We start from the raw sequence: 72089 nt of genomic DNA, 5'->3' as shown, positions 1-72089 counted from the left end.
GTCAAAGCAGGCCTAATGACTTTAACACCACGTATAATAAGGATGGAAGCAGGCCTCTATAAACCTTTAACAGTATACACAACTGTGGCTTTTGGCCTGTTAAATTAAAACACATGGCAGCACACAAACAAACCCAGTTCTTCATCATTGTTTTCATTGATGTCAAAACAGTTTTCATCCCGCATCCAGAGTGAGTCGTGTTTGTCAGTCAACAATATTATGTAAGAGTGTAAGACAGCAAGCAATCACCAGATGCGCTGCCATCATGTTCTTTTCTTGTATCTCTCCTGGCTTGTCAGTTTAAAAGCAATAACTACAATCACCACTGTCACCACTTTTTTTTTTTTTTTTCACTCCCACGCACTCTCTGATAATGCTGGACCAGACTTTAATCCTGCTCTTGCACAGCTGAAGCATCATAGATTTTAACAAAATCACTCATTTGTTAAGACAGAGCCAAGAATGAATTGGATGATCCCGTGCGAATCCAGTTGTGTCTAGAATTCAAGCCCTTCAGTGGGGAAAAAGCTTGAATATTAAAGAGCATTCACTTGGGTGTTCCTTTCTCTGAATTAACCGCTGTGTGATGACAAAATTCGAAAGTGTTGAGATAAAAATTACTTAGTAAAATCAACACATGCTGACACTCAGCCAGTCCTTGCTAAGATTACTGTTAAAAATATTACAATTCCTCACTGCTGGCTAAAGTTACTGCTAGTTTTGAATTCCACAAGTCTACAGTTCATTTTGCAGATGCTCTTGTCCATGCCATTGCTGACATGACAGTTGAGTAACATTTCATTAGTCATGCAATGCACAATTAGTTCTAAATGTGTAACAAGACTTCATGAGTTCTTCAAACAGTATAGGCTTGTTAAAAATTGCTAAAAAAAATAAATTAATTTAAAAAATAAAACATATATATATATATATATATAGTGCTTAACAAATTTATTAGACCACCTGTCATATTTGTCCATCCAGCATCATGAAGTGCTTTAATGTGGACTCTTTCATTTTCAGTGAGCGCTCGCATATTACCATATTGAACAAGAATGAAGAATTTCAAACTGAATTCACCTTTTTATATCCAAATTTGAGCCGGCTCACTGGGCTTCTCTGAGAGGTCAGAAATGAATCAAGCATAACATTCAACCACTAAAACTAATTTTTCTGTTCAGGAATGCAAGTCAATAACTATAATTTGACATATTAATCAAGAAATAATAATGTGCTTTACTATTTTTTCAGTTTTTTGTTAATCAGTAAATTTGAAAATTCATGGATAAAAATAATGTCTTCCACCATATTTGCACCTGCCTCTTTTCGCTGTTTGCATACATCACAACTCTGCCACACCCAAAAGTACTGCCCCTCCATGCTGATTGGTCCTGTCACTTTCTAACTGGGCCCAAACGGTTCAGACAGGAGCTTTGCAAGATGGATTCGACAGTGAGAAACACAGAAATGGGCAAATCCATCTGCTTTGCAAGGTTACTGCTGTAGATTATAAGTCTGAGACTTTATGTTTTTTTTTTTTTTATAGAAGAACTGAACCTGTACCAAACTGTGACCATGAACCATGACCAAAACTAAACTTTACACAGAGGTGTAACTTCTCCAGCTATGACTTTGGCTTTAATAGCATAGACAGTCGAACTATGGCTTGCAGCTGCAGTAAGTCTCAAAGGACATAGTACTCAAAAGGCAACAGTTTTCCTTGCTAGCACCTGTCATTTTGATTTTACCAGAATGGAGAAGACTAGCCTGTTTATAATGTAAGTGGTGACTGGAGATATGATACCATTACATTTTGTGGCAGAAGGCTTCTTGACATTGATGGGGTTAGTGGAGCTGGAGTACGAGCCTATCACAGCTAACAATAGCTATCAGACTGGAAGAGATGTATGAGGAAAGAGTAGAAGAATTGCATGATTGGGACAATTCATAACCTTCATTTGCATTGCCATCTCTCATTTCTTCATTCCGGTAAAGGTAATAAAGTTGCCCTACTGATGAGCAGCACACTACAGGAAACATGGTGGTTCACCGGCAGTTCGCAGCACACCTGGACTTGCCTCAAGGCACACCAGAGCACCTGGCACACCATTTGAGAACCATTGCCCAGTGTCATTAAGCTGTTTGTTGGCACTTAGTGGATTGTGTCTTCCTTTCTAGATCATTGCATGTGTTGTTGGCTTACTTGTTATAAGATGTACATGGCTTGAAAAGCATCTACTAAATAAAACTGTAGAGCTGAAGAATTCCAAGTCATGGTTAATTTAAGCTAGCTAACAGTAAAAATAGACAACTATGATTTGCTACTTTAAGCTACAAATTTTTGCTAATCTTAGCTGGTGTGACTCAGCTGTTAGCAAATGAGCACAACATTTCAGCCTGATATCCTCTCCAGTTTCACTGTTTAGTTTTTTTTTCTCCAGATCAATCAAGAAGCTTAGAAATGAAAAATAATTTGTCAAATGTCCTACTATCCTACTCATACTTGTGTATATTATAAAATTGGCAGTAAAACATCACACCTGCCTATACTTATCCGTTATTTCTTTTTGCCAGACTTGAACAGACATGAGGTCATGTCCTGTCCGACTGTTGACCAGGTGTCTCTGTGCTTCTCTTTTCTGCAGCACTGCCTCTCTGCTCACTCAGGCGAGCACCATTAGAAAGACATCACATTTATACGGCATTTGTATTCTTCTCTGCACCGGTGAGCTCGATGCCAGAACCCACACAACCATTTTCTCTCTCTCTCTCTGCTCTCTCTCATACAAACACTCAGACAAACAGAGCTCCGAAGCAGTACTTATCTCGCTCACATTTTAATTAAGCCACCACACTGAAGAATAATGCTGCACTGTAGTTTCCAACTCCCCTAGCTGTAATTCTCATGGATGAGAATGCAGCTTTACCAACAACAGCCATGCAGTCACTTACTCATACCTGTTTTTTAAAATGTGTTAAATAACCTATTCAGCAAAATAAATTGAAAAAAGACACAACACACACCTTTTGTGGCTCTTGAGGAATTCAAAGCAGTTTTTTCCAGGCATGGTTTTCTCTGGAGCGGAGCCGGAGCAGTGTGGAGTTGTAACCTGCATGAAGGTGTAGTGCTTGTCTTCTCTAGGTCTCTAGGTCTCGCTGCCTGTGTGTTTGTTAGGGTCACCATGTAATCTATACAGTAACCTGATCACACACACTTTGCCAGTGTCATTAAATTTACAAACCTGGCCCGAGGAGGGGAAAATATGGACTCGCGGCACTCCTCTCAAGAAGGGTGAAATGCACCAAAATGATAACATGAAAATTAATGTTGGAGGTGATATTTTTAAGTTCTGTTTCTCTAACTCAGTTTGGCTTGTGTCATGTTGTTAATCCCATCCATTTATTTTTAAACAACAGGAAAGGAATATATTCTGAGTCATTCACCCTTTAAGCCTTAGGCAGTTTTACAATTAGGCAAGCAGTTTCCTGGGCCCTCATGCTCCAGGCCTCCAGATGTAGTCACTATACTGTATGTGCAAAATGAGGTATGAATGTAAAATTACTTTCAGTGATTAAGACTAGAGATGTTCCAATACTATTTTGCCTTCCTGATACCAATTCTGATATCAGAGCATTAGGTATTAGCTGATACTGAGTAAGGACCCCATTCCAGTGTAAACTTGTGTGCGTTGGAAAGCTGGCACGTGATTTTAGGCCTCATATGAACTGAGAGCATGACTCAACAAATAGAATAATGTACAGCCCCTTTGCAACACTTGAAGGTTGTTTTTCTTGCTAATTTTTGTGAGTTTCACTGATAAATGTTAAAATAAAAAATAAGGCAGAAGGCCACATCACAGGCTCTCAGTCTTCTGTTGTCTTTGTTAACATTATTGAGGCTCTCTCCATAATGATCTGTGTGTTTAAGCATGCACAGTTTGATACAGCAGGATGTGACGATGGAACAGCCTGGCGTTGGTTCACAGCTCCTCACATAGCCCATAGGCTTGAGCACGCCTTAAACCACTAGGACATCAGTGCCTCAGAGTCAGCTGTTTTTGTCGCTGCGCTTCAAGCAGTTGATAATCCTTCAACTTTTGGGACAGCGCTGCACTCATCAGTGTGCCTTCTTCTTCAGTTGCCAATCAAAAGCAAGAAGGGGCTGGACTTCTGACGATTGTGGAAGAGAGTCTCATCTTACTGTCTTTTTTCCAGGGTAAAGTATTTCAGTTTGCAGCTGCTGCCTGTGTCAGGAGAGGATTCCTTTACATTGCCTTCATATTTTCTGTGTGATATTTCATTGAACTACAGAAATATAAAGCACACAGCTATTTAAAACAATGTTACAGATTCTGCTGAGGAAAGTGGGATTCAATTTTTTTTGTAAAAAATCAATTATTATAAGATTTTAAGCCCTTCCAGAGCTAAAATAAGCATGCTATGGATACAGACCCTTATGGCTCAAAGTTATGTAACTTTTAATAACCTGTGTCACTTTATACCATATACAACAACACCATTCTGGAAAGGTTATGAAAAAACTGAATCAGATTGGTGCAAAACCATGTGTACTTGCCACTACCACTGCCCACATTTTCAGGAGTGTCGGACGTATTTTCAATACTGGTAATGGAATCTGAACAGAGCTAATGAAGATGTGAATTTTGAACATAAATAAGGGACTTAGAGTGAATACAATGGCATCAAAACTGATTGTGATGGGGCACAGGTGGCATAGTAGTTCCCAGGTTCGAATCTGGCCTGAGGCCCTTTCCCGCATGTCTCGCCCCCGCTCTCATCCCTGTTTCCGACTCTATCCACTGTACTCATTTACCAAATAAAGGCACAAAAATGCCCCAAATAAATCTTAAAAAAAAACAAAAACACACAAAAAAAAAACTGGTTGTAATTATCCAAAAAGGCCCCTGAGGAGGAACTCTGTGAAATTGTCCCTCTCCCACCTGATCGGAGGAGCTGTGACTCAAGATCATAAATGTTAATATTTAATAATAATATTTAAAACCAAAATGATGACTGATGACCTCCAAGCAGACGCCAGCATCGAACAAAGCAAAAGCGAGCTGACTGAAGAAGGAAGAAAATAACAACACAGCCATGCCAGCAACACTAGTAAAGCATAAAGTCAGGTGGACGTCAGAAATGTAGGAGAAACTCCTCGATTTATGACAACAAATCAAGTGTTTAACAACATACGAACTGACGAGGGAGAGAGCTTGACTGACATTGCAACTGAAGCTAACCGCTAACCACAGTAGCCTCTTCACTCCTTTCGAACTCGTGAGATTTGCTTTTCTTTCAACACCACACACCATACAAACAAAAGGTTAAAATCAGTGATTATTTGTCGCAATGTGTGGGTCTCTCACATGGAAAAAAACATGTCATTTATGGATCTGCTTCTTCCCCACAGCCATCAAGAACACCTTCCTACCACTGCACACAGTATGGATGTTGATGGTCCCAGTTTCCATTCAATTATTAAATAGTTTTTATGAAAGAAAGTTGTTTAACTAATCTCTGAGGAAACAAGCACATCTTTTACTTCTAGAGGACCCTACCAGAGAAAGAAAACCTAAAGAGGGGTAAACAGTGAATTAATGCTGTAAGATGCTCTACTTCTCCTCAAGGGAACATCACAGTAGCACCAAACAGACTTCTCCTGATCCTGCTATCAGATATTGAGTCAACCTGATCAAGATGCAACTGTCTGTTAACTGAAACAACATCGCCAGAACACTTTTTGAAAGGGACGGTCCTTACAGAGCTGTAGCTATACAGCAGGCTGAAGTGTTTAACTTTTGTCAGAAGGACAGAAATTGCATCAATAGTGATATACTGTACTTTTTAGTTTTGTAAGTTAAACCTGTCTTAAAGACATGTTAAAATATGTTAATATTGTGAGATTGAGTTATGATGCTTCTCTAAGAGCTGCTAAGACAGCCCTGTTGGGTGTTTGGGTATTTGAATTTTAGATTTGGGTTTGTCCTGCAGTTCTCTGGATTTGTTTATATTTTGCTCTCTTGCTATGATTGCTTTTAGCTAAATGGAGAATATACTTGTCTTTGCCTGGGGCCTCCAAATGAGTAAAACCAGCCCTGCCTTTACCTCTTGAAAGCTTTGCACAGACACATCCATCCTTGTTAATCATTATAAACATTCCATAGTGTAATTGACTGCCTGATAAGTTGATTGTGTTAAAATGTGCATGATACAGGTAGAGTTACCGAGCCTTGGCAATCTGCTCTGTGTCACTAAAGAGAACACGCTTTGTGCTACGCCGTCTCCCTCCCTCTCCTCATGCAGCATCACGCCAGAATGCTGCACAAGTCTCTTAAGCCACCCAGGCTTTTTTTCCTGATCAGTGACCACTGCTATCTGCCAAACTAAAAATACTCTTAAAGGAACAGTGCCCACAAGACATTACTCTTATCGCCGCTTCCCCATTCTTATCTTGATTCTCCCACCAGCCCATCCCTCTGCTGCCGTGTCAGGGGAGAGTTGTGAGGATAACACAGTTCACGCCCTCGTATCCTACGAATCAGCGAGCAGGAAATCTGTGTTGGCCAGAGTCAAAAAACCCACAGGAGAGCAGGATGGGAGGGTGGTCGAATTAAAAACAGTAATTATATTAATGATTGATCTTATCTCACTACTGAATTAAGCATAGTGTATTAATAAAAACATGAGAATATGCAAGAACAGAAAAGGAAGGTGAAGCTGCTTTCAAGCTTACATAATCCTTTATTAAATTTGGCAAAAGCCTTTAGCTGGAAGTCCCCACTGTCATGGTGTGTCTTTAATCAGACACATCTCATACTCATAGCCATTAGCTGTCTGAATTATTTTAAGGCAAAGTAAAGTGCAAACATCTGCATTGTGCTCTTCCTTTTTATGGCCGAGGAAGAGGCCAGATACAATCCTAACCATGTGGCCCATGATCACAGGAACAGAGGAAAATGTATTCAAAGAGCCAGCTATAATGGGTGAGGCTATGCAGTCTCTGCAGGAATTAAGCTGTTTGGTGCGCGGTGTTGTTTGATGTTTGGCAGGGAGAGACATCCGAATATTTGCAGAGGTGCTGTGATAAGGTCTAGACAGCCGGCTGTATAATTGAAGAGGTGTAAAAGAAGATGAGGTTTAAGACTACATGCGGACTCCTGCCTCACCAGTGTACAGTGTCAGAGGCAAAGTTTGATCAGATACAGGCTGATACTTTGCACATGGTGCATGTTTTTCTTTTCAGAATGGATGCAGAAGCATTGCAAGGAAAGGTTTAAAGAAGAGCAATCCTGATGATTTTTTACATTTTTTCATAATGTACTTAGCTCTACTAATGCAGATATGAGTGCATAACAGTCTGACTCGACCAAACCTTTAAACAGGTTTTTAATAAGAGAGTTAAAACAAAGACGCTTACATGATATTGAAAGCTGCACAGTGGGAAACATGATTATGAATACCTGGACAAGTGCACTTGTTAATGCTCATTTTCTTGCCCATCATACTCTTTGACTCCCTCTTAGTATTCCTCTCTCACCACTTGAAAGCTTTGAGTAAAAAAGAGCAGATGACCTTGCATGAGAATGTGAGAGTGTGTCCCAATCATTTCTAAGAAGGAGCCCACGGAGGATAAGAGGCATCACTTTCTGGTGTGCTTTTCATCAGTAGTTGTGCAGTATACTCTTATATCACCTTCACTGGCACCTGCTCGCCATGAGACCGCGCTACAGCAGAGAAACCATACCTCCTGCTGTGTGTGTACACATGTGCATGTGTGCGTTTCTGTGTGTGATTGAGTATGCACACTGTGCTCAACCTGCCCAGGGAGAGGATCCATTCTCTCATCAAATATTCACCAGGCTCCCAGCTGCCTGCTGCTATAATGCACACACATATCGCTGTGTTATGGGTGCCTGATGTATTCAGTGGAGAAAAAAGTGACCCATAAAATGTTCTAGCAGTTCATTTTAAGGATCATTTTTCAAGTTTACACGGCTCGGCTTCAAGTGTAACCGCCATACTCCTATACCTGGATACAGCAAACCATCCACTTTAGTGGCTGGCTGCTGTGCTAAATTGTGAAAACAGCAGTACCCTGGTTTGTGCTTTATGAGTTCAGTGTAACCCTCAGAATTTAGTATGAAATCCCACTCTGATGGTATGTTTGCCTGTCAGAATAGCAAAAACTTGTTCTACACCAGGGGTGTCCAAACTATGGCCTGGGGTCCAAATGCGACGCCCGATCCAATTTCAATATGCCCACATAGAAATAAGTGAAATATGGCCCATATTAAAACAGAAAACTTGTGCTAGACTTTATTGTACTTTGTAGTTTCAGCAGAAGGCGATACCTTGCCAATTCTGTAAACAAACATTTTGACTGGAAGAATTAACCTGTTTTTTGGAGACTAAACTGAGACAAAACTGTAAATGATAAACACTGGAAACCAAAACAGATGGATTACAGCAGCAAATGGCAGTAACAATGGTGTTCAAGGGGTGGAGCCAGGGCCCCTGACATCTGTTGGCCTCCCCAAAACCCTTAGAATGATTTGCTATTTACCCTTAACTTGCCATTTAAGTATACTCAATCAATAATACAATACAATTCAGTTTTCATGTGCTATCTAATGCCATGATCCCCTTCAATTAGTTGCATCTATTCATGCTGTGACTTTTTTAAAAAAAAGACACCTTTATGTGATTTGAAATAAGTGATGAACCGACCATCTGGAATTTTGGGTAAGTGCCAGAAGGGCCGCCCACCTGTGGACTGTTTGGGACATTTAGAACAACTTCACTGATAAAAAGATATGAAAGTTATGTAAAAAGTCTAATAAAGCTGATTTTTTTCACATTTCAATTTATATATATATATATATATATATATATATATATTTTTTTTTTTTTTTTTTTTTTTTTCAGGAGACAAAATGGACATTAGATATTCACTCCTAAAATGGATATTAAGAAATTAAAGACATCAGTAGTTTGACCTTATTTTGAAATAAAATCATTAAAATTGAAAAACATGGTTATTATCTTTTTTAATGGTTGAAAACAGATGAGCAAAAGTTGAAAAAAGAGGTTTAACTTTCCTTTTCAAAAATTAAAACAACTAGAGGACATGAGCCAGAAAAAGGCTGGTTCTTTTCATATCAAGCATTAGGTTCAGGCAGGCCATGGAGCCAAGCACTGCCATATAATTGAGATCAGCTGATCTCACACAAGCCCTTATCAGCTGACATCCAGCGGTTTCACTCTAAGCTATTGGCTTATTGGACTCAGGGTCTACAGATGGAAATGAGCTAGCAAGCTAAATCTGAAAAAAAGAATATTTTCCCTTTTTGAGACTAATGTAATTTTGACACAAGTAAACTTAAACTAAACAAATCTGAACTGCAACATTTTAACTTCTCTAGTGTGGCTACACTTTGCTGCTACCTCTGCAAGCTGCATTTTGCAGCCCTCCTCCACCCCAGCTCCTCCTTTATGCTGTATCTGACTTCATCAGTTTGGGTTTGCTCAGGGTTTGTTGCTTCTTTTCTCCCTGTCACAGGCTTTTCTTATTGCCACAGGAAAAGCAGGAATGTGGGTTGTTCCTGCTGGATGATTTCCACATAGGCTTGTAGAGGGCCAGGGGATCCTAGAGCAGCCACAGCGCCAAATTTAGATAACAGCAATAAGTGAAAATGAATGCCTGCTAGTAAAGGCAAATATTTATATCTGAACACCGTGTGTTCTCAACAGAGAGGTCCATATTAAAATGGTCATTAACAGGGCAGGAGGGCCAAATGAATTGCTGTGTGACTTTTTACTGTAGTTTCTATTCAGTACAGGGCAAAGATGCTTTAACTGTAAATTGAACTATTGACATTGTGTGGCTACTTATTCTTGCAATATCAATATTTTGACAAAAACATCTTTCTGTTTTGAAAATGAATCAAGTTAAACATTTGATCGATTTTCCTCTGTATGAAAGATGTTAAAACTATAAATCTATGTAGTTATGTGTTTGTTTTGAAAATAGGACTGAGTTGCAAAGCCAGGGCCTGTCTGCTTAAACTGATATTACTCAAATGCAAACCTATGAAGCATTAAAGTTCAGAACTGGAAAAACAAAGAAAAACATAGCCTTCTTTAGAGGCTGATCCACGGTTTATAATTCACCCTATAAACTTCAAAAATATGGTCACTGAACCGCTAAAGTCTGTTTATTTTCAGTGTCAAAAAATGCAATAAGCAGAAAAGAAACAGCATACAGTATCCAGCACCTTTGTAATAGTAAAATTCTACCGGAGGAATTCATTTCATAGCTGACTTGTTTCATGTTATCGTGAAATACTAGCAGCTCAGACTCCTGCTGCAAATCCAGCTGTTCTGCATGAGGGAGAGTCAGAGAAATTCCTCTCAAACAAACAAGAGTTACCATTTGTAATGATGGTGGAGGGACATTTGTAAAATCAGACAGTGACTTTACTCATTTGTGTGAGGAGAAACTGCAGGTTAATCAGTGATGTTTTGCATTTGAGACAAATCTTACATAATCTCTTGTAAGACGCTGTGAGGAATCTCACACCAGAAGCGACCGATCTTCTTAATACTTTTAATGACATCACTCATATAAATCCCTCTATATTTGGAGATATAAAAACTGAGTTTTGCAGTTTCAAGCACACAGCTTTTAAAAAGTGTCCCTTGTTGCAGTTTTGTGTCAGAGAGATGAGTCAGCATTCGATAAAAATGTTGTCTCATTTGTTGTTTACCTCATATTTCATCTCCCCGGCACAGCAGAGCAGTTCTTTATTTTTCTCTGTCATCAAATATATTTTATTTCCTGAAAAACCAAGCTATTTGCCCTTTGCAGGAAAGAGCTTGGGGATTATATTGGAGAGAAAAGGATGAATTAGTTTTTGTTGCTCACAAAAAGATTTCATTCAATCCAAACTCTGATTTGGGATTTGGATTATCGCAGTTTGTTTGTTCCTATTTTGAAGACTGGAAGGCAGATGCATTGATAAACAAATGCTGACAACAGTCTTTCCCCTTTCTCAGAGATTTCTCTTTTAAAGGAAACATAAAATATTGATATTCCGAATGCAATGTTCAGATAACATGTGAGCATATGCACAGAAAGACAAAGAGAGTTTTTATCAGATTGATTAGATGACTAGAAAAGCCCGGTTAGAGGATCAGGCAAACACATTAGTTGCAAATCAAATACCAGACTTTCAATACTCAATACAAACAGCCATTAAAACCTTCTGGGATCTCTGGTAATATATATTGGGGAATTCCTGCAATATTACATTATGTAGCTGCAAGCATTCATATTTCATATCCCAGTGATTATAATCGAGCTGTTGTAAGTGAAATCACAGTAGCTCATTAGATATGATGCTATCCTTCCTGATTTCCTGCTCTTCCTGTTGTGCCCAGCATGTGGAGTCAATATGGTGTGTTGCTTGACTGCACGTGTTCACGGCGCTGTTTGTTGTTCAACAGCCTCGGCCAGCTGTTGGGGCCACCGCCAGGGTGCAGGGGTCAGAGTGATGTAACCATGAAGATGCAGGGATAAAGAGGAGGATTAGAGGAGGGATCAACCCCCACAGGGACACTAACGTAGTGATTACACCCAGATTAATGACACAGCACTCACTGCGTCACACACAGTTTCATGGAATAGGCGAGGGAACACTGCAGAGTCAGGCCTGCCTACAGATTTCACTAGACCTCTGACAAACCCAGAGAATGGACCATTCTTAATGACAGTGTCAATGCATGCGTGTTGGATCAGTAGTATTGGTGATGGCTGACATTACTTCACTTTGGAGCTCATTTTAGAGTGTCAAACTATGATTGGGTTCTGATGCTGGAATAATTTATCTCTGTCACTTTTTAACCACATTGTCTGCCCATTTTTCCAATATTTATCACTTTTCTTCAGTTTTGCTCATTTTTTGTCTCTTTTTACTCATCCTTGCACTTTACACCGATTTTTGTCCTATTTTTACCTCATTTCATCATTTTGTTCTGCTTTTTTGCCACTCAGCCATTTTTATGCTACTTTTGAAGTAGCAAAAAAGCAGCAGTTTGCCACTGTTGCCCCATTACTACTACTACTAAAGAGCCCGTTCACCCCCCCTTTTACCAATTTTAACTGTATGTCACTGTTTGCTATGCCTGTTTTCTCCACTTTTAACCCATTTTTGGCACTTTCTGCCCATTTTTTGCCTGTTGTCCTGTTCTTGCCACTTGAAAAAACACTTTTTTGCTGCTTTTTAATCCCATATAACTACCTTTTCCCCCCTTTTCTACCACTCTTACGTACATAATGCCACTTTCCACCTATTGTTGCTTCTGTTGACCCATTGCCACTATTAACTCCTTTTTAGCACTTTTTACACCCTTCTTTTTTTTCCCCAGTTTTAACCACATTTCACTGTTGGATATGCCTGTCTTTTCCACATTTGACCCATTTTTGATACTTTCTGCCTTGTTTTTGTCTTTGTTATCTATTTTTTGCCACTTGAAACACATCTGTGCCACTTGTAACCCATTTTTGCTACTTTATAATCCTTTTTCACCACCTTGGCACTTAAAAAAAAAAATTTCCATACCTCTTCTGCTTGTTTTTCAACTTTTAATCCATTTTCAACTTTCCACCGTGCCTTTATTGACCCATCATTGGTACTATTAACCTGTTTTCTCCACTTTTAATCAATTTTTGGCACGTTATACCTATTTTTTACCACTGTTATCCAATTTTTGCCAGTCGAATTTAGTTTTCCTAGATTTAAAATCCCATTTCACCAACTTTTCCTCCCATTTCTGCCACTTAAAACCAATTTTTGCTGATTTTTAATTTCATTTTGCCAGCAGTCCCCCCTTTATGCCGCTTTTAATCAGTTTTGCATCTCTCTCTCATCTCTCCTTCTCCACCTGTTTTTGCCACTTTAAACCCATTTTGATGCTTTTTAATCCCATTAACCCTTCTTTTCCCCTATTTCTGCCACTTTAAAGCCATTTATGCCACTTTCAACCTATTGTTACATCTGCTGCCCAAGTATTGCCACTATTAACCTCTATTCAACACTTTTTATGCCCATTTTTAACCACATTTTTTCCACTGTAATCCAATTTTTTCTAATCGAACCAATTTTAACCCATTTTTTTCTACTTTTTAAATCAGTTCTCCACCTTTTCAATACGCTTTTGACAGTTTAACCCATTTTAACTATGTTTTCTGAGATAAGGGCTTTAGATTTTTTAGAATACTACTGTATATACTATGGCACAAATGAATTAAAGATAGTTGTTGCTTCTATGAGAGTGGTTATTATTCAAGTAAAAATAAAATATGGTTATCATAGCTTAACTTTGCAATTGACTATGATTTTGCTGACCTCCATGGGCTCCAACTCCCCCCTTATGGGCAGCATTGCGAGGAGTCAAAAGTATGCAGACATGCACCCAAAGAATGAAGAGCAGGTGAATATATATGCAGAAATGTTGCTGGAAGTGCATCCCAAAATAAAAACACCTGACAGAGACTATTTTTTTTTTCATTCTTTTTAACACATGTCTTATTTATACCTGTCTGACATGTTTGCTTTAACTTTGTTTTAGGGCAGCTGTGTTTCTCCCTTGCATCAGATACCTGTCCTACTTCTTTTGGCAGGCTCAGACTTCAGGTTTCCAAATAAGACAGCAACATAATTCAAAGACATCTTCATCCCAGGAGATGCAAAGCCCAAAGGTGAGAAGAGCAGAGCCCCACATCACACATTTCCCTGAGTAGAAGTTCCTCTGTTCTTTATTTCTCCTCACGGCTTCCTTCTCACTGCTCCCCTCTTTTCACACAGCCTCTCTCATTGGCTAACTCTCTCTCCTCGGCTTTCCCTTGGCTATCAGTAGCAGGATAAAGCCTAGATGATCTACGCCTCCTATTTTCCCCACTCTCTCAGCCATTCTGTCTAAGCCTGTTGTGCGTTGTGAGGTATAAGAGCATCAAACTCCCAGAAGGCATACAGTGATACATACATGAAGCAGCAAATCATGTTTATGAGCTTTATGAGTTTTCTGCATCCTCATAAAGCATATGTAGGACAAATTAATGGATTATTCATGGATTTAGGGTTTATGAATACAAACAGATGAACAAAGAGGCATCTGCATAAAAATCACATTTTGCAGGGGTCATTCCAACTTCTCTTTGTGCTGGTTATTAACTGCTACAGGAAAAACCCCGCACCATGGTGACAGCTGTTATAGTGAGATAACACACACTACATGTTGACACATCGCTTCTGTGTATAGAGGCTTGATATCTGTGTTATTTTAGAATCCCTTTATTTATTTTGCATATTTTGCTTATCTCTGTCTCTCTGTATAAAGTCATTGTGTTTGTTTGGACAAATATACACCTTGCTGTGAAGATGGAGTCTTTTTTGTCTTCAGCTGATATGCCAGGCGAGTTACTGCCTGCACTACCACTGATAGTCCTTTCCCCTTTTTGTTTATCAGATCACTTTTGGATGTAGAGGGAAGGGACCTGTGTTTGATGTTTAACCTTCACTTGTCGCCTTTGCAGTATGTGCAGAAAACATCAGCAGATAAAAATAAAGGCTTGCTCTGTGTGGACAAACAGGAAAATGCTAGAAAATGTTTAAACAGATGTCAAATATTAGAGCAAGTCCAACAAGGTGGCTATTAATAAATGGCGCTGTGAGAACAGCTGGTACATTATTCATCAAAAGTGGTGCAGCTTTTCAGAGACGGTTTGGGATTTACATCGTTGTTTGTTAACTTTTAGCAGCAATTAGGAGGTAGGACTTACTTACACTTCCAGTGCTAACCCTGCGAAGCCAATGGACTGTCCAGATTTCCTGTCTGTCATTACCAGAATCTGTCTTGCAAAGCTCCGGGCTGATACGCTCATTCCTGTTCAGAGGATGACCAGACCAATGAGCATCATCTCAGGAGAACAAGCAGTAGCTACGGGTGTGGTTTAGTTTTACTGCAAGCTATTTAGCCTGTGGTTCCAAGCATTTTTTTCTTGTTGCCCCCCCTTACTCAAATCAGATGAGCCCCTCCCAGGACCAAAAATGGAACACACTGCTGTCAAAAATAAGCATCAACTTTACTTGTTTATCTAATTATAACATCCTTAAATAGGAAGAGCCTCCCTGTAATATTCGATGCCCCCTCTAGTGATGCCTGGCCCAAACACTGGGAACCAATCCTGTAAACCAGTGCTGTCCACAGTGTGGGCCAGGGCCCACTGGTGGGCCCCAGCAGTACTGCACGTGGGCTGCTATATAACTAAAACTACAAAGGAAAAAAAAAGGTGTTTTCCAAATAAATCACTTTTTAAATTATCATTAAATTCTTTCAAGTCCCAGAAGTAACAAATCACAGCCAAAAGTTTGAACTCTTTTTCAGCCTTTGTTTTGTCTGATGTATGGCACCGGTGTCATGGTTTAACTGGTATTGGATTAGCCCTGACATGTTCTCAAAAATTCTGTCACTCACTTCACAATTGTAATATACTATTGATGCCTTCAGTGACAGTAATGCTGTTGTGAAAGAGTTTGTGGGCCATGAAGAAGACACATTTTCTAAGTAATGTTTATTTCTCTGAAAACCAAGCATTTGCATTTAATTCTGTGTTTATGAAACAAAAATATGAAGAAAAATACTTTATGTCTCATGTTAAGGTTGTATTAGGGTTTTGGCGGGCCCCAGAGGATGTTCAAGTGTTAAAATGGGCCACAGCATTCAAAAGTTTTAGCGGTAGTTTTACCTGGATGCAGACAAGATTTCTTCATTAGAAGAAAATCAAAGAACCTTTGAAGGAAAATCTGATCTTGCTCTCTCCTGACTGGCTTTAGCAGGAGTTCTATTAACCACAGCCTCCACTGACAGTGAACAATGATAATGACCTCCTATTAAAATCACATTATGTTACTTGTTCCCCAGGGCCTGTAATGTCACCACTCATCAAATTGTTCTTTTTTTTTAAGCCTTTGGACTTCTCAGACACCATGTGTGGTCTGTTGCCGATGATAGATGTGAAATGTATCCCATGCAATGGGATGGCAGGTTAGGCCAGCTGACTATAACCAGGAAATAAGTAAAATATTTTAGAGACTTTCTTCTCTCAGCTCTTAGAGGCAGTGGTACCTCAGCACCCCTGGTTAATAAACTGGTACTGGTCTGTAGTAAGGATAGGATGTACTGGTCTGTAGTAAGGATCTCTTTGAGTAAAGAGAATCTTGATCTAGAAAATAGTCAAATGTAAATGAATTTGAGTTTGTGTAGCTTTGCAAAGTGTGCATCAGTTTGAAATGATGCCACACACATTGATGCAGCGGTGGCAATTTAGGGTTCAGTGTCCTGCCCAAGGGCACTTTGATATGTTGCTGCTGTAGCTGGGGGTCAAAACCCTGACCTTTTGGTTGAGACAGAACTGACTCTCTCTCTCTCTCTCTCTCTCTCTCTCTGCCTCATCAGGTGAATATCATCATGTCTTCTTAATCGGTTTTAATTTGTATTTTACAGGCTATTTTATATGAGGTGATCATAAAATTAGAGTATGCTGCAGGGGAGGACTTTAGAAGTGTTTGAAGCTTGTTCTACCTATTATCAAAGGAAAAACAGGGAAAGATAGAGATCTATTCGTTCATATCTCCCAAGCTTTCACCCTTTAAATGAAGGCATTCTTCATGACAAAACTGAACACAAAAACATGTTATCGGTCTTACATGTACTAACATGTGGAATACAAGCAGCTGCAAAGACTCATTCACTGCTTGTTCATTTTCCGCCGCCTCACAACCCCTCCTTCCCTCTCTGACATTTTCTCTTGTAATAAAGCGTTCTGGTGCATTGGCTTCTGATAGAAGCAGCTCTGCTGGGGACAACAAAGATGGCATGGAAAAGAGAGGAAGAGATTGGCCATTAGAGAAGAAAAGGATAAGTGCTGCTGCTGTCATCTTCACACACAGACCGAATTAAGCAGTGGTCTGTTTATTAGAGTGGCCTTTAACCTTTTGCTCCCTTTGTGGATCAATGAATGGATTTACAGCATTTCATTTCACTAAATAAGGTCTCTTGAAGCTGGAAGTGTATAATTCTGTAGAGAAAAAAAAAAGAGCAAGAGAAAGCTCCAGATTTAGGCTATTTTTGCATCAGGTCCCCGAACTGATTAGCCGGCATCTGCCTGAGAGGTCAGACTCTCCATCCAGCAAAATGCCAGTTCCAGTCCCAGAAGAAAAGACAGCCCCTTTTAAGCCTAACTAAGAGGACCAGCCTCTTATAAAAGAGTGTGATATATGAGTAGCTACAGGGACCAGTGGCTTGAGGGACTCAGGGGCCAGAGTAACAGTGTTAAAAGTTGACAGAGAGAGACGGGAGAGCTTTGATGAGGAGAGGAGCTGAACTGGTTCAGAGCCTGTTGCTATGGTAGCCATGTGGAATAAATCAGCAGCATGAATTCCTTTCTAGAGTGCCTTCAGCACCCCACCGACTCAGGTAAACCTAGACAGAATTTGAATGAGTGTGGAGTCCCAGTGGGCAGCCCACTGTGGGAAAAATCATAACCAGCCCTTTAATGCTTGAATTAGATTTTGTATTTGACTTGCATATGGTGCTTTCAGCTGCACCAGAGCATAAACAACTCTAATATTATGTTTATTTGTCAGGTGAGATAAACTAACAGTACTGTGGAAGAGGAAATATTATGTATCCAGGTTTATTTCTGCTGTAATGTAAGTGAAAACTAACTCTACCTCTTTTATTCTGCTTCATTGGCGAGGTCTACCTCATTGTGTGTGGTTCTGTGTGCCCATGGACTGTGTGTTGTTATTGATTGCTAAACCACAGAGGTGACACCAGCGAAAGATGGCCCATCTTTTTAATGGCTGTTATTTATAAAGGGTATAGCAGACACAACACTCTCGGTCTTAGCTTAGGTGAAGGATGCTCAAGGAGAGGGATGAGTGACAGAGACCAACAAATGATGTTTGTTTCATTTTTTAAAACCACATTAATAAAGACGGAAAAGATACATCTGGATTTTGTGGTAAAATAAGGCACAGCATGGAAAAAGAAGTGATCACAACCCAACAACACATCTTTCTAATTGTTGATTCTGGCATTTCAGCTGAATTGTTTTTTCTGCTAATTGCATGCCTGCATGATCACCCTAATATTTATTTCTCCTTGGAAAATGTGCTGCTTGTATTCTTGATTATCCATTTGCAGCGCTGTTACAGTCGAACTAAAGGGAGATAAATTAAGGGGGAAGGGACACAGATGAAGGGAGACAGAGAGGAGAAAATGGGGGCAACCAATAGCCACCCTTATTTTTTTGATAAATAATCCATATAATACACACAACACTGCGAGTACATTTGATCACAATTGTAGCTGTAAATGTAGACACTTACAATGACAATAACCACTTAAAGGACCACTGTTTATCTACTCTAACTGGTTTACAAGTGCTTAAGTAGTATTTATTTCCTTAGAGGGCACAGTTACAGGTGCCAACTTATGTAAAAGTTCTGTTTTTTTCCTGTGGTTTTCTTCAAAAAGTTAAATTTCCATATGATCTAAATTTTCACCATACAAAGGGAAATATATGAAGACTTGTTCTGTTTTAATCTTGATGATTGCAGGGCTTACAGCTCACAAAAATAAGAAACATCAATCATGACACCCTTCATAAGGAGGGTAAGCCACAGAAGGTAACTTCTGAAAGGGCAGGATCTTCTCTGCTGTATCGAAGCATATTCATGGAAAGTTGAAGGGAAGGGAAGTGTGGTAAGAAAAGGTGCTCAAGCAGCAGGGATGAGCTCAGCCTTCAGAGGGTCGTCAAACAAAGCAGGTTCAAGGACTTAAGAGAGCTTTACAAGGAGTGGACTGAGACTGGAGTCAATGGATCAACGGTTACCACACACAGACGGGTCTAGGAAATGGACTACAATTGTGGTGTTCCTAGCGTCAAGCCAACCATTGATGTCCTGTTTTGTGTGGGATAGTCCCGCATTTTCATTACTTTTCACACGTCCCACAATTTGAGACGCTGTCTTGCATTGTGATTGACAGGCTCCAGTTTGCAAGTGAGAGTTTTAAAATCTGGCATTCATCAAACGTCTGTGTGGAAAAAGCAGCAAGGGCCGCCTGTCATCAGGGGGCGGGGTGGGCTGTGTGATCACGTCAATCAAACTGGGACACGGCAGGTTAAGGGCGCGCCCACCACCAACGACGGACAGCATGAAGAAACATGAAGGAAAGGGAGGAAAACACGACAGCAAAGAAAAGGAAATGCAGTCATAATAAGAATAGGGAAACTATTTATCTGTAGGTGAGACCAGTGCAAGGTGATCCAGAGAGAGTTTTATGTGAAATTTGTCTGAGTAGCAGCAGCAGCTAAACTAACTAGCAATTACCACAATGTGAAATACTCCCATTCATTCAGGTAAAAAAAGGGGCAGAATAGAAATGTTTATTTTTAAAGTTATTTTAGACTACCTTGATGCATTGGTATCCCACATTGTCCCACACAAATCTAATCTTTGTCCCACGTCTGGTGAGTTAGGATCTGGTCACCCTATTCTAGAGGATGATCAGAGAGGCACAGAATTTTTCAGTGCTTAAAGCCCGGGGTTTCAGTTTCCACAGTCAGTGATGGTTTGGGTTGCCATGTCATCAGCTGTGGTTGCTCCACTGTGCTTGATCAAGACCAGAGTCAGCGCTGTCAGCCCATCTACCAGGAGATTTTAGAGCACTTCATGCTTCCATCTCCTGAGAAATTTTAAAGAGATACTAATTTCCTTTTCAAGCAGGACTTGGCACCTGCCCACAGTGAAGCCAAGACTACTAGAAACTGGTTTGGTGACCATGGTTTTTATAGGCTGTGCTTGATAGGCCAGCCAACTGGTCTGACCTGAACCCCATAGAGAATCTCTGAGAAAATGTCAAGAGGAAGCTGAGAGACTAAATGATACAAATGAGCTGAAGGCTGCTATCAGAGCAACCCCAGCAGTGCCACAGACTGATTGCCTCCAAGACACGTCAAATAGGGGCAAAAATTCAAAAGGAAAAGGAGCCCTGACCAAGTACTGAGTGCATAAATGAACATAATTTTCCAGAAGGTCAACATTTCTGTACAATAAATCCTTCTTTTGATTGGAGTTTTGTGATAATCTAATATACTGAGATGGAAGATTTTTGGTTCTCATGAGCTGTAATCATCAAGATCAAAACAAAAAGTCAAGAATGTGGGGAAGTTTAACTTTAACAAATGAACTTTTTCATGATATTCCAATTTTTTAGATGCACCTGCACACTGGAAACATGCCTCATGTATCTTTTACAGTGGCATTGCAGCATCTTTCTTAATGTATTGTGGCTAATGCAAACCCTACATGTGCACATTATAAACAAGTTTTCTGTATCATAATGCATTTTTTTACCGTACAATAAACAACAGCACTACATTTTCCAGTTTACAACATCTAAACAGCTACAGACCTCAAAGTAAAGACCGAAGAAATAAGTTAGCATAGTACCAAAAGAGCTTAGCTGTTCTCTCTCATAATAGATATATATCATATATGCTAGTTTGTCATATTGAGGCAAGGAATGAGAGTAGGAGCAGAGGTGTAGTGGAGCAGTCTGTGTGTGCGTTTTGAATGACAGCAGAGTCAGGCTGGGTCATTCCACAGGAGTTGATTTGTTGTATTCTGTCTCTTTAGATCAGAGGTGATGTGGCTTAATCAGTCGTCCATCTCTTGCCAGGCCTCTGTTCTACGCTGACACTGACTTTTTAAAGTGCTTACCCAGTGTCTGCACCACATAATCGGTTTACACCACACTGAAAACAAAACATTGCTTTGAAAGATACTAAATATGGAGTGACAAATGTAACTAATACACCAAAGCAGCCTGCTACTGTTCTTCTACTGTTACTGTGCTTGATGAAAGCAAAGTGAAACCCTTTTACATGGTGCAAACACTGAGTGAATCTGACCTTTAGACTGTGTGTATGTGTGCGTGTACGTGCGTTAAGCGTGTGCTCCTCAGGTGTCCAAGGTGTGCCTGGGCGCTCGGTGGGAGTTCTCCTCCCCCCTCCCTTTTCCTCTTTTCTCACCAGCGGGAGGAGCATACTTCTTCTTGGCCTTTTTACGTTTTTTATCCGAGCACCACACTCTCTCACAGTATGCCTCCACTCTCTGGGCATCCCCGTAGCCAATTAGCTGGAGGAACTCCTTGTACCAGAGCCTGGAGTGTGGGCCGGGGACTGAAGAGGGGACCAGAGCCCTGGGACTGATGCTAGGGCCAGGTGGAGGACCCAGAGAGTAGTGGCATGGAGCTGCAGCTTTCTCTCCCTCTCCTTCATTTGCTGCTTTGTGGATCGCTGACTCCACCCTCTCCCCCCTGAGCACGTGCAGCGTGACTCGTAGTAATGTGTGCACATATCCGTGCTCTACAGTCTGGCACACGTACACACCAGCATCAGAGCTCCTCACTCGCAGAAACAGCAGCCCGTGGGAAGTCACGATTACCCGCTCATCACCTCGAACCTACAGGGAGGGAAAGAAGCCCAGTGATTCATAAGGCAGTTCAGATGTTTGCTGCACTGCTGCTGCAGTTCCCCCTCTCCCATGAGGAATTTGATTAAAACACCCACTGAACAAATCAAGTAAAGAGTAAATTACTGCACTGGGAGTAATTCAATAGCTACTCAATTCACTGACTTCCCTACGTGACCCGATTTGTTTGACATAAGGTTTATTTGAAGTAGTTACCTGATTCATTATAATGTTGAAGATCAAACATTTGAATTTATCAAAGCACAATGGGATAGATAGAGGGATACTAGACTAAAGTCATCGAAACCTCTACACAAGACAAAGGAAATTTCATTTTCAGGCCTGTCAGCATTAGTGCATTCATTGGGATTAGTTAAGGTCCATAATTGGTGCATTTATTTCTTTTAATCACCATTAACTGTGGGCTTTATTGTCCCTTTCAGCAGACTTTAAATCCACTAAAACATCTCTCTGCAGCCACAGTGATGCAAAAGGAGTAAACTACTCTTCCTTAACACTCAGACAGCTCAGTGGACAAGAATGAAACCATTAGCACCTTATGTTATGAAAGATTTTAACTTTTTCTGCTCCCTTGTTTCCTTTTCAATCCATAACAAATCATTTTTTTGCAATGGTAGAGTTCATGTAATAATCTACTTTCTTTCAAAATAAAAGCAGGCCTGTGTCCAAACAGGTAGTCAATTACCCTCAGTTTAATGGGAAAAAATCCAAAATGGAACAAAAATAGTTTTAATTGAAAAAAACAAAATGGAATTTCAAAATGTGAAAAAAGGAGATAAAATGCAATCAACAAAATTCTTCAATTCAGAAATTTTGAGAGGAATTGTGATTAAAAATTATAATCATTTGACCGCCCTAGATATTTTTGTTTCTTTATGAATTGAAATTTTGCTCAGATATGAGCAACCTCCTGTTATTAAAATCTGTCCCCCCTACTCAGCCCCTCCACAGCCAGTCAGTTGTTTCAGAGTGACTGCTGCAACCCTCCTCCACCCCAGCCACCTCCATTACATATCATCGGTGTCAAGGTCCAGCTTCCCTGTGCCATCCTGTTTCCCTTCATTGCCATCTCATTAGTGTCTTATTAGTGTTACTCGTATTAAGTCTCTCCTGACTGAAATGCTTATCCGGGCTTTTACTTTGAAAAGTACAAATCAGAAATGTAATTGTACTGTGTTAACCTCCCTTTGTCACACTCTACTGATGTAGCAATAGAGAACAACAGTTAAATTTAGAGAACAACTTTATAAGCCTGACACACTTTGGCTTGAGGCATTCATCAGGGTCATCGAGAAACGCATTGCAAACTATTCTATCAGTGTGGATTTACATTTCTTCGAAAACACAGTAACATGGCTCCTTATTTGCATCATGCCCTTGGGCATGAGTGTTTAAATGTTTTTTTTTATGTGTTTTGTAGTTTTTTTGGATTTTGCCTGTTCTACAGTGGTCCTTGCTGGGGTTCTTTCGCTCATGTTTCTAGTGGATTGTTCTTTTTGATGTGGGACAAATTTGCACCGTGGGTGAAGTTATCCACTGAGTTAGAGTTCCCGCTTGTGCTTTTACTTTATTATAGCAGTGTGACTGTACCTGAACAACCTGGTTGGAGATTTATTTTCTTTTTATTCTTGCCAATAAAGAAAGATACTCAGTACTCAGTACATATAGCCCTGACTTTTTTATCATTTAAGCTAGGGGAAAAATCGACTAGGCTGCCACGTACCCTGTCTGAAAATGCCATATTAGGACTTATCACAAATGTAAAGTCAGTGTAATTTTTTGATACTTTAAGGGCTGAAAATTTAACTTTACTTCAACCCACTGCATAGAAGAATTGCAGGAATCTCATCTGTGTGAGCCAAACTTACATTTTCTGCGTGGCTAGACAGATCTGTAAGGGGTTCAAGAAAAGCAAGTTCCTGAATAAGATGTCCTACCTTTATAATGTATCTTTTTCACTATTGTTTGGTTTATTCTGTTTGTGGTGTAATACATGGTCAGAATGATACTATTTTTAATCTTTTCCTGACTTACCTCATGTTTTTCTCCACCTCTCTGTAAGAACCACAGGACCTTGGCCTGAAGTGATCGGGGGACACATTCAAGTAAAGTGCTGTTGCTCTCCACACCGTAAACAAACCTCTCCTCAGCTCTGTGCCATTGTTCATCTGCACACAAAAACACATCAAGTAAGAATAGTGAGAGCAAGGAATCACCATGACCTTTCATTCCCTGAAAACTGTTTATTTTCCCATTTATCTGCACCATCAGCAGCAGAGCATCAGCTCCTCTCAATTCAACTGTAATGAAACACGAGTGTTCATCGTGCTTTGTTTGTATTTCAGTTCTTTAAAGGAAATCGTTTATTTCTTTTATTTGTGTGCCATTTAGCACATGGATGTAAGCCCTACTATGTACTCACACATAGACACATCACTCATTTTATACACTTACCATCAATTTGCAGCCCATTGCACAGCTGGACGGCGTTGCCATGGCGAACATCCTGCCGCCTGAATCGTCTACTGAGATGGGAGCGAGGGAGGTGGAGAGAGAGGAGGGGGGTAATTGTAAATGTGATGGAAGTGCAAAAGGAAAAGAAACCAAAGAAGGAGAAGGAGCCAGAAAAAATAGAAAGAGGAAAAGGAGTGATCAAGTGCATACTAATAGAGATTACATAAGGCTTTGCTGTCATGTCTCTTAAAGCCACTGATAAAGACTCGATAAAGCAGACTCAGAGCAATGTGACATTCAGGGCAAGCTGCCATGGTGGAACAGAAGAAATGGTAAGGTGTGAACGGGTGGCCTCACACACACACACACACACACACACACACACACAACTGCAGGGAGGAAAGACGGCTCCTGCCTTAGAGAGTGTGGGCTATTACCTCTTTGTGTAGACCCCAGCAGGGTAGTATCTGGAGCAGGTGAGGCCATCCCAGGCACAGTAAGGATCTCGGGCTAGACAGCAGTCAGCACATTCAGAGCCATAGAGGTCACACTGGTGCAGTCTGATCTGGGCCACGCCCACTTCTGAGCCCACATACAGCTGTTGCTGTGAATCCAGAAGAAATAAAAGCACATTAAATGTCATGAAAATGCTTCCTGTATTTTACCTTATCCAAGCATTTAACAGTCAGCTGCCAGCAGACTACAGTACATCTATATTATGTCCATGTACTGTTGCAATGTTAACATCTTGTGGCTTAAAAACAGTACTGCATGATTAAACTCATACACAAAAATTTTAACAAAAAGGAAAACATTATAAATACTCATTGCTTACCCTTTTAGGTGATATTATGATCTCTTTAATTGGCACAGGTACCTGCAAACAAGAAGCAATTAACTGCAATCAAAAACAACGATGATTGCTTTATCTTTTGATTAATAACAAAGCAAAGGCTTTTGTCACTGCAGACCTCCTGCTGTCCTCCTATCTGTCCCTACTGAGTTTTTCCATTTTAAATACCAGCAGGGACCACTTTCAGACTTGTTTTCAAATGCAACTGATCTCTGTAAAATTGATGTATTCAAACCATCATGAAGATCTCTCTGCAGGCAGGCTGCACAATCACACTTCTGCCCTTTTGATGATTGAAAGGAGGCAAATTAGCGATCAGCATTCTCAAACCAGACCCTCTGATTGTCTAAGTGCAGCCACAGTGGACTCTGAGATGTAAATGCAGAATTAGCCTGGTTACAAAGTCTGCTTTACTCTCACACTCTGTAGCTAAACATAGACTACCTTGAATACTTGCAGCTCTTCCAGCAGCACCTCCTCCATAGTGTCTGTGTCTTTGTTGTAGATGGTGATAATTTTCAGCACGGTGGAATCGTCTAATGAAAGAACACATTATCATGAGTTTAAATCACCTTTTCTTGGCACAAAAATGTCCAATCTGTTTCAGTGCAACAAATCTTTTGTGTTTAACTCAAATATTTTAATGCCATCAAAGTGTTATATATGTCTCCCTTATGTTTTTCAAAAACTAACAAGAGTCAAGCATGAGGTTTCAGATGAGTACACATAGCACTAAAAGTAAGAAAATTTGTCTTTGGTAAATTATTTCATCTGCTTATCAATTTTTCATGGCTATAAATCTTTTTCTGTTGGAAAGCCTGTTTTTCTACCTGTAAAATGGTCTCACATTTCTAAGGATCATGCATTTATGGGATGAGCAGCAAAGCTGAGAGTGTGTGGGTTGCACCCATGAAAAATTTGCCAAATCTTCTCTACCAAAGACATATTGGAAATTTAACCAATTATTCATTTAACAAACAGGAGCCTCAGTAGCGTGTGGAAGAACCATACACAGTCACAACAGCCTGACACCTCCTCCTCATGCTGGTCACCAGCCTGGTCACACTACTGTGGGATGGCATCACATTCTTCAAATAGCATTTGTCGCATGTCAGCCAGTGTAGTTGTATTGGTCACTCTGGCAGCTGATCCCACAAGTGTTCAGTGGGGTTGAGGTCAGGACTCAGGCAGGCCATTTCATCCTCTCCACTCCCAAATTTTTTAGGTAGTCTCTGATAAACCCTGCCATGTGGGGGTGAGTGTTGCCATCTTTGAGGACAGAGTTCAGTCCCAGACTGTGGAGATAAGGGATTGCCACTGGTTGCAAAATCTCATATTGATATTTATCTGCATTGAGATTACCTCCAATGATGACAAGCCATGGTTTTCCACTGAGGGAGATGTCATCCTCAAGAGGCAATAGCTACATCAGAATAAGCTGTATGACATTGACAGAGAAGATTTGACACATTTTTCACATACTCCGCTCTGCTGCCCATCCCACAAATATATGTTCCTTACAAATGTGGCACCATTTAAAAGAGAAATAAGCATGCTTTCAAACAGTACGAGATGATTGCCGAGAAGCATTGTTACAACAAAAAATAATCTACCAAACACAAATTTCCTTATTTTCCTTAAAAAGTTTATGGGTTGTAGAGTTTGTGTACCAGTGCCGATGAAGAGAACATGGTAATGTCCGTCCTGAGCTTGCACTCTATCCACAGCAATCTGGGTCAGCTTTCTCCGGCCTGGCTCTGTCTGCAGCAGAACAGGTCTGCGGTGCTGAGGGAGGACTGGACGATACATCACAGGATGAGAACGGACAAACCGCAAAACCTCATCAGGAAACTCCTTGGAACTGGAGAAGCCCCCTCCGTTCACTTTACTGGCACACTGTTAGAGAGATGGTGTGAGAGTAATAGAGAGAGTGGATCAGAGACAGGAGAAGGTCTAAATTGCACAAGCACTTTATGTAGCGTGGAGGAAAAAAAGCTGACATGCTTTAGTGTTTAGCTTAGACTGTCCCAGTTTGACCTGCTGAGGTAGCTACAACAGTGCTGACACTCACAAGAGCTGTCCGACATGCTCTCTACACGGTCCTTCTTAGAGGACGTCTGGTGTGAACACAGACTGCAGGAGAGTGCTGTGAATGCATAATGGTGGTGCATCAAGTAATGAAACCTACAACACATTTTTAAGACTCACAGATCCAGGTCGAGGGTAGGGGACTCGGTCCTCGTATGGAGTCCAGTGGTGCTCGGGCCGCTCTCGGTAGGCGAACTGTCCATTAAAGGCTGCTCTGATATCATCCATGTGATAGACACACACTGCATAACCTTTAAACACCGCACTGGAAAAGATGCTTTTATCAGTCATTTGATGAATATTAAACTGTAATCATGTAATGGAAAAATTCAATCATCTGCTAACCTTGTTGTGCTGAAGAGACCAAAGATTTCTGGGTTTTTCCCATCCTTGTTATTGAGCACAAATACGTCCTCTGGAACACAACATTTAGAAATCAGTTTTTGTTTGTTTGGCATGAAAAATTAAAACATTTAAAGAGTTAATTTGAAAAAACAGTTAAACGCCGTTCTGGTTAATATTGAAAAAAAAAAAAAAAATTAACACTTTCAATTGAGCTGTCTTCTAATCTAAAATCTTAAAAAATATATAGAAATTAATTATACGTATTATAATTATACTTAATCAACTTCAGTCTGATTGACATTACAATGAGAAAAGATGTCATCTGGATGAAACATGTGTTGCCCCATGCCATGAGCACTAACACATCCCCACACCATTACAATGCTGGCTTTTAAACTTCATGTTGATAACAATAAGGACTGACCTTTTTTTTTTACAGTCCAGAGGACTCTATGGCATTACTTCTAAAAACAATCTGCAATATGGACTCGCCACTTTAGGTCAGTCAATCTCAGATGAACTCAAGCCCAGAGAAGTCAGCTGCACTTCTGGATGTCTTTAGCTTTGCATGGAAGAGTCTTGGCATATGTTTGTAGATGCAGGGGTGTACTGCGTTAACTGACAGTGGTTTTCTGAAGTGTTCTGGAGCCCACACAATGTCTACAGACTGATGCTGTTTTTTTTTTTTTTTTTAGCAGCACTGAAGGTCACTTACACTACATGTTGATTTTTGGCCTTGTCCCTTATATGCAGAGATTTCTTCAGATTCTCTGAATCCTTAGAGGATATTATGGACTGTAGGCAGTTAAATGTCTAAATTTTCTCAACTGCCTATTGAGGGACATAGTTCATAAACTGCTGGACTATTTGCCCACACAATCTTTCAGAAAGGGAGGAACCTCATGCTATAATTCATGGTGACCAACTAAACCTTTCAGGAGTTCTACTTCTATACTCAATCACTGCCACTCAGTAGGTACAGTCAGTCTTCTCACAATTGGAAGGTTGTGGTTTCAGTCCCCACCTCCTGCTGTCACATGTTGATCTGTCCTTGAGCAAGACATACTGTATTTTGAGCATTCCATATCTGCCCCAGTCTTTTCCTGTCCCACTTTTTGGGAATGTATTGCAGGTATCCAATTCAGAATGTGAGTATTCTTAAGAAGACAATTATAAAGTTTATCACTTTGAATATTAGATACCTTGTTTTGTTGTATTCAATTGAATGGAGGGTGAAAGGACTTCCAAATCACTGTTTTCTGTTTCTGTTCACATCTTGCCCTGACTTTTTCTGAATTGGAGTCTTTATAAAGGAGGTAAACACTGGTGCTTCAAAGCTTTTTTGTATTTTTTTCTTCCAACACTCTAAAATCAAGTCTAGTGTTAGTTCATCCTGCTTATTGCCACCCAGCTCCCACAGCGAATGACACTTTTTTCTCTCAACACAGTAGTATATTTAAATATGACGTACCTCTCACTAATCCCTGCTTGCATTAATACTGATGAACCATGCTGCTGCTGGCAAAGCTTAACCTCCTCCACCCCAGCCTCCTCCTTTATAGCATAAAGCTTGTAGAACCCCCATATTCAGATTCATGCAACTATGGATTAATTTCTTTTGAGTTTATTTTATTGTATTCACTACACACTGTCATAATTGTATCCATCCACATGGGGGTTTCTGGCCATGCACTCCCTGGAAAGTCATAGTATGCTGCTTGACTAACCCAGGGAGGACATTTTAGCAGAGCCTTTTCTGCCAAGTTAAACTGTTGGTCCATTTTGCAATAAAATGTTTAAACTTATGAGTGTTCCTGACTGAATAATGAAAAAAAGATGTACATAAACGCTGTTGTAGCGTGGGCATACTGGAGTTGCAGTTTTGAACAACCACTGTTGCTGATGTGGTTCTGTCTTTCATGACTCAAGCTAAACATGTTCAAAGACTAACTTATTTAATAACCTTTTTTTCATGCCATTCCAAGAAAAATGTATTAGCCTACTGATAGTTAATGTATATAGCTTGCCAACTGACACCCCATGTGTCATACAGTACTTGATATGTTTCACTCCCAATGTAAGGTGATCATATTAAATCCAATGGGACCTTGAAAAAAACTGATGGTTTCTTGCTTTTTAAGATTGTTGGAAACAATTTGATAATTCTGTCATCACCATAAAATATAAAAGATGCATGAGATAGGTCTAGTTCTGTTGACTATTCATAACTACAAAAGAAGCTCTGCAGATTTGCTATCAAGTTGAATAAGACCATCTTGGATAATATTATGGGAAGCAAATAGTGTCTTTGTAAGCCTACCAAGCTCATCAAAGTGTGTATCAATGCCGTTCTGTCCAGCCACAGAGCAGATGAGACGAGTTTTAAGGAAGGAGCTCCATCTATTCACTAGCATCCTCTGTCCTCCCTGGTCGTTCTAAAAGAGATGAAGGCAGATATGTAAAGTCAGAGCAGCTCTTCGGCTTTCAGAAATGTTTAGAAATATTTACAGAGTTCGCATTCTCACCGCACAGACTCGGCCAACACGTGAATACACAGCCTTATTCACTCCTTCAGCATCCATCTCACGCTCAGTAAAGAAGAAGTAAACTTTGTCATCATCTCTGTCATCGTTGTCAGGAATAACCGCTGAGCCCACAAATTTTGGTTCTGTAAAAGGAAGGAGTGTTAAGTTGGCCTTTTTGCAAAGCAGCTGAATCCAAAGCAGTCTGACAGTCAATAAACCTTTATTTATACTCAAGAATTCATTGATAGGGAGTCCCTCATTTACAATGATGTAAATTACTGAAGGATGTGTTAGGTGAAAGTTGTACAGTGTCACCAAAAAAGTGCAGTATTGTGTCATCAGCAGTGTTGGGTGTAACGTCTACTATCATCACGTTACATCTGTCAGTAAGGCAGTCATGTAGCATGTTACTGTTGCTAATTAGGTAATCACGTTACAGTTACTATAAAATAATCTCATTACTTGCAATACTGCCAATCCTCAAACTAAACAGGAGCATGGAGAAAAAAAATCAAGAGTCTCTTTACTGTTCTCTGATGCAACACTTGCTTATTCAGGTGACTGACACATCAGCTCAAGTCCATGGAGAACAAAGAAGTAAATGTCAAAGTGGTTCATAAAGGATCATTTTAGATGTGAGGAGATATGAACACCCCTGGAGCCTAGTTCTCAAGATAACTCATGATTCCAACCAGTGTTAATTTTGGCAGATTTTTCAATTTTAGTATTAGTCTTTAGATGAAATGTATTTTAGTTTTAGTCACATTTTAGTCATTTCTACCCTTTTTAGTTTTAGTCTGGTTTTAGTCGACGAAAACTCAAAAAAATTTTAGTCTAGTTTTTGTCCATAAAAAGTCCTCACATTTTAGTCTTTACTTTTAGTCCAATCATTTATTTTTTTCTTAAATCTGGTTCCAAACCATGCTAGTGTGTTCTCTGCACTCTGCCAAACCTGGGGTCCCTGCTTTCTGCAGCTGCATATGTGTTTTGTACGGAGCCCAGGAGGTGACATGAACGTGCTTTTTTTTTTAAATTTTTGTTTTAAACACGCACGTGCGTTTAAGTATCTCGCTTACGCGTTTTATTCATATCTCGCACATGCATGTTATTCATATCTCGTGTGTGGGATTGCTCAATATCTCGCACACTCGCAAGATACTAAATTGCACGTGCGAGATACTAAATTGCGCATGTGTTTTAGTATCCAGCATGTGTGAAATCATGCACACGAGATACTAAAACACATGCACGAGATACTAAAACGCACGTGCGTATTAAAAAAATAAACACGTTCATGTCACCTCCCGGGCTCTGTAGTTTTGACAGATTTATCCGCAGTGGAGAAATATCCCACATTTTAAATGCCCGATGAAAAGTAAATTTGATTTTAGTCTAATTTTAGTTATCTTGATGAAAACTAAACTTACTTTCTGTCAGTTTCAGCCATCACAGATCTTTTTTTGTTAGTCTTAGTCTAATTTTCGTCATGGAAAAAAAAAAGCTGCCAACGAGTATTTTAGTCATAGTTTTAGTCGATGAAATTAACACTGATTCCAACACCTACCAAGCAGCCAGAGCTCAATGTCCAACATCAGCCAAAGTAAACCCAAAAGCTGTGATAAATAGGCTTATGGCAGTGTTTCTATTGGAAGAAATGTTCCCTACTGTGGCCTTTTTCATGACATATTTGTTAGGTATGGTTTTGGTCTAATTTTCACAACGTTTTTAGATTTTTTGTATTAGAGAGCAGAAAGGAGAGATCTTATGTGTCCTCCTTATTAGAATAGGGGTGTGTGCTAATTGTAATGTTATGCAGGATTATCAGGAGGCAGTGACTCTTTTGCTGACTTTATTGACATGACTTCACTTAACACAACACTGGGGACAAGGAGTACCTAGTAGTGTAACTAGTTACTTTTAGCTGTTAGTAACTTAGCAATGTATTGCATTACATTTTTGTTAGAAAGTAACTAGTTATGTGTAATGGATTACTTTTTTCTGGTAACAACCCCAACACTGGTCATTAACGTACAGATAGTTTGCCAAAAAAGTAGCAATGTTGTTAATATAAATATGAAAAAAAATTGTGGCCTCTGCTACAACAGGCAATAATGCACAGTATTGAAATGTTTTATACCATCAACAGAAAGTATACACAGCGGTGTCTTTGATCCACAGCAAATGCGACACAGTTTAGCTATAGTGACATTAGTAACAGCACTGTGCTCTGTTCTAAACCCTGCTGGCCTCACAGTGTTAGCTCTTGGCATTTAAAAGAAGAGGAAGAAAAAATTATATATATATACACAGTGCTTAACAAATTTATTAGACCACCCTAACCCTAACCAAAGTAGGGTGTATGCCACAGCTGCCCTAAATTAACAGCATTGGTAATTACCAAAATAATTTTTTATGTTTCTGCAATGGTTAATACACCAATATGTAGAAGCTCTTTAACCAAAATGATATCTTTAATGCTAAAGTAAAATTATTATTTTTATCCATGAATTTTCAAATTTTCTGATTTACAAAAAAGGAAAAAATAGTAGAGAACATTATTATTTCTTGATTAATATGTCAAATTATAGTTATTTACTTGCATTCCTGAACAGAAAAATTAGTTTTAGTGGTTAAATGTTATGCTTGGTTAATTTCTGACTTCTCAGAGAAGCCCAGTGAGCCCGCTCAAATTTGGGATGTACTTTGAATTATCTGTCTTTTAAAACTTGTGCTGTCAGCAGATTAAAAATTTAAGCTAATTAATTATAGGCTTTGTTATTAATTAATTGCAATTAATTGCATATGTTGATTATTTGAGAAAGATTGCATTACTGTTTGTTCTAATATTAATTGTAACATCAGAGAGGACATGTTTCTTAACTTTTACTAGTTTTTGAAACAAGAAATGTGGAGACCGAGGGTAAACTGTCCACTAGTCCAGGGGTTCTCAACCTTTTCAGCCCGTGAACCTCAAAATAAAGGTTCCAGAGACCGGGGACCCCCACTGTACCTGAAGTTAGTTGAACACAGCCATGCGCAATTAAGAATAGTCATGTGCAGACAAGGCTGCCCATAAGGGGGGGTAATGGGGAGAGCTTTCTGGCACACAACCAAACTGGGGGAACATGGAGGCCAGCAAAATGTTATGATGTCATTTAGCAGAAACTTTTATCCAAAGTGACGTACGTTTGAGAGCAAGAACAAAAAAAATATGATCCTTCGTAAAGTTAAGCAGTGATATCTGGATTTTATATTCAACCTGAAATAAATGACTACTCTTATCAAAGAAACAATATCTTTTTAAATAATTTGTGCAGTAAATAGCCCTCTGAAAAATGTAAATCCCTTTGTTAAAAAAAAAAAAAGGAAGAGGTGATGAAATTGGATTTGAAACGTAGCACAAATGGGTTAGAAGTGGCAAAAATTAGATAAAAGTGGCAAAAAAAAAAAAAAGGCAAAAATGGGTTTAAGTCGCAAAAATGGGCATAAATTGTGGTAAAATGGAGTTAAAAGTGGTTGTTATGGCTTTCAATTGGCAAATATGGGTGGAAATTTGGTGAAATGGGTTGAAAAAATGATATAAACTGACAATAAAAGATTAACTGAGAAGGAAAAAATAGGCAGATGGTGGCAGAAATTGGTTAAACTAGCAAAAATGGGTATACCAGACAGTGAAATGTGGTTAAAATGGGGAAAAAATGGGCGTAAAAAGTGGGTAATAGTAGCAATAATGGGTCATAAGGGGTAAAATTAGTCTTCAGTATCAAGAATTGGTTCAGAAGACAAAAGCAGGCAGGAAAAAAAAGGGGTGGAAAGAGTTTAAAATGGACAAAAACAGGTGTTAAAATGCAAAAAACTGTCAAAATTGGTGGGGAAAAATGATGAAAAGGGGTTGCAATTTGGCAGAATTGGTGTAAAGTGGCAACAGTGTGATTTAAAAATAGTCTTAGTTTTGTTTAGGGCATTTGGAGACCTCCTCTCAGTGTCTCGCAACCCCTAAGGGGGTCCCAACCCCAAGGTTGAGAGCCACTGCACTAGTCAATCTAGGATGGTGTTAATCTGTAGATTTCATCCATAAAACAATGAATTTAAGAGCACAGAGAATTTTAAATGTGTTCAGATCATAGTCACAAAGCTACTTTAGCCGGTTAGGTGCAGTTAATCAGTATACAGTTATGATTCACATTTTCCCCTCATGATTAATACATCATTAATACTTAAGCACAAGCTTGTGCATCCCAGTATAGAAGCATTCCTGTTAAGAACCATCGTACTAAAAGGCACACAGTACATTAATATTCAATATTAATCAATTTACATTATTTAGATTTACATTACACTTATGAAACTACTCGACCTGCAAATGCAAGTACAGAACACGAGCATTATAAAGCATCATAACTTGCATCCATTTCTCAGATATTTATAATCTAGTCACATACTCTGTCTATATGCACTCCTCTGCCTTTAAAGCTGTATGCAGTGATTTCTTATATTGAACACCAACCATTGAGTTGCTGTCGGTCATCTCTTTCAGTGCGTGTGTATGTCTGGTTGTTAAGTCGACACAGAGCGCCATCATTTTCCCAGTAGTCCGTGTACAATCCAATATACAGCTCTCCTCCTGAGGACACAAATGATACAAAATTAAAACTACATAAAGATAAAAGTTTTTAAACTGTGGTTAAAATACTGGCATGAAGAACCACAAGATGGCAGTGTTGTCTAATTAAAGGTCAACATAATAAGACAAACCTCGATAAGCTGAAATGCATAATTACCCAGCCAGTTTAAATAAGTGCATAACTTTTAGTTTCATTGTTGTGTTTTCTTGTCTGATGGTGAAGGGAAAGCATGAGTGTCTTACTAGAGACCGTTGATGTGCAGGGGCTGTTGGGATCGTATGGACAGCGTCCTCTACCACTCATGATACCGTCTTTATCCAGAGCAAACTGCCTGTCCTGAGGGCAGCACACAAAACATACACAATCACACGCAGGCAAAGCAATTAACACATAAATATGCATGAACACAATTAACTGCACTCTTCCAGAGGTGTTAACATCTGGACAAACCCAATGTTTGTGATGCAATGAGATAGAAAGAGGTGAGTGTCGAGACATGAGGGATCAGAAAGTGATGGATGAGAAGGAGGAAGGAAGATAGATGAGACAACAAGTGATGGATGAGCAAAAGAGGAACTGCTGTCTGAAGCTGTAAAACCAACTATGTTCTTCTCTTTTATCAGAGCGAGTCACGGCTTCTTCTCTCCTGATCTTGTTGCTCTGCACAGCAGGTGACAGAAACACAGTCACACACATGCATACACCAAACTCCCTGCCCAACCAAGCTCATATGTTTGGGTGCACCACACTGTTTATGTCTGTCACTGGCAGATCAGAGGGGTGTCACACGTTGATTTATGAGGACTAGAGGAGTCCTACTGTGCTGCGCCCTACGTATGGCTCTAACAGAAGTCAGATTGTGGGTTAAGCTCATCCATCATTTCATGTGATCTATCAAACTAGTGAAAATAGGTAACACATACTATATTACTTCACATGTAGCACTCTGAAATGTGGGCTGTATTTTTAAAACATCTGAGCCAGAAGTCCATTAACACTTTTAAATGTTAGTTTGAAAAATGGCTCTTGTATTTTATGTCAAAATATTTTATTCTTATCTAAATATTATTCAGCATAGACCTCCCAGAAGATGTAATCTCATACACAAGGTATGAAATTTATGTGAGGCAATCTTGTAAAGAGATTATGTTGCTTATACTGCTCAAGTGTTGCTCGCTCTATTAGGATTCCAGAGATATGAGACATGGTTGAACGTAGTTCCTGTTTGGGAGGTGTGACTGGCCTGCTTGACCTACTGGACTAGTGTTGGAAAGCAGATTAGAAACCTCTTCCCCTCCTCTCTCTAGCTAAATACAACCCAGACGCAAGCACATGGACAAACACCTACGGCTCTGTGTTTGACACTTGGGAGATATGTGTTAGACAAATCTCACACAAGCGTATGCAGGTGGTTTTTCATGCACGCTAAAGCACTCGAATCCCACTCAGGCAGCTGACACGCAAACATTTGAGGTGACCTCTCTCTTCTCTCTTTCACCTGGACTGGACTTTCTTCGCTTTTTTTAATCATTAATGAGCAGCATGTGCCCAAAAATGAAATCCCTCTGATCAAAGTTTCATCCTGTCTTACTCACTTTCTTTTCCAGCTTCACCACAAATCATTCCTTGTTGCTAGGAGGATAAACTAAACTACAGCAGCATGTGCTAACAGTTAAACAGCTCAGAGATCCAAGCTGAACTAACAGTACTGAGAGCTTGTGGCTTAAAAATAATCGAAGCAGTGTGAGGATGATTTCGACTACGGTCATCTGGAAAGGAAAGGGTGTAGAGTCGAAGCAAACAATGAGGATTTCTGCATAATGACGAAATCTGCAACATTTAATCAGAATGGCTGCTTGTTTTGCTGCTAGTTCTTTGTAAAATCTACCAGTTTTGAAGGATTAATGTAATGTAGGGATGAGAGCAAAATGTTTTACTGGAAATGACCCACTCAGTGATACTTCTTACTCCTTATTGACACCTCCATTTATCTTTTTTTATTGTTTGGTAGAAAGACAAAACAACAATTCATTTCAACAGAAGTGAGCTGAGTAGAGAAGACAAGCACCAAACAGTGCTGAAACCAGGAATTGATCAATCCTGCAACTTTAGGCAGATCCCATGGCTGCATCTCACTTTGACTTATACTAGTATATGGCTTGGGTCTCTGGCTTGAGTCTTTTCCTTGAGTCTTAGTCCGTCCCACCAGGGACTCGTGGAGAGACTGGAGGAATCGAAGTGGAGGATGGGAGCCAAGAGACCGATGTTTAACGGCCCATGGGACGTCCTTCCCTCTCCAGCATCACGTGAAGCGGCGTCAGTTTATGATGCCGGTGCTGGCTGATCATCAACAAGCTGATCATCAATCAGCTGATCATCAACCAGTTGTCAACCAGAAGTATCATACCCTCACAGCAAGCAGAGAAAGAACTAGCTTAAATCAACACCAAAACCACTATTAAATATTGAACCTCTGCCTCTCTTGCCCGGAAACCTTCACCTTTACTTTATTTAGCCATTGCACACACTAACTCTGTCTTTGGACTCACCTGCCCCGTGTTCCCCACTGTTACCAGGCCACAGACTGGATTGAAGGCTCCTGTTCCACATACCAGCAAGTGTGTCTGGTTGTACTGTTGCAAGACCTTGATGTAGTTTGCACACTCTGGCTGTTGAACGCAACACAGAGATGAAACACTTAGTCGGGAGGGGAGCAGGCTGAGTCGGATGAGGGGTCATGGGGGCAAATTGAGGCCAGGCAGAGATAATTGGGGGATGGAAAATATCAGGCTACTCTGCTTTTACGGCATCATCAATAACATCAATGCAAAGGTTTCACAAGGTTAATGAGATACATAAATAAACCCATACATGCTGACAGTATCTATCTCTTCAATAATGCTATTTTTTACTGGTATCATACATTTATTTTACAATCTATAAACCTGCTAAATTAATCCACATTATCAGTTTGTGCTGTGCCCTTAATAATCCACCTTATTTCTATCATCAACAGTGAGAAAAGGACATTTTTCTTGGTGTGCACACAAGTGAGTTTTCCCTTTACCTTTTCCCTGCCCTTCATCAAACATTCCTCGATCTGATATTCTGTACTGGACCACTGGATCTGAAAGAAGATACAGAGTTACACTATCGTTAATAACAGTATTATTAAAACCTGATTAAAAAAGAAAGAAAATGTGAAACATTTTGCCAATGCACATTAAGTGTAGGCCTATACATGTAGTTTTAAATTTGACCAAACAGTTATTATCACCTCTATGAATGAATGAAAAGATGAATAATCTTGAGCCAATCTTATCTGCAGCTCCACAATGCTCTCAAGAATCTGGCTCTTAGACCTCCATGGAAATGCATTAGTAATATCAATTTTCCTGCAGTTTTATTGAAATGTTTGCAATTATAACTGTGGGAAAAAAAGTCAAGGTAAAAACAAGGTAACTTGAGAGGCCACAGAAGAAAGTGAATATTATCCTGTTCCCAAAAACCTTACACAAACAGCAAATTTCTCCTTTAAATTCAGTTGAGTGTCTGACCACACAGTCAGCTCAACATAAAGAGGATCAACCAGGATGTTTACATTTGCTCAAAGGTGAGGAAACATATCGGCAAACTATTACAAAAATTAAAAAGTCTATTTTTTTATTGCTTCATACTACACATTACACTGTCATTTGTATCATCACCTTGCAGCAATCAGACCTCAGTGTTAACTGCAGCCAAAGATTTTAATTAAAGAAAGCTCAACCAACTGAAACCACTAAAGTTGGGCAGCGCGCCAACTGTTAGTCCACAAAAGTACACATCAAGTTGTAAATGCAAATTGATGCTTAAAATTACATTTCCTTCTATTTTCCTTGTCCTCTGAGCCAAAAACAAAAACAACTTTTGCAAATTTTCAGGTAATACTCTACCTTTTGCTCCAAACATAACCATGGCTGTCTGAAACTCAACCAGATCTTTAAGTTAAACATTCCCGCATAGATAGACTGTTGGAGTGCTGTCTGTAATCTGCTTTATGTTACTTCTTACGGCTCTTTTCTGCAATAAGAATAATAATTTTATGTTGCTAATGTATGTATTTCCCCAGATTTCCACACCATACAAAGATATGGCAAAATAAGATAGAAAATTCTTATTACCTTGTAGTTTAACAGGAACCTTGCTTTATAAAGAATAAAATATTCTGAGACACCTTTGTTTTTCGACATGGATGAGCTTTCCATGTCAGATTATCATCAACAATCACACCAAAAAACAGAATTCGGACACTATGTCGATATTAACAACACCTATGGTCAGCAGGATATTTTCATCTTTTTTCGTCTCGGCGGTCTCAGCTCTACACATGGGTCTGCATGTGACTGACTGAGTGAGAGACTATACTTTCAGAGCCCTACATACAGCCTTGCGCTTTGTGCGGGGTATAGTTGTCCTCAAAGCTAATTGTAATGGCTGCCTCTGGTGATTACCTCAGATGTAGCTTTAGCATAGTGCCTGTTTTACTACTACTGGCCTACGTTTCTGTATGAAGCGAGAAACAACATTGAAAGCTTTTCATGATGTGATAGATGTTTTCACTCTTCTGCTGACTTGCTTCGGCATGACTGTGATAGTTAAAGGGTTAGTTGTTGTGTGATTGGTTGTATACGGTGGCTGCTGGTGGAGTGATTAGCTTGGACTTAGCCAGAGCTGCAGTTTTATCAGAACTGGAAAACATGTCTGTTAAAACAAGGGCAGACAGAAGCCGCACTGAAAGCTTTAAGTGACGGCAAAGATGTTTTCACTTTTCTACCGGTCTGCTTCCACATAGTTTTGTAACCATAACAAGCAGGGTTTGCTGGTGTACCCAGTGGCTGCTACCACAGTAGCTGTTAGCTTGGATGTAGCTGGAGAGCAGAAGTTTAACTGGAACTGGACCACATTTCTTTCTTAAACAAGACCAGAGAGCCACACTGAAATTTTATACACAGAGAATTTCCACCATTAACAATCTAAGGTAGTGGTAGCCAGCACAAGAGTAGCACATGCGGCCATCATTTTGTCTTGTCACTCTGATTGGCCTGTTATGAATGTGACAAATTGTTCCTCCATTTACCTTTTGAGAATTTTTTGAAAAGTCCGGCCCTTCCCAAACACTTTATATAGGAGCTTTCCCACATGGATGTCAAATTTATTCATGCAATGGATATTTGAAACAGTCTATCTGGCGTGTCAGGTTAGCCATTTACAGCTGACAGGGCTGCATGTTTTAAACTTTAGGGATCTTTAAATTCTCAACCAACAGACATAATCACTCTGCCAGAACACACAATTCAGTCAGGCATTTCAACAAGCATCCCAGATAGTTGCAGTCAGCCATACACTAGGTTTTTACCTAGTCTAGTTCTAATAGCAAAAGCCATAGACTTGGTTTAGTTTAAATTTAAAGATACTTACTTTCATCAAAGTCCATTTCATTTTCAACACTTACTGCCAAAGTTTTCAAATCTTCTTCTAATCTACAAACAACACAGTGCAATGGTTTTGCAGCTTCACATCTATCATTAATATACAAATTAAAAAGTTTAGGTACCAGTAATGAGCCATTTGGGACTCCACATTCATTCATGAAAAACATGCAATTCAAAGTTCTTCAAAAAGAGCAGACAGAAAGAAGATACTAGTAGAATTCAGGCAATTAAATAATTGAGTCAATAAATAAAATAAATTAAATCCATACATAATACACACTATAGCTAAAAAAAAAAAACAATCAAATATATACATAAATCAGTGAAAGTATGAACAAATTATTATATAAGAGAAAGATAAAAGACTTTTTAAAAGTTGCTTGGGTGGGTCACACGAAGGGCATCTTGAAGGTTTTCAAATTTGTTTGTGATTCAGGAGTTAAGAATGGGTTAGGAGCCATGTTAGTTTATCCTACCAGGTTTTCTTTTACTGTGACCGCTATGACTCACAAAAAAACAAAAACTACATTTCCTTCCCTTAGCTGAGCCAATGGTTAGTCACTGCCACTCCCCCCCACAATGATGCCCATAACTGTCACAGCTTAAAAAATATGCCTATAATCAGTTTATTAAACTGTCAGACAAACTTTCTAGTCTGCTGACTCTACGTCATGCAGCCAAATGCACTCTCAGTTTGGCTAACCTTTGAACTGCGGGTGTGTTAGTTTCATATTCTTCACTTCCTCTTGGACCAGGCTGGATGAAAACATGCCTACCTCTCTCTGGTGTGTGTTAACCCGGTCCAGGCTAAGGGAGAACAGAGAATTCTTGGCCCCGACATAAAGCCTCTCGTGGCCCTCGTCAAGCAGCATGGTCTGAGGCTGAAGAGCTGCTCCATGTCCCTGGAACACCCAGGTCCTGTTCAGCTGCCAAAGATCTGCAGACAAAAACATGTCGAAGACGAAATAAAGAATTATAGCGACACAACATAATTCGGTTAAGGATTGCTAGCTGGCTATCTTTCATTTCAAAGGTGGATTCTCATCTTGTTTCTTGCCTCAAGCAAGTTCAAATTAGACCAAAACCTTTCCTCTGGAGGTTTCTCGCTGCTACGGTAACTGGCGGCTGAGTCTCATCTGCTCCCATGGCCAAAGGCACATTGCAACATGTGTTTCTGATTCATAGCATCCCCGAGAGAATAGCAGAGAGCAGCGGCAGGGTTATCTTTCCATCTCATCTCTCACTCTCATGTGGCACCTATTCCTCCTCTCCCTTCATTCTGCTACATTTCTTAGCCACACTGGCTTGGTCAGATAACTTCAGAGCATCTTGTTTTTATCATCAGCACATGGAATGAAAGAGTACCAACAGCTAAAGCTGAAGACTGCTGCTAGCCTAAGCTTTACTAAAATGAAAGGAGTCATGGGAAAGATATAAGTATCAACTGGAAGGACATTTGATGTCGCCTATGGTCCCTTTAATCAGGAGGAAGCCGCGTTATCAAACAGGAAACGGAACAAGCCTCTTTATCACCCGATAATTCGACATCAGCTGCCCCTCCCTGCCAACAATGCTCGAGATGGTTTCAAATCCCTCACCAAAAAGGAAGCAACGGCCCATAACAGATATGTCATTACACATAAACTGCACACTCATCAGCGTAAAAACACACCATGTAGAAAAACAGATAGGTCAGTTGCACACAAACAACACACCCGTCCTGTCCATCTGATTGAACCTGACAGGGTGCTGCTCTCTGTGAGCTTCTGGAGGCAGTTTCGGGTGAAAGATTTAAACAAAGTGCTAAAGGGCCTAAAGGTGTGCACTTCCTCTGGGCTGCACTTGTCTGAAAAGCTTTCATTAACACATGACTGAGTTGGACAGGGTGTCCTTGTAAAAGAAGAAAGGGGAAATCTGGGTTGTGTTAGCGGACCTTTCTGAAACCTTTAGACTGATTCAAGCAGACAACCTGGGGTTTAAGATAAAATTTATAACATGCAGGATTCCCTTCATTTGTGCAGACATTCGGCCACCCATGCACTTCTAAGACAGAAAAAAATATCTAACATGTCCTACCTTTCAACAGCTCAGAAAAGGTCTCTCCATGCTGCGGCTGCAGGGGGTAATTATATGATTTGCTTTTCTAGAGTTTGTATATTTTTACTGATATTTGAGCTCCAAGATTGACAGAGAGAGTGTTTATCCCATTTTTCTAGATTACTCATTGCAACAGTCACTCAGTGGAGGGTTTTATTTGTTTTATATGGGATTAAGTATCCACAGAGGAGTGGGTGAGTGTGTATATTTTGTAGCTTTTAACATTTCTCTCTTGGAGAAGGGGACTGTTTGTTTGAGTAGCATTAGATCTTGGATGGTTAGGTGGCAGAAAGTGCAGGGATGTGGCAGTGTGTGTTTCTGCCAGGGCTCAGACATGCTTCCTGTAATTATCTAATCCACACACACACACACACTTAGAGCTCTCACACACACACTGTCTCCTCTCAGCTCCTTCTAAGTTAAGCTGAATTTGGATGAAAGACAGTCCTCTCTGCGTTCCAGCTTTTCTCAGAGTGTTAGGCTAGCTACCAAACAATCAGCTCCTTCTTTATGTGAAGTTAAATCTGCCTCCAGTTATTCAGATGACAGACTTAGAAAGCTATTTAAAGATAGTTTTCCATCTAGTCTTTCTGAATAATGATGAGCGGCGGCTGATTTACATGTAAACATCCGTAAAAGGAGATTCATAGAGACATGCATGCAGTATGTTGCACTAATGCTTTTAATTTTTGCATTTTCCTTTGTGTACAAGTATGTTTCCATTTAATGCATGTGTACTTAAAGCATGTGGTAGGTTAAGTGTGTTGCACAACAAATGAGTGTGTAATTAACCACCAGGCCAGGTTAAGGTAATAAAAAAATATCAATACATTGAAAAATTGAGTTGACTAATAAAAATCTAAGCAGGTGCTGTGGCTACAGTATATCAATTAAATGTGAAATTCTCATCCATTTGTGAGAGAGTTGGGCGTCTCAGTTGTATTTGGACTTAAGCTTGGATAGCACGTTTCTATTTGTCTGAATACTCAAAGCACATTCACCACAGGTCACACTCATTTACTCTACATTCACACACTGATGATGAAGACTGCTATCTAATTTTGTGGTCAGGTTCCTTTTCCAAAGACAGTGACATGTGACGGCAGGAGCTGGGGATTGAACCCCCGACCTTATGGTTGATGACTGACTGAACCTACTGAGCCACAGCCACCCAGAAAGTTCAAATTAATCTGAAAATGGTCTCCAGAGAAGAAGCACTTGAACAGAGAAAAATAGATTGAAGGATTATGATGAAAAGAAAATCATAAGCAGATAAACATCAGTAAATTTTATTTTAAGGGGTTTAACCATCTTTGTTTACATCCAGAATGGTCACTTTTCAGATGTCAGGGTTCAGTGCTTGCAGTCACATGACAAATATGTCAACAGGGAAGATTGGGCAATGGGAAAAATAATGGTAAGAATGGTGAAGAATGCACTGCTTTTTTTGTGCATTATTTGGCTGTCCAAATGGTAAAATAAATAGTGTCTGATACGCACAGCACAGGCAGAAATCCATGCTAACTGCACATAAAATGTATGCAAACAGTGCCCTGTCCTGTACATGTGTGAGGAGTAAGAAAAGGAATATTCCAAATTCTGTGAAAAATTGCTCCCCACATATGCAAATTAGCCTCATCACCAATAGCAAATGATCCACAAAGCCAACATTCAACTTATTATGAGAGAGTAATGTACAGATGTGTAGATGCCAGGCTGTTTATGGTTCTTCCACACACTTTGAGGCTTCATAAATCGCCAATATGTGTTGTTTCTTCAGACTTCAATAATCCAATATCCAAACAGGAGTCAATGGCTGAATAAGCTGTTTGACATTGGCAAAGAAGATTTGACAAATTTTTTAAAGGCGCAACCCACATACTCAGCTCTGCTGCTCATCCCACAAACAAATGTTCATCGGGTGGGTTTGTTAGTTTGTTCATTTGTTAGCAACATAACTCAAAAAATTGTGGATGGATTTTGATGAAATTTTTAGGAAATGTCAAAAATGGCATAAGGAAGAACTGATTAGATTTTGGGAGTGATCTGGATCACCGTCTGGATTCAGGAATTTTTTTAAGGATTCTGTACTACTGGGAGATAGGGCTAATGGCGGAGGTCTGCGCTGTTACCACTTTACATCAGGAGATGGCGGACATGAGTAACTTCAATCCCAGCAGCATTTTGGGTGTGTTTCTATTCAAAGTTTTGGAGTTGATAGAGTTTGAAAGACGCACGCCCGGTTGAGGAGACGAGTCTGAGCGTAACAGAGAGAAAGACAGCAAATTGTAGAGAGAACACTCACAATGCTGTGAGGAATAGAGGAATATTCACTCTCTGCCATGACTTCCAGTTGTCCGGTGAGACCATGGGTGAGACTGTCAGTGCATCTGTTGGCACCAGCAGGCAATGCTTCCACCATGACAGTCCACCTGTAGTGAAGCCAGTACTTTGCCTCACCATGTTTCCACCTCACCAGGGAGGAAGTAATCGGCGAATGCCGGGGTGGGGGGCACATGGGGTCGGATGCAGCAATTTTTTTAAGGATTCTTCACTATTGGGAGATAGGGCTGATGGCGGAGGTCTGTGCTCTCCAAGTGCTTTTCTAGTTACAAATGTGGCATCATTTTAAAGGGAAATAAACAGGCTTTCAAACGGTATAAGATTTATTGCCATGAAGCTTGTGACAACAAAGAAACCCCACATTTCCTTACTTTTTTTTGCTAAGTTTGAATAAAAAATTATTGTTTGCTGATGATAAAAGTGGTTATTATTCATCTTAAGAATAAACTTTGGTTATCACATAGACCATGATTTTGCTGACCTCCATGGGCTCCCTTTTTGACACGGCTATAGAAAACTTTCCTCTTCATCCCCCTTTTAGGTAGCCTTTCTAGAAGGCATACTGTAGCTGGCAAAACCATGGACTGTAATGTTGAAATTTAGAACAGCCTGCTATAAAGCAAGAGAAATGAAGACTCTGAAGTGCTCAGTGTGGGATTATGTTAAAGAACCACTCAGCCCTGCTCAAAAGAAGCTGAACCTTTAAAGTGATGAAAACCTTTTGAACAGTCTACATCCATTATTCAGTCAACACTAGTCAGCTATCTGTCTTTTCATGCGTGCCACACCATTTTACCCTTCTGGTGTATTTATAGATCAATTTCTGATTTTGCTTTACACAAACTTCAAACAGACAAACAAAACCACCCTGAAACTAAAAGAAAACATCCATTGCCCACCTGTAAACAAGAAGAAACTGTAATCACTTAAATAATAAAAGAAGGTGTTTCTTAATTACACATGATTATAGAGTCATAAAGCACAATTGTCGGATGTGATTACAGTGACACACACAGAGCCAGATCAGCAGGCACATAGCTGTTTAGAGGCTTTCTCCCCTGTCATTATGTACACAGTAACAGACAGTTGCAGCCACAGCTTAGACTGAAGAGGAGAAAAGGGGATTTCCGCATTTCACCTCTCCTTCCTTTCTCTCTCCCTCTCTCCAAGTGTTTTTTTCACCATCTGTGGCATGTGAGGGCTGCTTAGCCGTCAGCTAAGGAGCTGAGAGGAGGAAGAGGAAGAGGAGGAGGGTATTCCTCCATCAGCAGGAGAGCCAGGGAGACACGGCCCTACTGTGATCCCACTTCAAATGGAAACAGGGAAGAAAAAAAAAGGACTCCCTCAAGACAGACACTTTCATCGGCTGTCTGAGGAGTGCTGAGAGATGCCTGAGAAGATTTGGGGAAGTGAAATCAAAATAAACTTTGGGATCTCCTCTTTATCCATGTATGGAAACTGTACCGGGGAGAACAATGTGTGTATTTGCATGTGCAGTGGCCTGCTTTTAATCAAAGGTGTTAGCAGCACGGGGAATGTACATGATTCCTCATAAAACCTGCAGAAAACACAGATTAAATTAGGGATCATTTTTTGATGTATTGCCGGCACTATACCATATTTTATGTTACAAATTAAAACAGTGGTCTCATGTTCCCAAAGCAATAAGCCTATGGAGGCTTACCCACTGAGTAATGGGACTTTGGTGGAGAGTTATTAGAGTGCACTGGAGTTAAAGGGGACCAGAAATAGTAGAAAGTCTGTTCTCCTTGTGTCGTTTTGGCTGCAGTGTGAGCGTGGAGCCCCTGGGGGTGGGGTCAGGAGCCGAGAACTGGGGTGTCATGCCATTATCGGTACACAGCCTTGTATTCCCGTATCCTCTTGTGTGTATTTGAGGGGGTTGGGTGATGTCACTGAGCGAAATGAAAGCCACATGGAGAGAGGAAAGAGAGCAATATATGTTCCTCTGTAATAAAGACCAAGTCTAGTCTGTAACCTGATTGATGTTATAAATAAGAAGAATTCCTTGCCCGCTGACAGTTTATAGTTTTATCAGCCCCAATAAATACAGTATACACCTCTCTATCAAACACTGAAGCCATTCATGTAAATGTAATACACTTTAATAAGCTTTCCAAAATAGAAGCACGCTGTTTTTGACTGACATTTAATTAAAGTCTTTCACCATCTGTTCCAAACGTTTCCCCTCAACTGTGGTTTATATGACCTCAGAGTCCAAGTGAATTAGATGGTGATATGGCTTACTGTGTGTCACTGCAAAGCTTTATGCCAAAAGAGCGCTAAAATGTGATCTGATTTTCTATCCAGCTGTCATCTGCTTTGGTATTTTTAAGCCATGTCTGCTCTATAAAGCTTACAGTAGGTAAAACGGACCTTTCTAAATAGATTTAGCATATAATGAAGAATATGTAGGTGAGACACATCATTTTAGAGAAGGATTTGTTCTGGTTTTCATTCTTCTGATTTTTTTGTCCTCTGACATCTCAGTATGCTTTATTTGGGTAAAAAAAAAAGATTATTAGCAATCATAATCATCGACTGTAGAAAACATGGACGTGGTATCAGTGATATCACTCGATGGTTTCTGAAGTGAAGTCCTGAAGCCTTACATTGGCCATGTTGAAAAGCTTTCTCAAAGTAACTTCTGGTCAGCAGCCAGACCAAGACACTGCACCCCTGCCAACCTGCTAACAACCTCTCAGTGAGGATTCCCCACACACAAGATCACACAGAATCTCACGTGATCTAACATAACATGAAGGACGATCAAAATCCTGGTCTGAAAGTCCTGGCATGCGTTACAATTGCAGCACAAATCAAGCACATTGGACATTTTGTGTTAATTCAGACAGGCCACGAAGTCCAACCAAATAATTGAGATCAGCTGGTCTAACACAAGCCCTTATCAGCTGGTGGCCAGCTAATCATGCAATTGGCTAACTGAACTCATGCTGCCTTTTTTAAGCTCCTCTAGCCTGCTACTTTGCTGGTCTCTCTGCAAGCCACTTTTTGCAACCCCACTCCACCCCAGCTCCTCCTTCATTATGCATCTGACTTCATCAGCGTCATTCTGTTTTCATTGATGTCTGCTCTGCTCTGGCTTTACTGTGGCTTCTCTCCCTGACTCAGGTTTTCTTTGTAGGCACAGGAAAGGCAGGAACGTGTGCTGTTCCTTCTTGATGCTTTCCACATAAGCTCATGGAAGGGCAGAGGAATCCCAGAACAGCCACATGGCCAAATTACAAATAAAAGCAATTAGTGCAAACTAATAACTGCTAATAAAGAGAAAAATATTTATAGCCACAAATCATATGTGTTTTTAGACAAAGTGGTCCTGACTGAAACAAGAACAGAAAGATGATGGCATCCTAGCTGAGCAGAAGGTAAAGTTGTGATTATATTTGTGGGCTGTTAAAGTATGTAACATCCATCTGGTGACACTCGCTCTCATTGGTTGTTGTGGATATTCAGTTGGGGGCAATTTCACCTAGAAACATGAATATCAAATGTAGTTGCCATTTGAGGTTGGGGAGACTCCAATGCAGTAGTAAAATAAATGAGTGGCCACCACACACTTTAGGATTATTTGGATTTTTTTTTCTCTCATAAGTATTGATTCAGGCACCATTTGGCCCTGGCACTGTATAAAAGTGTTGATTTAGCACTGGAATCAGAAAAAAACAAAAGATATTTTTGAAATGACTCAAAATTTGACCCAAAACACCATGACCGTGGAACTAAAGCGGATTTTGTACCAAAAATCAACCATAATTTAAAAGACTAAAAATTTGACCTCAAATGCCATGACCGTGGAACTGATGCAGAATTTTGGGCCAAAGATGGACCATTTTTGAAACAACTCTGTATGCATGTTTAATCTAATACAGTAAATTTGACTTTTTTCAGGATAATTAACTACTTGGAATGCTGGTAACAGCTCTGGGCTCAGGATTCTTGAATAACTGTAGTTTTCAGCACTTCTTCATTGGTGTCCATATGTTAACAGTGGAGGTTGGCAGCTGATCATACATCCTGTCCAGCAGATATCTGATGACTAATGTTTTATTGATATTTTTGATCAAACACATGGAGGTGGAGCTAACAATCTGTTCTTACATTTTGTCGCTCAACTCCAACTTAATGTTTACTCTAACAATTTATGGAGTTCTCACTGTAGATAATGGCAATGCATTGTTGACCCAACGCTAGCCTTGAAACGTTGGTCATCACCCCCCGAATCTTTACTTTGAAATAGTCAGTGGGATCTGAGATTAAGGTTACTTAACTATGTAATTAGATTATTTTCTGTTTTTGTTGGTCTTTGATCTATTTCATTTACTCACCTTTTAATTCAAGTGTGCACTTTTTCTATCCCTATCTGTGGACATAGTGACAAAAAGAACAGCAGGTGTTTCTTTCCTCTTAAATTCTGGCCAATAACAAACTCATCTGGGCATTTCTGTTTTGAAGTTCTTGCTAACTTGTCATCCTTCATGCTCTTTTTTTCTCTCTCTGTAATATCCCCATAAAATACACCAAGGACTCTGCGCCCTCTCTCCTTCCCCCGTTTTACAAACTTAACTCATCTCCTCTCTGTGGTCCCTACATGGGGAAAAGGTCAGGAAGGATATTAGAGTTTCACCAGCTGCCTTCCCCTCTGGACATCTCATTAATGAACTGGAGAGCGCACACATAACACAATGGGAGAGGAGAGGACACTGGGATGTACACAGACGAAATGAGAAAGCGAAGGAGAGGTGAGCGTGGAGAGGAGGGGATGGGGTTGAAAAAATACCGTTCTTGGTTTGCTGACCTAAAAGGTGTGATTTATCTAATCATCACCATGCCCTCCATTTTCCAGTGCTATGATATAAGGCCTATGACTGCCCCATGGCCATGATCCAATGTGGTAAAAGTTAATTATAGGTTTCTGTGCATGAGGGAGGAAGAAATTTAATAGGACTCCTCACTTTGCACATTAGCTTTCAGGCAGAGACAACTTTAGGCCGTATTGGTATTCCCCATCTTGCCCTCAGAGGAAAGTCACCTACAGCCACATCATTTCAAGTCTGTAAAAAAATGAGAAAGCTTTTCCTTGTCTTGTGAGAAAGGTTTAAATTACAGCCCAAAAGGGGGTTTCATACATCAGTAATTGCTACCTGTGTATTCTCTGTGTTCATACATGCAGATACCTCAGCTCCTTTTGCTCAAATCTCAGAATTTTACATGAAAAGCTACGGACTTTCACTTTTGCCCTAAAGAAATGTTGATGGATCTTTTGGGGAAACTCTGATTTGCTAAAACATATAGTAAAGTAAAGTAAACTGCATAAAGTTTAACTGAGGAGTGTTTAAATATCCTTTTCCTTTTCTATGAGGTAAATGTTGGATTAAAACCGGGACAGCCCATGTGTTTATTTATACAAGCAAACATTATCCAAATGATGTTAATCCTGTCAGAACAGCTTAGCTTCACACAATAACCTCATTTAACTGCACTTACATCTCAAAGAATAATATTTATGCTGAAGGGTAACTGTTCTAAGAAAACACCTCTTGGCACATGCTGACAAAAATGTCACTTCAAGTGTTATGATATGGGCACATTTATATCTGTTGGTCTGTTAAAGCTGGTCTAATTCTAACTAATTTCTTGTGGTTATTTTTGGGGGAATGAAACAGGATTGTGAAAATTGAAGAGGGACTGAGTAAAAATAATATTTTGGATTTTTATGCTGCCAACAAGAGTATAAGCACATCATACAGTTGCTTTATAAGATTATGGTTGCTGTAAGTGTACACTGGAGGAGCAGTTCTGGACCAGGAACATTCTGAGCTTTGCAAAACCCAGAAAGCATTACCTCAGTTCATCCAAAAACACTGCTGTATTGCAGTTATCATAAACAGGATCAGCAGCAACTGCTTGAAGTAACAGCATCCTACAGAATGGCTCTACACATGGGTGGGAGAGGGGGTCAATCCAGATATTTTTATACGGTTTTTGTGCACTTTTCTGCTCTTTTTACAGTCTTCATCAGTGTCATATTGAATGAAGATACTCAAATATAAGTTCTTGCCTTTAAATTGTATGAAGGTTCATCTTGAATCATCTTGAAAGCTCCAATTCACAACGGTTTGAGACGACCAAGGCAGTAGCTGCGTGCAAGGTTAAGTTGCCCTGTGTGTCGTTAGCAATGGCTGCCTCCAGTGTAGTGATTAGCTAGTGGTTAGCAGGTTTTTGAGATTTCCACACGGTAGTGTTGTAGTGCTTGAGAATGGTCTTGTTCTTGAGACCAGTCTCAAGACCACATTTTGAATGTCTTGGTCTTGTCACGGACTTGAGACTATTTTTACTCAGTCTTGTCTTGGTCTCCAACTGGCTGGACTCTGGATTTTCCATTGCGACCAGTTGAGACCAGGACCGATCTGCTATTCTTTGACTTCATTAATGTAATAATGAGAAGCACTTGCTAAAACAATAAATAGCTGCACCTGCAAAAACTCGGACATCAGTCCATCTCATTTCTAGTCAGAAATACCTCTGAACACTTACTCTAGGCCTCATTGACCTGACAAATCAAGGTAAATATCTCTTTTCCAGATATTTAAGATAATTCAAGACTTGTCAGTGGCTTTTGAGTACTTACAAGGATTTATTTTTTACAAGAAGTTAGTTGACTAATTTGTTAAGATTTGAGAATTTTGCATGATGTGCTTTGAAAGAGTTGCAGACACCTTGTTTTTATCTGTCAAATTTATTTAAAAGAAAACTAAAATCAAAGAGAGAATTCTCTGTAATGTTTTTTGGAAAATTGATTTTTATGGTCTTGGTCTTGTCTCAGTCTCGGCTTGTCTTGGTCTCAGTCTTGACTCTGTCTCGACCCCCAAAAGTCTTGGTCTTGTCTTGGTCTCAGTGCACTCTGGTCTTGGGCAAGTCTTGGTCTCGGACAGTGTGGTCTTGAGTACAACACGACCACATGGTAGTGTTAGTATAGCTTTAGTTCTGGCAGGCCACAGAGTCAAGCACTGCCATAATTCAGATCAGCTGATCTCACACAAGCCCTCATCAGCCAGTGGCCAGCTGATTCTTTCTAAGCATGCTATAGGCTAATCACTCTCATGCTTTCATTAAACTTCTCTTGCTTGGCTATGCTCTACTTTTCTGTCTGCAAGCTTCTCTTGAACCCTCCTCCACCCCAGCTCCTCCTTCATTCTGCTTCTGACTTAATCAATGTCATTCTGGTGTCAGTGATGCCCGCTCTGCCTGAGATTTTGGCTGCTTCTCTCCCCGCTTTATGCCTTTCTTATCAGCATAGGACAGACAGGAGCTGCAATGTTCCTTCTTGATGTTTTCCATATAGAGTCGTGGAAGGGCAGGGGGATTCAGCACTGCCAAATATACTGTAAATATCAGCAAAAAGAGATAAACAATAACTGCGATTAAAGAAACATTTAGAGCCGCAAATTGTGTTCTTGACAAAGTGGTCCTGACTGAATAGCAGTTTTATCAGACCACATTTCTTTATAAAAACTAGAGCAATGAGCTGCACCAACTGCTTCTCTTAGCAGAGTAGATGTTTTTGCACATTTCCCAGTGGGCTTCAGCATGAATTTTTGCCACCGACATATTTCGCCTTTGAAACAATACGTTAGTGCAAGCCTGTATAGCTCAGATGTGCATATCTGCTACCTCATTTTGCCTTGTCACCCAGATTGACTCATCATGAATGTGACTGACAGAATGTGCATTCAGTCACCTTCTGAGAAACTTTTGAAAAATCTTGCCAATTCCCAAATACTTTGTGTTAGAGTTTGGTGAATGTGAAATATATTCGTGAAATATATCAAACAGTCTATCTTGCGTGCCAGGTTACAGAGTGTTACTGAACAGGATGGTTTTGGTTGCAATCTGCTGCTGAAAAAAAGTATCAAAACAATGCCACAAGTAGCATGAGTTTGGAACAAGGATGAGAGAGTGGGGAGAGACATGCAAGAAGGAGCCACAGGCAAGACTTGAACCCAGGCCAACTAACTAGTCAGCAAACTTCGTTCTTTGGCTTCTCACAGTTTCTTTCCTTGCTTCCTTACCCATCAAGAAGGGTAGGTGTTAACAGCATTTTGTGTTTTCCACAGTGCAGTTTCAATCAGAGAGCTTTAGTAGGTTCCAAACTCCACAAAACCTAATTCCTACCTATTGTTGCTTTGGCAAAACCAAATCTTCCTAAGCCAGTGCAAAGATTACTTAACCAGTCAGCATGTTAAACTTTGCAGAATTAAAGAGTTTGGGAGTGACTTTGATCAGATCAGGTCATCACTACTGTGCAAACTGCTGTATCACATTCTCTGCAGCTCTAGCCAAGCATGACGGTGCTGGAAAGGCTGCAAAATAAATCTGAACCTGGCAAAATACCTGCAGCCTGCTGGCACTCTGACACATGCAAGCTGTGCTACAGCTTCATTAGCAGCAGAATTAATAGTTGTCCTAAAAGAAGAACTCATTTCACTCCACAGGGCTCCACAGGTCCAGTTTTGAAGCTGCTGCCTAGACAGCCTTATCTATCTGTATCCAATAGCCCAAATATATCAACTGAAAAAATAGCTTTAATTATGGTCTCAAAGCAGTACTTCTCAAGAAGGGCATTTCTACGCCAATTAATTCAGGGATTTTTGAGTTCATTTGGCCAAAAGTCCAAGAAATTGAGGTGTATAACCATCTTTAGTCTGTGTTTAAGGGCTTAAGAAGCTCTGCAGTCAAACATGGTCATTTCTCTCTGCAGACACACAGGTTTACAATGCCTATGAAAATAATTTATGTGGGATGTTGGGATGTTTCACCCTTTTATTGATTTTATAAATCAATCATGGTAATGTAATTGGGCTGTCTTGACCAAAAAATGTATACCAAAAACATCTCTAATGCCAAAGTGAAAACAGATTTCAACAAGGTAATGTCAATTACACAAAAACATGTAATGTACAATTAGTGGTTGCATAAATATTCACCCTTTTCAAGTCAGTATTTAGTAGATGGCTGTGTAATCACAGCACTGAGTCTGTGTGGATAGGTCTCAATCAGGCTTGCACACCTGGACACTGCAATTTTACTTGATTCTTCTTTAAAACACTGCTCAAGCTCTGTCAGGTTGCACAGGGATCTGATATGAACAGCCTTTTTCAAGTCCAGCCACAAATTCTCTATTGGATTGAGGTCTGGGCTTCAACTCAGCCACTCCAGAGCATTCACTTTGTTGTCTTTAAACCATTTCTATGCAGCATTGCTGTATGCTTCTGGTCATTGTCTTGCTGGATAGTAACTTTTTTCCCAAGCTGTAGTTCTCTTGCTGGCTGAATTAAAATTGCCCTGGATTTTTCTATTTTGAAACATTCATTTTACCCTTTACTAGAGGTGTTAAAAGTATTTACAATCATTACTCAGGTAGAAGTATAGATACTAGGGTTTAAAAAAGACTTCTTTAGAAGTTGAAGTATCAACTCAAGCTTTTTACTCAAGTAAAAGCGTAAAAAGTACTGGTTTTAAAACTACTTAAAGTATAAAAATAAAAGTAATGTAAGAGGGAAGAAAGTGCTCATTGAAAATGAACGCAATTTAGAACAATGCAAATACATTGAAGAACCACATATGTGTACTACCATCCTCCTCGCTGGTGCTTTGTTGGGACATTTTGCTCCAGTTCTCTTGAGTCTCTGCCACAGACATCTTCGTACTAGGCTACATACAGTTGAAACCAGAAGTTTACATACACTATATAAAAAGGCACATGAACTTTTTTTTCTCACCGTCTAACATTAAATCAGATTAAACTTTTCCTGTTTTTGGTCAATTAGGATTACCAAAATTATTTCTATTTGCTAAATGCCAGAATAATGAGAAAAGGTTTTTTTTAGACAACTTTTTTTACTTTCTTCAAAGTCAGAAGTTTACATACACTAAGATCACTATGCCTTTAAACAATTTGGGAAAGCCCAGATGATGATGTCATGTCTTTGGAAGCCTCTGATAGGTTTACTGAAAACATTTGAGTTAATTAGAGGCACACCTGTGGATGTATTTTAAGGCACACCTGAAACACACTGCTTCTTTGTGTAACATCATGGGAAAATCAAAAGAAATCAGCCAAGATATCAAGAAGAGAATTGTGAACTTGCACAAGTCTGGTTCATCCTTGGGTGCAATTTCCAGATGCCTGAAGGTGCCACGTTCATCTGTTCAAACAATTATACGCAAGTATAAACACCATGGGAATGTCCAGCCATCATACCGCTCAGGAAGGAGACGGGTTCTGTGTCCCAGAGATGAACGTACTTTGGTCCAAAAAGTGCACCTCAACCCAAGAACAAAAGCAAAAGACTTTGTAAAGATGCTGGCTGAAGCTGGTAAGAGTGTGTCATTATCAACAGTCAAACGAGTCCTGTACCCACATGGGCTGAAAGGCCACTCTCCCAGGAAGAAGCCATTACTCCAAAAGAAACATAAAAAAGCCAGATTACAGTTTGCAAATGCACACAGGGACGAAGACCTTAATTTTTGGAGACATGTTCTGTGGTCTGACAAAACTAAAATTGTACTTTTTGGCCATATTGACCATCAGTACATTTGGAGAAAAAAGGGGGAAGCTTGCAAGCCTGAGAACACCATCCCAACTGTGAAACATGGGGGTGGCAGCATCATGTTGTGGGGTTGTTTTGCTGCAGGAGGCACTGGTGCACTTCACAAAGTAGATGGCATCATGAGGAAAGAACATTACGTGGAAATACTGAAGCAATATCTCAAGACATCAGCCAGGAAGTTAAAGCTTGGTCGCAAATGGGTTTTCCAAATGGACAATGACCCTAAGCATACTGCCAAACTGGTTACAAAGTGGCTTAAGGATAACAAAGTCAATGTTTTGGAGTGACCATCACAAAGCCCTGATCTCAATCCCATTTATTTATGGGCAGAGCTGAAAAGGCATGTGCGAGCAAGGCGGCCTACAAACTTGGCTCAGTTACACCAGTTCTGCCAGGAGGAATGGGCCAAAATTCCTGCAAACTATTGTGAGAAGCTTGTGGAAACATATCCAAAACATTTGACCCAAGTCATACAGTTTAAAGGCAATGCTAGCAAATACTAATGAAATGTATGTAAACTTCTGACTCTCAAGAAAATAATAAAAAATTGTCTAAAAAATGATCTCTCTCATTATTCTGGCATTTAACAAATAGAAATAATTGTGGTAATCCTAATTGACCAAAAACAGGAAAAGTTTAATCTGATTTAATGTTAGATGGTGAGAAAAAAAAAGTTTATGTGCCTTTTTATATAGTGTATGTAAACTTCTGGTTTCAACTGTACGTCTGCTATTTCCTTGCTGGAGTGTGACGTGATTCATATCGTGTGCGCAGGTGCGATGGATTGCGTACAAACCAATAGGGTGTCGGAATGGTATTATGTTTATATTTCTCATCCAACCACAATCAAATTCACTCTATCCAGATGGTGCGATTTATCTTGATAGGTTTTTGGGTTTTTTAATTTGTGTTTTTTTGAGCGTTGACAAGCCGGAATGAAAACAAGCTGAAATGAAATAGGAGTAACGAGGCTATTTTTAAAATGTAAGAAGTAGAAAGTACAGATAATTGCTTGAAAATGTAAGGAGTAGAAGTAAAAAGTAGGCTGAAAATAACTACTTCAGTAAAGTATAGATACCCAAAATTTCTACTTAAGTAAGGTAACAAAGTATTTGTACTTAGTTACTTGACACCTCTGCCCTTTACCTTTAAAAGCCTCCCAAGGTGCTGTTGAGAAACATCCCCACAGCATGATGCTGTCACCACTTTCTTTGTAGAGTGGGACTTTCTTCCACTCTACCATGGAGTCTCCCACAAGCCTTTTGGTGAACTCTAGTCAAGATTTAAAATTAGTTTTCTTCAACATTGGCTTTGTCTTTGACACTGAAGCTTGTAACTCCTTCAGAGTAGTCATAGGTGTGGCCTCTTGGTGGCCTCTCTCACCAGTCTCCTTCTTGCATGATCACTCAGTTTGTGAGGACAGTCTGATCTAGGCTGATTTACACATGTGCCATATTCCTTCCACTTCTTGATGATGGATTTAATGATCTCCGGGTGATGTTCAGGGCCTTGGAAACAGTTTTATCCATCCTCTGATTAATAATATTAAATAACCTTTTCTCTGAGTTGCTTGGAGTGTACTTTTGTCTTCATGGTGTAATGGTAGCCAGGAATACTGATCAGCCGATGACTGGACCTTCCAGACACAGGTGTTTTTTTTTTTGTTTTGTTTTTGTTTTGTTTTGTTTTTTTTTATATTTGTTTTTGGGCCTTTTCGTGCCTTAATTAGATAGAGGAGGACAGTGGATAGACTTGGAAACAAGGATGAGAGTGGGGGAGAGACATGCGGCAAAGGGCCTCAGGCCGGATTCCAACCCGGGCTGCCCGCGTACATCACTCAACTACCGGCGCACCGGACACAGGTGTCTTTATACAACAATCACCCAAGACACATTAACTGAGCACAGGTGATCCCCATTTTACTAACTGTGAATTAGGTCAGTCACTTTAAAGGTGGTGAAAACACTTTTGTTTAGCTGGCATTACTTTGTAGAGATCTGTTTTCACTTTGACATGAAAGAGTTTTTTTTTTTTTTCTTTTTTATAAAGACACAATATATTTGTGATGATTTATTTATAATATTGTAAACATCTGAGAGGTTGAATACCCTTCATAGGCACTGAAGATTTCATGTGCTTAAATTTATCGCTTAATTTGAAGTGTAAATAACTGAAAGGATGGCTGGGATGAAAGTAAACCATTTGTGAATCTTCACCGGTCCAATAGTCTAGACAAAAGGGGTAAAATATGAAAGAGAGATGGATAATAAGTCCATTCCATCTGTGAAGTGAAGCTTACATCAAAGCATGCAGATCCATACCGTATGTTAGGGAACACATAATGATGTGCCCACAGGAATTCATTCCCAGAAACCGGAAGAAAGTTGATCTGATATTGTATTGACATCACTATTGATCCAACAATCTGACCAGAAGCAGATTGAGCATTTTCAGTGCTGGTATAATTCACTCCTCTGTCACTCTTTCCACAAAGACAAAAATCCAGTTTTTCCACTGTGTTATGATAGCAGATGTTATGGTAATATTTCCTTAATCCTAAGGGTGAATAATTAAAACTGCACCCCTATCCGTCTCCCTTAACTGCATCCAAATCAGTGGTGTGTGAAGAATTCACACTATCTGCCTGTAGGTATGCATGTGCGTTTTGAGTTTGGGTGTGTGCAAAAATCACCGGCAGAGCCCATGAGGCATATATTAAAGCTTAGATGTTTTTCATTCCATAATGATAGGATCCAACTGCAGTCTTTCATGCTAGCCAGAACTTGTATCAGAGGAAGAGAGAGAGGTGGGATGTCAATCAGTGTAGCCGCTTCCCCCTCAGGCACCTAATGAATAAGGTGATATACAGTAGGATAACAGATCAGGATAAAGTGACCTTAAAGTGATGTCATTTATGGCTAAATGCATCAGAGCTGGTCAGCTCATTTTTCATGAATGAACTTTGTCTTACTTTGGCTGTCTTTTCTCCAATTTTTTTCCCATTTAGTCACTTTTTCCAGGAAAAAGGTTTCTTCCAACACTTATTTAGGCTGTTTGTTGTATTTCTGCTGTCAGATTCAACTATACAAATGGAATAAAGACATGGAACAGTAACCCTCCTCATGACTGATGAAGCAGACCTGTCATAACAGACTTCCAGCACCATTTTTATGAGTTATTGACCATCCAAATTCCACACCTATATTCAACCATGACTAACAGGCTTATGTGGAATCATCACCTTCTGTTGCTATAGACATCAAAGAAACTGTGAGAAAAAATTGCAATGTTTATACAAGAGTTTTATCTCCAAAAGCCAAAAGATAAGACCCCCATTATTGTTGAAGAGATACAAGAGAATCATTCCACTGCATGTGCACACAAATACTTTTTTACTTTCTTATTCCATGCCCTGCAAGAAAAAAAAAATCCTCCATCTTTCTGCCACTATGGCATGAGAGAAAGCCACATTGTGCATTCTCAGCCAGCATAGCTGGAGGATCAAAACAAACTGCAAGGAGGCTCCAACATCAACAGGCAGTGGAAAAAGTACACACCTTACAAAGTGTGAGTAGTCAGCCTTCAACTCTGCACGCTGGGTGTGTTTTTTCCCCTTAGGGCCAAAATATGGATCTTAAGTGACCACTGCAAACTATCAAAGGCATATTTAACTCACAAGTAGAGGATTCTGTGTCTCTGGCTTTATTTAGGTCACACTTAATGATCCACACTAGTCAAATGTTTTCATTGTTTTTCATTTTCTGCACACAAGCACATGTGTACTTTAAGGAAATATGCACATTTTGGCTGATCTACTTTAACTTCTGAAATCAGTGCCAATCAAGCACTTGTTATAAACGATACGCGGAAGTCTGAAGAATGAAAAATGCTGCACCTGTCTTAGTTTCAACCTGCACGGAAGGAAGCGAGCAGATAATGCTTTGAGTTGACACTGCATTAACTATTGTGGACTGTAAACACAATTTTGCATCATCTCAAGGCTGCCTTCGCATTTATGTGTTTGCATCACAGCATTCAGATCTGTGCGAGAGCCGGTAATAAAAGAAACCCACGGTGTTTCTCTTACCTTTGTGGGAGAGCCGTATCCTTGGGTAGATGCTGTGGGCTGTGTGAGCCGTACCCAGCAAAACAAGATACAGCAGCATCAGTGTCAGATGCACAGTCCCTATGCACTCTGCCATCATAGTTGGGGCAAACACTCCACTTTCATTTAAACAGAAGTCCACTTAAGGTCAGCAAAGTCCGTGAAAGGAAGAAAGTCTTTGCCGTGCAAGTTCCTGCAAGTCTGCCTGAAGGTAAATATCCTTTTTCCCTGGTGATGTATCTCTGCAGCTTCTATACAGTCTCTGCTTTCCCTTATAGCATTCTGCTGAATGCTGCATCCACCCACCACCTCAGTGGACAGGATAGAGATCTGACTATTATCCTTGTTTGGTCTTAGTAACCAGGGAGAGGAGAAGTCCAGTTGCTACATTCACGCCGCAGTGCCCACTGCTCTCTGTCCATATGTCAGTCCTTCTGTCTGTGTTCCCAGCTTAGATCCACTTCTTATGATCTGATGACAGGGGAGAAAAAAATGAAACCTCACAAAGGTAAGGAGGTGCTGATTTGTAAAACCTCAATGAATTTGTCTGTCCCAGCAGACAGAGAGGCAGGGCTGAAGCTCCTGTACTGTATCCTCAGGCTGTGTTCCTCCTCTGAAGTCCACTGGAGCCAGTCATTCTCTGGACAGAAGCCCAGGAAAGGCAAAAAAAAAAAAAAGAAAAGCCAGAGTGGGAGAAGGGGGAGGAAGAGGGGAGGAGTAGGGAGCCTCGTGCCTGGCGTGCCGTCTCTCTGCACTGGGGGAAGAAAGTGAAGCTTCAGCTCCAAACTCTGCTCACGCTCCAACAGTCGGGGAGGATCCCAAAACCTCAGCTCCAAACCTCAGTGAGTCAGTTAAAGATGGCTTCTACCACATGCTACTGATCTGAGCAGAGGCCACCTGCCATGCTGTAGTGAATGTGTAAGGAAAAGCTCATGTGTGCTGTGACTAGTGTGTATCAGCTTGAGAAGTGCCGGCTCCTTCCTCTAGATTGCATTGAGATCTCTCTCTCCCTCCCAGGCAGCTGGATTAAGCATGCCGAGTCTCCCAGGCTGTGAGACTCTCCCCTAGCCTCTCATGTCACTCTACAGACCACCCCTTGCTTCTCCTCTCCCCTCCTCCTTCACCACCACCACCTTCTCTTTTTTGCCTCAGCTGCATTAACTTGGACCCAAGCCAGGGCTTTTCAGCCTCTTAACTCTGGCACCTCTTTCATTTTCAATTATTACTCTCTTTGTGTTTGTTTCCATTTGGGTAGTCATTATCACTGTTACCATGGATTTTCATGAACAAGGTTCCTTTCATGGCAGTTTTCTTCTCCCTTCTCATTTAATCTCTCCTGGCGTTATCTGTCTCTCCATCTCTCACACTCCTCAGTCGTGTAAAACCTGGTTGTTAGTCTGTCCTTGTGCTTGGCGTAGCCTTCATTAATATATCATAGCAGACCTTGTACATTCTTTCACTGGTGATGTGTCCATGTGAAACAGAATATCCTCTTTTTAGTAAGATTTGTGTAACTGTAGCTGTTTGTTGGATTCTCAAGTAGTGATGTTGTTTAGTAGCTATAATAGATACACACGTGGACAATATGGTTTGTACCCTTCTGGGTCTGCCTGTTTAAATAGTTAAAGTAGTCACTGTGCTGTTTGGTATCATGGTGTGTACCACACTGAACATGGACCACAGAAAGCTAAGGAGACAGTTGTCCCAGGAGACAAGAAAGAAAATTATAGACAAGCATGTTAAAGGTAAAGGCTATAATATTCCTGTGACTACAGTTGAACATGTTATTCAGAAGTTTAAGGTCCACAGGACTGTAGCAAACCTCCCTGGACATGGCTGCAAGAGTAAAACTGATGACAACTTCCTAAGAGATTGGAGGTGAACTCCAAGGTCAAGGTACGTCAGTGTCAGAACACACCATCGGTCGCTGTTTGAGCCAAAGTGGACCAAATGGAAGACAACTGAGCTGCTAAAAGCAAATCATAAAAAGGCAAGACTGGAATTTGCCACAATGCATACTGAAGAGCCACAAAGCTTCTCTGGACAGATGAGACAAAACTGGAGCTTTTTGGCAAGTCACATCAGCTCTATGTTGACAAATACAAAAATGAAGCATACAAGGAAAGAAGACTGGAGGAGGCTTGATTATGTTCTGGGGCTGCTTTGCTGCATCTGGCACGGGGTGTCTTGAATCCTTGCAGGTTAAAACAAGACTATCAAAGCATTCTGGAGCAAAATGTGCTGCCAAGTGCTAGAAAGGTTGGTCTTAGTCACAGTTAATGGGTCCTCCAACAGGATAACACCACACAGGTAAGAACACCTGAAAATGGCTAAGAAAAAAACACTGGACTATTCTGAAGTGGCCTTCTTTGAGCCCTGATCTAAATCCTATTGAACATCTGTGGAAGGAGCTGAAACATGCAGTGTGGAGAAGGCCCCCCTCAAACCTGAGACAGCAACAGCTTGCTCACGAGGAGTGGGCCAAAATACCTGTGGACAGAAATCTCATTAAGAGTTACAGAATTCACAAGACTGCAGTGATTGCCTCAAAAGGTTGTGCAACAAAATATAAAGTTATTTGTAACTTTTAAAATGAAAATCAGTGAATGATTTTCATTGGTTAATTTTCCGTACATTTTTATTTATTATTACTTTTGTCAGTTTAAAATTCTTTCAGGGACCATTGTGGGTTTTTCTTTCTCTAATGAAAGGGTACGGACAATTCTGTCCATTTGTGTACATCCTTGAATACTTACAATTCATCTCAAGGTTTCAGTCTTTCACATTCTGGCTTTTCAAGCACTCTCTCTCTCTCTCTCTCTCTCTCTCTCTCTCTCTCTCACTCTCTCTCTATCTGTTGAGAGAAAAAGCTTTTCTGGTTGTTGTTCCCTATTTCCATGGTGGTGCCCTGTGAATTATTCATCTTGGTTAATAATTTTATTTATTCATATTAATAAGTATAACAAAAGAAATCAATGTTTTAATTACAACCAGAATGAAGCCTAAAAACCCCAACACCGGCGTTGTGTGTACTGATTAAATTCACTAGTACACAGCCTTGTACTGTGTCCTTGAATACTCACAATTCATCTCAAGGTCTCCATTTTTCACATTCTGACTAACAAGCACATGCTTTCTTTCTCTCTCTGGAATAAAAAGGACACAATGTGACTGGATTCATTATTGAATTTGCGCACATCCCACAGGAAAGTCCCAAAGGCGTCCAGTTACTGGTGCAAAGTGTCTTCTGTCTCCGGTAAATCTCTGTAATACATCTGTTTCTCTCTGTCTTTCTCACTCATGGCTGTGTGGTGACAACATTGAGTCATGCGATGAAAAGGAAGAGCATGCAAAGAAAAAGTTGCTTTTATTGATCTTGAAGTCTCTATCTGGTTCACATTATGGTGAAACTTCTTTTTAATTAGTGAAAAAACAAGATTTAACAGGAACACTTCGGTGGAAAGCATCATTTGTAACTGATTTAAACACAGAATGAAGGCAGAAATAAAATAAAAAATATGAAAAACTCATGCAAATCAAACATCTATCCATAAGGAGGGGCAAAAGTGAAAAAATGCACAGTAGGAATGTGTTCCTCACAAGCCTTTTTAATTGATATGTATTCTGTAATGTAGAATTTATATGACTGCATTTAACTGTAGCAGCTGCACCCCCACCCCTTGGCACCACCCTGGGATCTGATGACTCCAACTCCCACGTTGCACCTGTTCGCTGCCAGAACAGAAGGACTTTGTGTGTGTGGAGGGAGAGGGGGTTGGTGGTCTCATACCATACACTATCACTGTTATCCCATTGCCTGGTGCAATTACACACTCATCTGTTGTTGAGGGTGAGACAACTGTTCAACGTCAGCTTCCCGTGGCGCCGACACGATCTGACACACAGTTTCATCACCCTGAACCTCACTGTTAATGTACGAGTATTTTTAAAGTCCTACATGCAGGTTCTTATTTCCGATCTTTAAAGCCACAGCAGCAGATTAATAGCCATTTAAAGAGGCTAATGCACACTCTCCAGTGGATATGGCATCTACTCACATCGGCCCCTCAGTGACTGCACAGGTCTCCCCCTCTTTCACCCAGTCTAATAGCAGTAATCAGTCAGCAAGAGAAACAGCAACAACTCAAACCCCTGCCTCCACCACTCCTTTTTAACCACCCCTCCCTCCTTCAATCCCTGCTTCCCTCCCTTTTTCTTGATTTGTGTTGTACTTTCAGCCCTTGATGTTTCCATTAGTATGATACTGACTGCGCCAGGAGCTTATAGTCAGGGCACTCCTCCCATCCTGCACTCCCACTTTCTTTCCACCTGCATTGAAATTCTGTCCTCTTACATGCATCTCTGGGATTTCACCAATTCCTTGAATATTTATCCAGCATGTACTGCACTGCAGAGAAATATGTCTGCACTATGCATGAGCTCCATGAATGTGAGAGAAATCCATAGACATAGACTGACCCATATGAACCTCTTTGTTTAGTTGTAGTCCTAGGAAGCCCATGTGTGAAAAGACTTTGATTGAGTGCTGATGTCGCTGGTTTGTTTGAACAGGCCATGTCCAAACGTCTAGCGGTGCTCCTTTCATGCTCTCTGAACACTGAAAATATTTTCATTCATGTTAATGCTATGTCAATATCCGCCCCTGTTTGACACAAGCTTCCTTCACCTCCTGTGTGACCCACAGAGACAGACATGTACGCTCCCTCTGCCCCCTGCATTGTTATTGCACATGGAAGTATGAGCATCAAACTGCAGTTTTACTCTGCAAGAGAGAAAGGAAATAAAGATATAAAAGCAAGATAGACTCAACTTTGCAAATTTTCATACATGCATTAATGCATGAAATTGTGTGTATGTCTACCACTGACCACCTGCAGGGCTCCCTTTTGTTAGAGAGGTCAGGCCCCATGGTCTCCCACAGCAACAAAACTCTGAGGATCTAGTGTCTCAGAGCCACGGGATATTCCAGTTTACACAGGTGGGTATCACATGGCTGGTGAGGTTAATACCAGAATACAGACATGTCTATCAAAATGTGTTGCATGGTAACGGTAATTGTTAATTTCTAGATGATATAATATCTGTTACTAAAAGAGTCATAAAATTAATGTCATGTTTGTGCAGTTTGGAGGCTCTATCATGGAGACTGTGTTTGAAACGAGGCCGGACTGAGAAGCCAGGTGTGTTATGGTTGGCTCTGTTGGTGTGAACATTATGGTGTAAAACCCACTGTGCACATCTCTATGTTTGTGAAGTCATAACCACCTTCAGTATGTGTTTATAGGTAAGAGGAAAAACATCTGCATATAGTTTTTAACACTTCATTATTTGCTCATATCTAACATAACAGTGTTGCAAACAGGGCTGCCTCTGAGCAAAGTAAGGCCCTTGGCAGACTCATATTGTGTGTTTCCTCAGAAACAACTTAAATCAGCTCATCTTGCAACAGCACTCACACACCCTCCCCTCCCTCCTCCTCAGCTTAGCCCAGCTGTCTTCACCAAGAGAGTGGCTGCAGACCGTTCATCTGAGACACCATCAATTTCAGAACAGAAATGCATGCTTTCAAAACAAAAAACTTTCAAAACAAAATCAGATTCAACTTCTGTTTAGGGTTAATGTAAGGGTTGAGGTAAAGGTGCCAAAGGTTAAAAGCCAAAACCTGACCTACTTACAGGAGAAAGCCCACTTAGTTTACACAGCACTGTTAGCTGCGTCAGCTATGTAATTAGCAAGGCTATGTAGCTTACATGGCTAAAAATAAGCTCACAAAGCAGCTACATAAGCTACATATCTACATTATTAGTGTAGCTAAGTTAACTTAAGCTACACTTACTTAGGCTCACATTTCTAAAGCTAACTTAGCTTTAGACAGCGGAGCTACCTAGCTAACATAGCTAAAGCTAAACTTACAACACAGCTATGTAAGATAAGTCTGTACATTATCTATGTAGCTACATAGGCTTTATCTACGTTTACTAAAGCTCACATTGCTAAAGCTAACATGGCTGCGTTGGCTTATATATAAAAGTTAGTTATGTAGTTACTGTAGATAATATATCTCCAGCTAAAGCTAACAAAGCTAAAGCGTGCCACCGTTTGTGCACTTACTTCTAAATCTAATAACCCCAGATTAAACCTCTAAACTTTTTTTTCAGTTTTTAAATAAAATGTTTCTTCACTTGAATGTTTGCAATGTTGTTATTTCATGAATGAAACTGCCAGACTTTGTTTATGAATAAAGTTACATTTAAAAAAAATCTAAAACTGCAAATATGTTGTACTGGCAAATTAAGGCACTTCCTTTCTGAGATATATGTTTACACTTAACAAGGGAGTTCTCACTGCTACAAGTGAATTTACATGGGAAACATAGCGAGAGTTTTCTGTACAGTGTGTGGATCACGTTGAGCAGGAGAGAGGCAGAGAAAGCAAACCCTGTGAACTTATTGATTGATCATAGATGACACTGATCTCCTAAAATGCATAAATTCCACACTAATTTGACGAGCTGTGACACCCAGGTAAAGTTTATATTTGGTATATTCTTGGTAATCATCATGACTTTGGTAATATTGATTACAGACACACCAGTCCGATAAGTAGAGGGGGAAAAACTTGCACAGCAAGACCAATCACCAAATAACAACATTTATTAATGTTCATAAAGCTTCCTTCATGTGAATGAAGGTGTCATGTCATGATGAGCATTCCCCTTCAAATAAAGTGTTACCAATAATTTCCATTGCTCCAAACTGTTTTGGATTTTCTTATCTGTAACAACCTCCTTAGTTGACACTAGAATTCACACCCTGGTGGACTTTGCAGCTTTTAAATGCTTTTTTTTTTTGTTGCCTAAAATCCATACCACTAGTAGAGATCCTGATTCAGCTCACTCTTGTGCTGCACAAGCACTGAAAGGGGTGCCATGTCTTTGCTTCATCTTGGGGCAAAAATCAGAGCCAAGTAGCATCAAAATTAGCATGAGTTGTCTTAAAATGCCTTCTAAAGTTGTATTCCTTGCACACAAATATGCACTCATTGCAGAGTCAGCACATACTGTAGGACTTGAACAAACAGATGAAAACACTTCTCTGTCTGTTCACTGTTAAACTGTCTGTTCTCTGCATCTGCTTCTTTTTGTAAGAGGGACATTTTGTCTGGCTCATTGGCCTCTGCGTTTGCAGCAAAACAGGTACCAAATGTGTGCATTAAGAGACTCAAGGCAGATCATAAGGGGGGATAAAGGGGAAAGCCTACTGGGGCCCAGCAAACTGGGGGGCCCATGGTCAGGAAAATCATGACCCATTAAGAAGTAAATCTGAGATAACCAGATTTAATAATTTTTTTATTCAACCTGAATAAAAACCACTCCTATTAGAAAAAAATAAAGTGATTTTTATTTATCTATGTCGTAATATAATATAGCAGCTTCAATATGTAAAACCTTTTTTTTTTTTTTAAATCAGAATTGCTTTATTGTAATTGTTAACAATTTGGATGGGCACATTTACTAAAATATTTGGAAAGAGTCAGACTTCATATCTAAGACATGACGTACACAAATGTCAGGTTACCAGATTATAAAGTAGAGCGAACTAAAATAACCTCAAGAGAAAAATAATAAATAAATGATAAATAATGCAAAAAGTGGCAAAAAAAAAAATAGGTTAAAAGATGCAAAAATGGATAAAGCAGCAAATATAAGTAAGAAAGAAAAAAGTGGCAACATTGGCTTTAAAAGTGGTGAAAAGCTGTTAAAAATTTGCAAAGTGGCTTGTAATTGGCAAAAAAGGCAAAATGGGTTTAAAGTGGCAAAAATAGGGTACAAAAAGCTAAAATTGAATTAAGCTGCAAGAAAGAGGGGGAAAGTGGCAAAATTGTCTATAAAATGTGATGAAAGGCAGTTGAAAGTGGCAGAAAAGTGGCCACAATTGGTGGCTAAAGAAGTGAAAAGAGATAGTAAAGTAGAAAAAAAAATGGCTGTGAAGCAAAAATAACATTGGAGGTGAAAACAAATGTGGCAAAATTGGTGGAAACAGTGATGAACAGGGGTTAAAAAGTGGCACCAATAAATAATTTGAGCTTCAGAACCCAATGATAGTTTGACACACTTTTCAGCTCCTGACTGAAATAACTGTTAGCCTGAAGGGTAGCACCAATGCTATCAATCCAACAGATCAAACACAGAGGCAATGATATCATCAAGAAATCACAACTTCGTCGGGTCCAGTCACTGGGTTTTTCAGGTGCCCAGTCAATTCTGTGGGCAGGCCTGGAGAGGAGAGCAGTAAACGTGTCAGGCAGTAATGAACAAATATAGTATAAACATGGCCAACAACAACACCATGAGAGACAAACAAGTTTGGAAATAAACTGCTGATCATATGAATATTACAATATTTTATTTAAAAAATGTATGCAGATCATCTTTAAGCATGAGTAGTCCACTTATTAAAAGGCCTCTGAAAATGACCTTGTGAGCCTGACTTGGCCCCAGTCTCAAGTTGAATAGCTTGGCCCTTTGCACAGTGCATGATCTGTGTACAGGGAGCAGCGGGCTTGGCTATTTACACTCAGGTGTGGTCTTACGTCGGTGCCTATCTAACAAGTTTCTATGGCTCCCAAGCCTGGTAATTCATTCTCTCTTTGCCAGATATTGTGGCTGAATCCTTAGTGTGCCATTCAAGCTCAGATGGTTAAAAACCACCATCAAAAAGTTACATAGCCAGCATTTCTGCTGTTTCCTAGGCTTCAGCTTCAGGATATATGTCAAAGTTATAGGTTTAGTAATGGGAAACCCAGCCTAGGCTGTGCTCTGCAGTCACAGATGGTTAACAAAGGAATGAGTCGCGCCTCTGGAGTGATATGTGGAAGTGACCATCTGGCCTCATGAGTATTCACATCCATCATCATGGTAACCGTTATATAATCTACAGGTGTGTTGTTTGTGAATGCATGTGTACTGTTTGCATGTGTTTATGGTGGATTCTGTCGTGTTTTTGAACATGTGCACATGGATGCAAACGTTCACTTGTAGAAGTGCACTTTAACTCTCCTGTGTGTTGTTAGTTCGACATGTTTGGCGAAGTGCCATGAGTGTATTTATGTAGAGAAGTCAAGATGGAAAAGACAGGCAGCTTTTTAATGTAGTCTGAACCCTTTTTCCTAAACACACTTAGTTTTGATCACTGTGAGCAGACAAATGGAGATTGATATAATAATGATGGTGACAAGTATAGACTAAACATCTGCCTTCAACATGTGAGCATGGCAGCTTTTCTGGTTTTCTGATTTATGCCCATACAGAAATGTCAGTCACATTTCATTCAGCACCAGGGCTAAAACACAAGAGTGGATACATGGAAAAGCAATTGAAATCACTGTCGGGAAACCAGGACTGTACATTGCATCAGTTCACATTTAGGATCTCTTTGCACAACACTGACAAAACTATGGCAGCAAATTTTTTCCTTTTCTTTCTTTTTTTTTTTTTTTTTTCTTTTGGGCACGTTTGTGGGCGAGAATGTATGCAGTGATCACTAATGCATGCTTGTGAATGACGCCTGTATATGTGAGATGCCGCCTATATGTTTATGAAATATGAATAGTGACACATTGAGCAAGAGAGTGAGAAATGTGGCGGTTGGGTTTTTTCAGGCAGCCTGCTTTTAAGCTGAGCAGAAGCAGTAAAATAGCACATGTAACAACTGTCTGCAACTGTTAAAGGACAAAATCTGTGTTTACAACCAGTCATTAATTTCACATCCAATCTAAAACACATATGTAAAAGCCCTCTTTGATGTAAAAAATGTGAAGTGAAGTTTAACTGTGACCAAATGTTTGAAAAAGAAGCACATAGAGAATCCACATCCGTCAGTAAAGAGGGTGAGTCATATTTTGGGTGTATCTGTCAGCTGGTATGTCTCTCTTGGTTACTTTGTGCTGTTTCCTGCATTTTTTCCTTTAACAATTACAGACAAGTTTCACATTAACACCTCATCCTTATCTAAAGCCAGGCCTCACTTATCAAGGGGGCAGTGATTTGATTCCACCCTTTAATGCTAACTACATTAGTCTGCTGTAAGTGTGAGAGGTTAGTAAGAATGTGGGTGGGAAGATGAGAAGTGGGTGAAGGGCTATCAGGCGTAATGCTTGTTACAGATGTGTTGGTCCTTCTGGCAGAACTATCAGTTAACCTGTTAACCTGCACTCTATCACTCTGACTGCTTTGAATGACACCACAGTGTCCTGTGTCAAATCTCTTGTTCATCCATTTGTTTATGTCACTTAGTTTACATTTCCCACTAATTCTGATTTATGGTTTTTAGGAATGTTTGAAATCTAACGGGGCACTTTACAGAGAAGCACAGGCAGGCTGGCTGCAGTATGTACCATGAAGTTGCTGGCATTAACCTTGCAAAGCTGTTAGATGGGCAAGATTAGATGTCTGTCACCAGGGGAATTCATCTTGCGAAGCTCAGTCAGGTATGCTTGTTCCTGGTCAGGGAATGAACGGACAGATTAGCATCATTTTTAGAGAAAGAGGCTGATGTAGTTAAAGGTCATATATTATGCAAAATACACTTTTTCAGGCTTTTCTAACAAAAATATGTGCCCCTGGCCTGTCCACAATCCCCCCAAGAATCAGAAAAATTCCATCTATGTGTGCTGAAACAAGCCGTTCTCAGATTTCCCCTCATGATGTCATGTGGGGAGTTAGCACCCCCAGATTCAGTTGGCCCTCCCTACTTGGAAGAAAGTTCTCCCTCCTCTCCTGATCCTCCTCCTGATCAGGAGAGCCACATCCATTAAACTATTTGTTATTCATGTCCAGATCTTATACAGTGCATTCCAAAGGTATTCAGACCCCTTAATTTTTTTTTCTAATTTTATTGATGCAGTCTGCTGCTACAATTGTTTAAGTTCATTTTTTCTCTCTCATTAATCTACATTCAGTACCCCATAGTGACAAAGTGAAAACAGAATTTTTAAATGTGTTGCAAATGTTTAAAAAAGGAAAAAACTAAAATATCATATTGATAGAAATGTTCAGGCCTTTTGCAACAAAACCTAAAATGAAGCTCAAGTTTCCAAGGTTGGTTCCCAAGAGCACAGTGGCCTCTGCAGTTCTCAAATGGAAGAAGTTTGGCACAACCAAGAATCTTTCAAGAGGTGGTCATTCAGCCAAACTGAGCAATTTGGGAAGAAGGATGTCAGCTTTATGGTAGAGTGGCTAGATGGAAGCTTTTTCTCAGTGCCTCACATGAAAGTCTGCCTAGAGTTTGCAAAAATACACCTGAAGGAGTCTTGGACTGAAAAAAAAAACCCAAGATTGTCTGGTCTGATGAAACCGAGATTGAACATGTTATGTCTTGAGGGAACCAGAAACACATTACTTTCCCAATACCGCCCTAACAGTGAAGCATGGTGGTGTCAGCATCATTCTGAGGAGGTGTTTTTTAATAGAAATGACTGAGAGACTGGTTAGGGTTACGGGAAAGCTGAATGGAGCATGCCAGAGTACGAGACATCCTGAATGAAAACCTCCTCTGCAGTGCTCAGGATCTCAGACTGGTCAGAGGTTCACCCTCCAACATGACAATGACCTTAAATATACAGCCAAGGAGTGGCCTATAGAGATAACTCTGAATGTTCTAGAGAAGCCCAACCAGAGCCCTGACTTCAACCTACTCGAACATCTCCGGAGAGACCTGATCTGCAAATGAATTGTCGTTTTAAGATAAATAAAGATGTCTGCATCTGACCCTGAATCTCCAAGGATTTTTTTGTTTCTGATTACCATATATGGGCTGTTGCCCACATAGATGGGAAATATATCTATGCCATGTATATGTGAAAGAGTCCATCATAAGCCAGTCTTTTGGAGATGCCATTTGCTTTTTTACCATCAGGGTCAAAAAGATTATAGTTTAAAGTGATAGTTTGACACAATGGTAAAAATGTATTCTTATGTACCAAAATCCAAGAAGAAGTTTCACCAGTGCATGAGATGAGCTTGTTTTGGGGCTATCCCAGAGGAGAGTTTGCTCTACTCTAGTCTACATTATTTTATAAATAGCACATTTGAAATACAAACAAAAACATTATTGATGTGCTGCACAGTGACTAAAAGTTAAAACACAAAACCACACTGTAAAATACATAAAAACATCAAAGCAACTAAAAATATATGAAACACATGAACACCGTTAAAACAAATCAACGCAAGTGTTAAGAAAATTTAACACTCACAGACACAGACTTTCATGCTGAGAAAAACCAAAATAAGTTTAAGGTGAAATTAGTTAAGAAGGTTATTTTGCATTTTTGCTACTTCCACAGTGTAAGAACTCTGTGCAGCCGTGTAGCTCTTTCAGGTGTCTTTTTCCTACATGGACCTTCAGCCCACAGGTCACACATCTCCACTGGTCACTTGTTATCACTAATAGACAAATCTTTCAACTCAAACCAAAACTCGACAACTTAAATCTCTCTTCCAAGTGACAGAAACTTCCTCTAATGTGTTTATCTCTTTTGGATTCAAGCATGCCGTCTTTGGCACTACCCTAAACTGTTACATCAGTGAAAATAAAAGCTCCATAAAGCCATTAATAAGTTATAATTTCAGCCTGACGTCAATGTGGTGCTGAAGAAATGCCAGTAAAAGTTGTGTCTGCGCTCTCCAACGTCTTAGTTTGTCACTTCATGTGCCCACAATTACTGGACTGAACAGTTCCACAAAAACCAAGGCAAGATCCGCTCTGACTCTTTGAAGAGTGGCAGAGGCAAACACTGGGGTTTTCAGAGTCAATAAAATCAACACTTCATCTCTGACGGACAAACACGCTTCCGGGAACCAAACA

The 72089-nt window shown here is 40.0% G+C and overlaps 1 protein-coding gene across 1 annotated transcript; it reads right to left on the bottom strand.

Annotated features, from left to right (window-relative positions):
- Positions 1-17662: 17662 nt before the first annotated feature.
- On the bottom strand, positions 17663-59839 carry sema3e (sema domain, immunoglobulin domain (Ig), short basic domain, secreted, (semaphorin) 3E). Its single transcript, XM_041795974.1, has 17 exons — positions 59185-59839; positions 40785-40945; positions 37602-37661; positions 37084-37203; positions 34777-34870; positions 34417-34533; positions 29910-30052; positions 29705-29819; positions 27385-27454; positions 27160-27304; positions 26622-26847; positions 25396-25487; positions 24934-24975; positions 24536-24702; positions 24099-24169; positions 23679-23812; positions 17663-21614 (listed from the first exon to the last, which is right to left on the bottom strand). The coding sequence occupies exons 1-17, from the start codon at positions 59300-59302 to the stop codon at positions 21111-21113; spliced, it is 2379 nt and encodes a 792-aa protein (XP_041651908.1). The 5' UTR covers positions 59303-59839; the 3' UTR covers positions 17663-21110.
- Positions 59840-72089: the final 12250 nt, after the last annotated feature.

This window comes from Cheilinus undulatus, linkage group 9, assembly GCF_018320785.1.
Source record: "Cheilinus undulatus linkage group 9, ASM1832078v1, whole genome shotgun sequence".
Lineage (NCBI taxonomy): Eukaryota > Metazoa > Chordata > Actinopteri > Labriformes > Labridae > Cheilinus > Cheilinus undulatus.
Note: the sequence above shows the minus strand (reverse complement) of the source record. Positions and strands in the feature narration are given on the sequence as shown.

What these genes read in the sequence shown, in the direction of transcription:
- sema3e (XM_041795974.1), bottom strand. Translation starts at nt 59,302, where the DNA reads ATGATGGCAGAGTGCATAGGGACTGTGCATCTGACACTGATGCTGCTG. An exon ending in CAGTGGGGAACACGGGGCAG is followed by an intron (nt 34,871 to 37,083) that starts GTGAGTCCAAAG and finishes TGCTGCCCTCAG; the next exon opens with GACAGGCAGTTTGCTCTGGA. An exon ending in TACACACTTTGATGAGCTTG is followed by an intron (nt 27,455 to 29,704) that starts GTAGGCTTACAA and finishes GTTGTGTTCCAG; the next exon opens with AGGACGTATTTGTGCTCAAT.